Raw genomic sequence first — 71934 nt, 5'->3', positions numbered from 1 at the left:
AAAGAATGTCTATTGTTCAAACTATGATATGCACTTGGATAGGAAACCTATAAGCTCATTTATCACTGAGTATGTGTATATGTGTAGATAATTGTGTACATAATTCTTGGACAGACTGTATAAACACAAGTCAGGCCTAGAAATACACAGAAATGAAGGCTGAATTGTCCTGGGAAAATTGCAAAACTCCTTTAATGACCCCAAACTTCTCACAAAAACAAAGGTTTCATTAATACCAATATTTTTCTGGTATCGTTGTATGGCTCTGAGTCATGGAACACTCATATCTTTAAATTCTGAAGAGAAAACTTAGTTTATTCCTGTTATGTATAGTCCCTAGAACTACTAAAATCATAGTTCACAAGCCTTGAATTCCTATTAAGATTGAGCTACAAGACCAGACATTTCCTAAGACGGCAAAGTAAAAACATAACTACAAAAAACCTTTCCCATAAACCTAAGGCACAGTCTCCCATTAAATATCCACAGCATTTGTAGGAAGAATAAGAACAAAGTTAGAATTTGATATAACCCTAAATCCAATGCTAACCTGATTCTATCACATATACAGGGAACCCATGTTGCCTGGGCAACTCATGTTTAATACTGTAAGAGTTCTCTATTCAAATCCCCATGCTGCTCCCTCCCTGGTGTAGCATCTACACTGAGCAGTTTACTCAACTGGGCTCCCTGAGTGTACCCTTCTTTGAGGATTTGCTCCTGCCCTGAACCACATTTGACTCTTTTTTCTGCTATCAGAGGTACCTGTCCTTGAAATTGTTTCCAGACTCAAGTATTCTGCCTCTCTCTGTCTGCAAAAATATGTACCTCTGCTGCCTGGTGCATGTGGTATCTTCTACTAGATGGTTGGGTAGCTCTGATTAAAAAGTGACACTGCAGATAGAGGGGATAACAAAGGGAAAAAAATCTCATCTCCCTTCCAAAACCACAAAGCTTGATCCCTGCCCTGGACTGCCCCCAAAGACAGTGGGTTCAAATTTTAAGGGCTTTCAGAAGTGTGGTCAATCTTTGTCCAACCAGTGGTGTTGCATCTTCCAATTCAATCAGGGAAATACTTCATACTTTGGAATAAGTGTTAATGCATCTTTACACTTTATTAACACAATACTTCATTACCTCTTTTATCTTCCCCTTGCTTTCAGTGACTATGTCAACTGGCAGGAGAAAATTAGGTTGGTCAGAAACAAATTACTCCCCCTTTTTGAAAAATAAAGCGACCCAAAACAAAAGAATTGCTGTGGATTCTAGAGTAAATGTTTCAGAAAAACGGCAGTTAAGCATTAGAAGAAGTGACAATATGAATCACTCATGAATCAAAAACCTCCGTTACAAAATGTCTACACTCTCTTCCAAACTGTTTCAGAGAAGTTAATTAATTGATTATGCTACTTTGGAAGAAAAGTAATAGGCTGGGAATAAGGATGAGTAGGCAAACTGAGAGTACCAAAATCCCTTTACACTTAAAATCAAAGCTATATTTAAAGTCCTATTTCTACTTAAAATTCTTGAACAGTGAAATTATTTAAAGGAGTATTGTAGCTGGTGTAACTGAAGGCTGTCATCAAAGAACAGTAACAAGGAAACAAGTAGGGTTTGATTCTCCTTGGGCTACAAACAAGCCATCTAAATGAAAAGAAAACCAAGAAAATCAGAGAACATTGTTCTTTTTGTAATTAGTCTTTAAATGCAGCGTAGAGGAAATCCTTTGGATTAAGATGTCAAAATGATGACTTCCTCTGGATAGTAAATTTGTCATTTAGGATTTTATATGCACATTCATAAACAACACTGCATAAACAACATCAAACAATTTATCTTCTTGTTACAGCACACTTTTTTTTCTTAAAAATGCAGATTTACCAATAATTTTTACAGGAATATGCTAAATACAAATTAGTACCAATAAAAAAAAGAAACTGATATCTTTTCAATTGTCCTCTGCTTTGGTGCTTTCTTCTGAGTCAATAAAATTGAAACTCTCTGTTGCTTACATTCTTTATTGGTTCTTCAATAATTCACTTAATCTAGACAATTAAAAAAAGAATAATTGCTTTCTTTCTTCATTGATGCTTTGAAATAAAACTTAACTTTAACAGCAGAGATTTGATAAAATTGAATTGCAAGAGTCCTCAGAGATCATGTAGTTCAACCTTTCCCCAAAGGATATCTACAACATCCCCAACAAATGTCATTCGGCCTCCCCTTGGCTCTAGTGACAGAGAGCTTATCACCTCTCTAGACAATCCATTACACATTTGAACAGCTCTAATTGTTAATGAAACAACTCCCTTGCCTCCACACACATGTGGGTGACAATCATAGACTATTTCTTCACTAGGGATGTGGCTTCAAGTGTTATATTTATGCCAACCACTAGGGAGCATGTGGAGTTTGAGCTACACCAGCTCAGTCAAACTGAGCAACTGAGCATGAGCAAAAAGAAGTATTTGTACCCCTCCCACCCAGCCCTGCCCTAGTGTCCCAATCTAGAAGTATGAATCAGCCCTCTCCTGCCCTATCCCTGCCCCAAATCATAACACTGCCCCTATCCTCTTACTCCCCTTCTTATCATAGCTCCAGAGAACTCACTCACAAAAAGTTTAAACACATTTAGTAAAAAGGAAATTAAACTGAAGGTAAAATGTAACACTGTGGGGGGCGGAGTCAAATGGCAGAGTAGAAAGACACACATACTCTATCTCTTCCCCCACAGCCTATAAAATACCTGCAAAAAATGACTCTCAACAAATTCTAGAGCAGCAGAAGCCACAGAACCACAGAGTGAAAAAGATTTCCAGACAAAGGTAACCTGGAAGGCTGACAGGAAAAGTCTATCACATGGAACATGGAGTGGAGCCTAGCCTTGGCCATGTGGCACCAGGAGGAACAGGACCATAATAGGCCTCCAGGGCATAATCCCCAATAGCAGCAAAGGGTCTCAGATCCCTCAATCCACAAGCTCCAAAGAAAGCTCCAAAGGTCAGTGCGGGAGGGCTTTCCCAGCTGGGCAAGAGGGGAGCAGGGTCCCCACAGCACTGGCCCCAGGCAGTGGCAGCGGTAGTGGTGGTGGCAGTTATAGCATCCATTTGTGAAGCACTCTGCCTAAAGCCCCTAGAGGAATTGAGCAGCTGATCTGAACCTCAGCCTTGAGCACTGTCCTGGGGTGAGGAGGAGCACTAGGACCCTCCTCTTGACCAAGGATTCAAAAGGCAAGTAACTGGCTGGGAAAATGCCCAAAAAAGGGAAAAAAAATAAGACTATATAAGGTTACTTTCTTGGTGAACAGGTATTTCCTTCCATCCTTTCAGATTAGGAAGAACAATGCATAACATCAGAGGAAGTCAAGGCTTCTGCATCCAGTACCTCCAAAATGAATATGCAGTGGGCTCAGGCCATGGAAGAGCTTGAAAAGAGTCAACAGCTTGCTAAAGGAGACCCAAAAAAATGCTGAAGAAAATAACACCTTTAAAAATAGGCTAACTCAATTGGAAAAAGAGGTCCAAAAAGCCAATGAGGAGAAGAAGGCTTTAAAAAGCAGAATTAGCCAAATGGAAAAGGAGGTTCAAAAGCTCGCTGAACAAAATAGTTCTTTAAAAATTACATTGGAACAGATAGAAGCTACTGACTTTAATATAAACCAAGAAATTACAAAACAAAACCAAAAGACTGAAAAAATAGAAGATAATGTGAAACATCTCATTGGAAAAACAACTGACCTGGAAAATAGATCCAGGAGAGACAATTTAAAAATTATAGGACTACCTGAAAGCCATGATCAAAAAAAGACCCTAGACATTATCTTTCATGAAATTATCAAGGAAAACTGCCCTGATATTCTAAAATCAGAGGACAAAATAAATATTGAAAAAATCCACTGATCACCTCTTAAAAGAGATGTGAAAAGAGAAACTCCTAGGAATATTTTGTAGCCAAATGTCAGAGTTCTCAGGTCAAGGGGAAAATATTGCAAGCATCTAGAAAGAAACAATTCAAGTATTGTGGAAATACAATCAGGATAACACAGGATCTGACAGCTTCTACATTAAAGGATCGAAGGACTTGGAATAGGATATTCCAGAAGTCAAAGGAACTGGGATTAAAACCAAGAATCACCTCCCCAGCAAAACTGAGTATAGTACTTCAGGGGAAAAAAATGGTCATTAAATGATATAGAGGACTTTCAAGCATTCTTGATGAAAAGATCAGAACTGAATAGAAAACTTTACTTTCAATCACATGAATCAAGAGAAACATGAAAAGGTAAATAGGAAAGAGAAATCATAAAGGACTTTCTAAAATAGAACTGTTTACATTACTACATGGAAAGATAATATTTGTAACTCTTGAGACCTTTCTCAGTATTTGGGTAGGTAGAGGGATTATACACACACACACACACACACACACACACACACACACACACACACACACATATAGACAGAGGGCACAGGTTGAGTTGAATCAGAAGGGATGATATCTACAAAAAATAAAATTAAGGGATGAAAGAGGAATATATTGGGAGGGAAAAGGGAGAAATGGAATGGGGAAAATTATCACTCATAAAAGAAATAAGAAAAATCTTCTTCAATGGATGAGAAAAGGGAGGAGGTGAGAGGGGAAAAGTGAAGTTTATTGTCTTCACATATGGCTTAAGGAGGGAATAACATGCTCATTCATTTTGGTATGAAAATCTATCTTACACTACAGGAAAGTAGGGGAGAAGGGAACAAGTGGGGTGAGGAGGATGATGCAAGGGAGGGCAAATGGGAGAAGGGAGTAATTAGAAGTAAACATTTTTGGGAAGGGGCAAGATCAAATGAGAGAATAGAATAAATGGAGGGCAGGATAGGATGAAGGGAAATATAGTTAGTCATACACAACATGACTATTATGGAAGCCTTTTGCAAAATGACACATATATATAGCCTGTATTCAATTACTTGCCTTTTCAGTGGGGATGGGTGGGGAGGGAGGAAGGGACACAAGTAGGAATTCAAAGTATTAGAAACAAATGTTGAGAATTATTATTGCATATAACTGTGAAATAAGAAATACAGGTAATGGGATACAGAAATTTATCTTGCCCTACAAGAAAAGAGAGAAGATGAGGATAAGTGAAGGGTGGGGTGCAATAGAAGGGAAGGCACACTGAGGGAACGGGTAATCATAATGTGAGGTATTATGGGATGGGGGGAGGAGAGAGATAGGGAGAAAAATTGGAACTCAAAATTTTGTGGAAATGAATGTCAAAATCTATAAATAAAAAATAAACATTAAAAAATAAAATAAAATATTACACTGTTAAGAGTCAAAGTAGTTGAATGGGACCTAAGTAACCAAAACACTCCAACAATGATCCTGGAGTGGCAAGGGGTTGCAAAGGTGAAAGCTATCTGTGTTTCATATATCTAAAGCATTCCTCTGATCTCCCTGTGTGGTGATCCTGTCAAAAAAAGAATTAACTTTATCATGACCTATCCTTGAGGAAGTTATGCTTGACTCTTTCTGACCACCATTTTCTTTTCTAGATGCTCAATAACCATCTATTTGATAATACATTCTAGTATTTTGCCACAAATTGAAGTCAAGTTCACTGGACTACCATAAACAAACTATTCTTTTTTTGTGAAAAGAGTGATATTTGCCTGTTTTTATCTCCCATTCACCACAATTTTTAAAAGATCACTAAAAATGGCTCCAAAATGATAACTACTAGCTAGCTCTTTCAGTACCCTGGGATGTAATTGGAGACTGGTGAGATGAATTCACCAAGGGCAACCAAATGCTCTTTTATCTTGGATTTCAACCCCAATTGAACAATTTGGTTCTATCTTTTCTAGAACAAAGACTGCGTATTCTCTTTTGGTAGAGGACTCACCTTTTTTCCATTATCCACAATTATCAACATTCTCTTCCTTGACTCAGAAAGCCCCAGGGTAATATATCCTTAGAATGGTTGAAAGTCCCACAGGTAGGACTTAGGAAAGGATGGTGATTAGCAATGATCTATTTGGTATGCCAGCACTCAAATAGGGAGAGCCTTGGGGTTCCAAGCGCCCTGGCACTCTCTACTGAAACACCATAAGGGTCCGGGAAGATTCTGCACTCTGATCCTCAAAGATTCAGGGAAGGGCCTAATCCCATAACACAAAAGTGAGAACAAGAACCCAGGTGATCCAGGTAAAGATCAAGCAGGATCAGACACATCACCTAAAAGCACAACAGGGGATAGTCTTGCCCTGGGACAAAGCCTTAATTTAAGACAGTTAATAAACATTTCTTAAGCACCTACTACATGTCAGGCACTGTGCTAAGGATTGAGGATATAAAGAAAAGTAAAAGGTATCAAAATAGTCCATGTGATTGGAGCTGTTAGATCGTTCTAGTCCATAGTAGCTCTCCTAATGACAGTGAAGAGAAACAGCACCGAGAACATTAGGTCTAGCACAGTCACCTTGTTGTCATCATGGCTCATCAGTTATCAAAGTAAAAAAGTCCTGAGCATAGCCTTACTTTAAGGCCCTTCCCAATCCCTCCCTTGCCCCACATTTAAAGCCCCTTTTCCTCACTGCATCCTCATAGGAACAGAAGAAATAGATCCTGAACAAAGTTTACGGCGCATTATCTAGAATGGGGTTTGGCATCTTTATTTCAGTCACTAAGTGAACCAACAAGCATTTACTTAGTTTTCATTACCTGCCAGGCACTGTAACATACAGTACTAAGCACTGAAAAAGGGACAGTCCATGCTTTCAAGAAACCTAGAGTCTAATGGGGGAGACAAAGTCAAAATAACAATGTACACAGAGGATATGTGCAATATAAACAAGAGGTCTTCTTAGTTGGAAGGGGCTGGAAAAGAGATGATATCAGTCTTGAAGGAAGCCAAGGAAGATAAGGGTAAGGAAGGAGAGCACTCCATGCCTAGTTAGCTAGTGCAAATGCATGGAGGCAGGAGATAAAGGGTGTCCTATGTGAGGCAAAATAAGTCGGCCAATGTAGCTGAGTTGTAAAGTAGTAAGTACTGGGGAAACAAAGTCAAAAAACAGTCCCCGCTCTCCAGAAGCTCAAAGCCTAAAGGGGGAGAGAACATGCAAAGCCTTATGCACAAATAAGCTATATACAGGATAAATTGAAAACAATAAACAGAGAAGGTAGGATTAAGGAGGATTAAGGACGATAGAAAAAGCTTCTCAAAGAAGGTGGGTCTTTAGCTGAGACTTGGAGTAAACCAGGGAAGCCAGGAGATAGAGATAAAGAATAAAGTTCCAAGCATGGTGGACACAGCGAAAATGCTTTCAGTCAAGAGATGGAATGTGTTGGTCAAGGAACAGTAAAGAGGCCAGTGTCCTTGAATCACAGAGGATATGGAGGGAAGTAAAGTAGAAAATGAGAAGAAAAGTAGAAAGTAAAGAAAAGGGCTTTAAATGACAAACAAAAGATTTTATATTTGATCTTGGAGAGAAAAGGGAGCAACTGAGTTTACTGAATAGGGGGATAACATGGCCAGGCCTGTACTTTGGGGAAAATCACTTGGGCAGTTTAAGTAGAGGATACATTGGAGACAGGATAGGTCTTGAGGCAGGAATGCAGGTTCCCAGTACCATACTTTTCGCTCAGAGTTTCCTGTGTCTGGAATGCCGTTCCTTCCCACTCATCTTCTCCTAATGTTGAAATTCTATTTAGCTTTGACAATTCAGCTCAACGGCTATCTCCTTCATAACATCGTCCCCAATTAGAAATAATCAAACCCAAAATAGCATTAAGGTCGCACATCTTTTACCCACTTATCACACACTGAAGGTACAATGGAAAGCAGGCTATCAGAAGAATCAGAAGACCTGGGTTCAAATGTCAGCTCTGTCTCTGTGACCTTAAGAAAGTCACTCAGTCTCTCAATTCTTCATCTGTTAAATGGGAGTGGGATGAGCTACATGACCCCTGAAGTCCCTTAAGGTTCTGATCCTATTATTCTATATTACAGTTATTGATGAATAAATCATTACCCGCTTTTCCATCTTTATAAAATCTTCATGAGAATGATCTACACACATACTGACGAAATCCTTGATGAAAATATGAAAGTGAACATATAGGTTTTCAAAATTAAATGAAGCAAACATCTTTACAATCACATAATTGGCTAAATGGTGGAAGAAATATATGAAATATGTTATACTTATTGTCTATTGATTATAAAAACACATTTGACTAAATACAATAAAACAAAGCCTAAAAGACTATTCTACAAGAAAAAATCCATAGATAGATAAATAGATCTATCATACAAGATTCCTTAGCAGACGAAGCTATAAAGATGATGCTGTTTAATGCCCCCTGATTATTGTCAAGCAAGGCACAAAACTGGACAATGTGCACTCACTATCACAAAAAACAAATACTTAATTCAAGGTCCAAATGGAAGATGGATTCCTTATGGATGGTAATTCCTCCAGATCTGCCTGTTCATGCATGGTCTTTGCCGCTTATATTAAATTATATCAGAACATTATATAACATTATTCTTCAGTGAAGTATGTCATTACTCAAAAAAGATCAGGTCAACAATCTACACAGAAAAACTAAATTGATGAAAAATGCCTATTGTCTGGGCTATGACATAGTTACTGCATGTACAGACCACTAAATTAGTACTTTAATACAGATATTTGAGATAGCACAACAGATAGACAAGTTGGGTCAAGAACTGACTAGGAGGAAGAGACTAGACTGTATTACTTTAGGGAAATTGCACAGTGTTTTTAAGAATTTCAAAAGGCTCTATATTTTTAACATTGATGTTATTATTCCAATGCTGTACAGATAGCAAATATAGGAAAACCATAATCTGAAGAGTAAAGGTTGTGGTCACTCAAAAGGCAAAGGAGCAACACAAATAAGCTACAGAATAGTTCCAAAGACACACAAGAAGTGGAATAAGGGATGTCACTAAGGAAATATGAATTGGAAAAAGAGGTGTGTCAGTCCAAAGGCTGCACTGATAGCTACAAAATGTTAAAAAAAAAAAAAAAAAAAAGACCTAAAGGGAGACCTGTAGAACCTTGGCATATTCTTCCTGAAAGCTCTGTGAGGAAAAAAGAATCACACAGGATGAAAAATCTCAGATCGACTGGAATCTACCTATGGAAAAAGTAGCCCCACTGATAAGATCACAGATCCACTGAAGTTATGAAGAAGTCATATCCCCCTACTAGACTATAAACTCCATGAGGTCAGAAACCCTGTCATATCTAAACTCCATGTTCCCCTTCCATTGAGGTCAGTGCTTTACAAACATTAGCTACTTAATTTTGATTGAAATTAATTACTATATGTGTCATCCCTGGCCCCACTGCCTACACAGCACTCTGCACAATGTAACCACTTAATAAATGTTTGTTCAATTGATTTGCTTTGGGCTTAAGCTGTAGAATACTAAGTGTTTCAGAGATGACTTGTATAGCAATACCTAAGAATTGATATTTCTCATTATCAGAAGAAAGAAAGAAAAAGGAAGGAAGGAAGGAAGGAAAGAACGAACGAACAAACGAACGAACAAAGAAAGGAAGGAAGAAAAAGAAAGAAAGAAAGACAAAGAAAGAAAGAAAGGAAGAAAAAAGAAGGATTTTTGGCTTCTTGGCAAGAAAACCTTTCTCTAACAGAAGTCTGTGTTCTCTTACTCCGTCTCTTTCCTCAGCATCCCATGAGAAAGCCAGAGTTGAATAAATGTCTTAAGATACTGAAGACAAGTAAACACTGACTTTGGTAAATGAGAGAAAGATATAGTTAAATTATAATATTGAAAGTATGTCCCTAAATTCCAATGAGAAGCCCAAGTAAGGCTTTGTATGAAACAAATTCAATTTCTACAAAGAAGCTTATATTTGGGAAGATTGTACTTTCCTTTTGATAAGACCATGGAAAATATTAGTTCTGAGAGTGATAGTAAATAAGGTATAATAGAAAAACTTGGGAGTCAAGAGAGATTTGAGGTCATTTCACATCTCTAAACTTGTTTCCTTACGTGTAGAATGGAGATAATGCTTGCTGACATCAAAGTTGTGAAGAATGTAATTTGTAAACTTTAAAGTGATATATAAATGTAAGTTTTGAGTATCCTGTGTGAGGTTAAAACAATCATAGAATACAATCATAAAAAGCAGAGACTTGCAACCTCCCTAGGCTAACGAAATACCTTGGAGGAAACAAACTAAACAAACTGAATTAGAAAAAATGAATCAAAATAATATATACTTTCGGTTTTCCAGTGCTTCACTAGTCTACAGATACCACCAAATCTATATTGATTATTGCTGTTATAAACTGTTAAGGCAAACAGAAGCACCCAAGAATAGAGCAGGTGAACTTGTACTACTGTCAGCTATTGCTTTTCCTAATGCAATCTGACTGATGGGTTTGTTCAGTTTAATGATCATATCAAAACTTGCCAGGTCAAACAGCTCTGCTTGCTAGTATATGAATCTCCTGGGACAGATAAGCACCTCAGACCTTAACCAAAAACTGAGGATGGGGTCTAGAAAGAATTTTTAGGAGGAAGAGTTAGCCATTATGGTAAAATTAGACTCCTATTTTGGCATTATTTGGTAGGTGGTTATGCCAATTTTTTAGTGTTTAAACAAAAATAAACCCTCAATAAAAGCCAAGTTGTCTTTTTTTATGACCATGTAATACTTATTGTGTTACTCAATTGGCTATATGACATTCTGTAATAATTGCTTAATTTCTGGAAAAAAAAATTTCTAAATAACTACATTGCATGCCAGTGGCTTTTGTACAGGCCTCCCTTTTGGTTCCCAACTGAAGGGTAAAAAAACTGTAAAACAGTTCATACACAATGCTGAATGGTTTTTTTCCACAATTATCTTTCTTTCACAGTGATGTCTGCTTCACAGATGCTGTCTTTGATCCTCCCCATAATCCTCTGAGGTTGACAAAGCCAGTATGATTACAATGTCATTAAGACTCCAAGGTCAAACCATTTGCCCCCAGGGGCAGAGGAACTGACTCCTTCCAAATCTTCTGGCTCCAGGTCTAGGGTTCTTTCCATTGTGCTGTGCTGCCTCCCTGTGTTTATGAGAGCTGACCATTTGTACTTATGAGCTCCACCTTGAAAGTCTACACTGTCCCAAACGTGGACTACTACCTTAGGAGAGGTTTTTGGGTATCAGTTCGGTAACAAACATTTATTAAGAGCCGTAGATCCTAAGTGCCATACTCTGTCCTAGATCCTGGGGATACAAACACAAATATGAGGCCATCCCTGACCTTACCTGCTCACAGGTAGGTAAATATAGGATATATGTGAGTGTATACACAGAAATTTTTTTTTTTTTTGGTGGAGATGAAAAGAGTGTATTAACAGCAGGAGGAATAAGGAGAGATCTCTTGAAGGACTCTTTAAAGGAGCTAGGAATTCTAAGAGGCAGAAGTGAGGAAAAAAAGAATTCCAGGCCTCTGAAAAGGTCTTGAGGCAAGAAATAAAATGTTGTACACAGGGAATAGCAAGGCAAAGAGGCAAGTCTGGTTGGTGCAGAAAACATATAGTTAACCTGGACAAACAGACTGGGGCGAGACTATGCCATAGCTTTAAATGACAAATGGAGGAGTTTGTATTTTAATCTGAAGGCCACAGAGAGTCTCTGAATCTTCTTGAACAAAGGAGTGATAGAATCAGACCTGCACTTTAGGAATATTGATTTGGTAGCTGTGTAGAGGACCAAGGAACTGAGGACAACCAAATTAGAAGCTATTGCAATAGTTCAGATGAAAGAGGATAAGAACTTGCCCTGGGTAGCTATTGTTTGAGTAGAAAGAGGGAACCCAAGGAATGAAGAGACAAAATCAACAAGCTGGCAATTGACTGGATGTGGTGTGTGAGAATGGAAGAGTCAAGGGAGACTCCTAGGTTGCAAACCTGGGTGGCAGATCCTGGACAGAAATAAGGAAATTATGAGGAGGGATCAGTTTAGGACAAGGGTGGGGAACCTGTGGCCTCAAGGCCACATGTGGCCTTCTTGGTCCTTGGGTACAGCCTTTTGACTGAGTCCAAGTTTTATAGGACAAATCTTTTTATTAAGGGGATTTGTTCTGTGAAGTTTGGATTCAGTCAAAGGGCTGCACTTGAGGACCTAGAGGGCCACATGTGACCTCAAGGCTGCAGGTTCTCCACCCTTGATTTAGGAGGAAAGGTAAGTTTTGCTTTGGCCATGTTCAGTTTGAGATACCACTAGGATACAGATGTGGAGATATCAAACAGGCAGTTGGAGATGTGTGACCAGAGCAAGGAAAAAAGGTGAAAATGTAAATACAAACCTGGAAGTCATCATCAAGTGGCATAAAATACCTAAAACACTTCACAAACCTTAAAATTACATAAAAAATAGCTCTTGTTATTATCATTTGGTGGCCAACTTTCTGTTGATCGTCTAGGGTGATGCTTAAGTAATAGTGAATCCATTACCAGGACTTTGCTTAAAACATTTACAGCTAGGTAGGTACTTTACTAGAGCTTGTACTCCAATGGCATAAGGCTCAAGGAGTCAGGGTCATCACACCTTGAGGGAAAATCAGGGAATATCAGTGAAGAACTTCCATATACAAGAATCAGAACCATAGAACTTCAGGGTTGGAAAGGGATCTCAGAGACTATCCAGTGAAATCCCTACCAGAACAGGAATCCCCTCTATGGCATCTCTGACAAGTGCTTATCCAGCAGAATTTAAAGACATTCAGTGAGAGGAAACTCATTACCTTATGAGGCATTCTGTTCTACTCTCAGACAATATGAAGTATAAGACGGAAAAAAAAGTAATTGTTATCTATTGTCCTCGTATCCTGCTGAAATCTGCTCTAAGAAATTTTATTCAATCTCAGAATTGGAAGAGACTTTAAGGATCAACTACTTCAACCTATACCTTAACAAGTATCTTCTTATACACATAGGAATTACTATTAATATTTGCATACTTGTATAATGAAACAGACTTTTTACATATAAAACAGTTTATATAATAATAAATCAACAAACGTTAAGTGCTTATGATGGATGAGGCACTATGACATACAGGTCCTGTAGATACTCCAAGAGTGTGCATTCTAACAGAGAGACAATAAATAAATAAATGGATATACATATGTATATGTATAGTTACATGTGTGTACAGATGTATATGCATATACATACATAGAATAAATAGAAAGAAAAAAATACAAAGTACATGATAGTTGTAGGGAAGGAAGGATGAGGAAAGGCCTATAAAGAGGGTGATAGCTTGAGCTGCATCTTGAAAAAAGAGGGGGAATTCTATGAAGCGGAGGAAAAAAGGAAGTAAATTTCAGGTTTATGGGATTGCCTGTGAGGAATAGATAGGCAGGGGTGACTGGATCTCAGAGTTTTGAGAAGATGAGTAACATATAACTCTGGAAGGACAGTCAGTCAGTCAGACTGACTATTTTTATTTATTTATTAAGCATTTACTATGTTCTAGGAATTGTTCTAAGTGCTGGAGACAGGAGGAAAACAAAAAAGCAAAATCATGGTTCCTGCTCTCAAGGAACGAGGGTGGGACTCAAAAACAACGATGTACGTGTAAGACATAAATAGAGTGAATGAAAGGTAATTTGACAGGGAAGAAACTAGTATGAGAACTAGTAAGAAGAACCAGGAAAGGACTCCTAAAAAAAAAGATCTGAGCAAGCCTGAAGGAAAGAAGGGAAGCTAGTAGGTAGTAGTAACAGAGAAGAGAACTCCAAACATGGGGGATAGCTAGGGAAATCCATAGTCAAGACATAGAGCACTGTGTGCATGAAACAGCAGCTGTTGGATCATAAAATGTGCGTGAAGAACTAAAGTATAAGAAGGAAGACTAGAGAGATAGAAAGAGATCAGTTTGTGAAGGGCTTTAAATGCCAGACAGGGTATTTTATATTTGATCTTGGAATTAATAGGAAACCACGGAAGTTTATTGAGTAGCAAGGTGATATGATCAGATCTGCAGTTTAGGAAAATCACTTTGGCAGCTTAGTGGAAGATAGATTGAAATGGGGGAACCCTTGAAGAAAAGAGATCAACCAGAATGCTACTTCAATAGTCTAGGCATGTGATGATTAGAACCTATACCAGGGTAGTGATAATGTGAATGGAGAAAAGGATATGTGTAACAGAGATGTTGTAAAGGTAGAAATGCAGCTTGAGATTAAGTTATGAAGGGCTTTAAAAAATGAACAAAGGAACTTTTATTTTATTCTAGAGGAAACAGGGAGTCACTGGAGTTTATTGAGCAGGGCAGAAATATCATCTGACTTGCCTACAATACCCCTATACCCTTTCAGCTGAGGGCCCCACCTCTTACTTTATTGGGAAAATTGAGACCATTTAACTTCCATCCTTCTTCTACAATTTTCATCTTCAGATCATCCCTCACTTTCTACCTTTCCTCCAATTTCTGATCATGAAGTGGCCCTTCTTAACATGGTTGACTCTTGTAAATGTGCCCTTCATTCTGTCCCCTCCCTCATACTATCGGCTCTATCATCCTCACTCTCAGATCTTCAATTTCTCCGTCTACTCCGTGCTGCATTCAAACACGCCCAAATCTCTCATATCCTTAAGGAAAACAAAACAAAACAAAACCCTGTACTAGACCTCAGTATTCCCTCATGTGTGATCCTATATCTCATCTCCCTTGCTTAGCCAAACTAGAAAAAGCTGTCTGCACTTATTACTTACTTATATACATGTTGCTTATTTACTACTTCTCTCACCCAACCCTTTGCAGTTTGTCTCCTCACTTTATTACTCAACTGAAACTGCTCTTTCCGAAATTACCAACAATCACTTAGTTGCCAGATCTGGCAGCCGTCAATCCTCATCCTTCTAGACCCATCTGCTGAATTGGACACTTTTGACCATCTTCACTTCTTGGACTTTTATGATCCTATACTCTCCTGGTTCTCCTACCTATCTAACTGATTCTTCTCAGTCTCCTTTGCTGACTTCTCACTTGTAACTATGGATGTTCCCCGAAGCTCTATCCTGAGTCCTCTTCTCTTTCTATATTCTCTCTTGGTCAGCCCTCCCTCACTCAAAAACAAAGTCAAGTTGCAAGTTATGTCATTATTTCTCTGATGGCATGGTCTTCTCCGTCAACGAAGGACAAACACACATTCTCTTAGTGACCTTATTACTTCTCAAGGGCTTAATTATCTTGTCTATGCAGGTGACTCACAAATATATTTATCCATCATTAGCTTCTCCCTAGAACATTAGTCATCACTAATTCTCTCATGGCTGGATGTCCCTAAAACATCTTAAACTCAACCCATTATATTACCCACCAAACCACCCCTCTTAACAGTCTCTCATTCTTTCCAAGGCACTACCATTCTTCCAGTCTCCTAGGTTTGTAACTTTAGCATTTTCCTTGACTCCCCACAGCCTCTCACCTTACATATCTAACCACCTGCAACATCTTGTTCTTTCTGTTTCCACATCTCTTGCATCTGATCCATTCTCTACTCACACAGCTATTTACTACCTTACACTGCAGCTACTACCTTAGATTCTCATCACCTCTTATCTAGACTATACCAGCATCCTACTAATTGGTGTCTCTGCAACAAGCCCCGTCCTACTCCATTCTCTACACAAACTGATATTTCTTTTTTGAAAAAATGTAAATAGTATTTTATTTTTTCCAATTACAGGTAAAGACAATTTTCAAGACCTGTTTTTTATAAGGTTTTGAGTTTCAAATTTTTCCCCATCCTTCCCTCCTCTGTCCCCGAGACAGCAAGCAATCTGGTATAGGTTATACCTGTGCAATCATATAAAACATATTTCTACCAAATTGATATTCCTAATGGGAAACAAGGAGAGAAAAGGAAGTTTGGAATAACTTCTGTGGAGAATGAGAAAAGGAATCAGGGAGGAATAACAGAAATGGAGTTGGATAACACAAACTTATGATGATCTCACTGAACAGAGATATGCAATTTCCTCCAGCTCTATTTAGCACGAGTAGGTGGAAAAGAGACAGAAGAGGAGAGTAATCCAAGCCTGAGATCTGACAAGGAATAAGTGGTCATAGGCAAGGGACTGGGGGATTTGAGAGCAGAGGACAGTGTGGAGTTGAACTGAATAACACAGGCTTGATATTGGAAAGGGAGGAAAGTGAAGTCAGAGTAGGAAAATAGCCTGAAAAAGTACTGATGAGGAGAGGCAATGGAGCTCCCAGTGAGAAGGAAAAATCCTTGCCCCTACTGACAGGCAAGCTCAACCAGTTTATCTTCCAACCGCAAATAACAGTCTGGACAAAGGCATTCTTCATCCACTTGGTGTTTGGTATGTAACTAGTTGGGCAAAACTCAAGTGATTATGAATCTCATCTAGGAGGCTCTGGAATAGTCTGGGAACTGATATAAACAGCACAATATCATCCACAAACAAGTGTCTGGAGGACTTCCCCCTCCATAGGAAATCCTTCTTTGACTGGGACTCTCCATCGGATCTCTTACATAACAGCAGCACTAAACATCTCTGCTTTGTTGGATAGTAATGATTGGAAGGTTCTCTTTCAAAAACTCATGAATAACTTTGACAGGCATATGAGCCCAACCTTATCAGAAGAGAACTTTTACAGTTTTGCTCTGCTCAATCAAATGCTTTCCTATTGTTAATAAAACAATGAGCACAGCGGGATCTGGACATTTTCCAGTTAAATACATAATGGCAAAGATGCCAAATTAAGTCAAGTATTTAAGTGCTTACTATGTGCTAAGCCCTGGAAACACAAGCAAAGTAGAAACAGTCTCTGCCCTCAAGTTCATCATCTAAAGGGGAGAGGGGAGGTCTTCTTTAGAGTATATATATGTGTATATATGTATATGTGTGTATATATGTATATGCATGTATGTATATGTATATATGTATATATACACACATATATTTTTTTTTTTTTTTGCAAAAAGTTGCCTGATTCCTCCTAACATCTTCAACAAGGCTGTCTCCTTCATTAGACTGTAAGATCTGAGAGGTCTGGGGCTGTTTTTGCATTTCTTTGTATTCCCAGAACTGAACACAATGCCTGGCATATAATAAGCACTTAATAAGCTGCCTCTGTTGCTTTTCTATCTACTTAAATATCTATACATAAAAAAAATTAAAAAATCTATATATAACACTATGCCAACTGTATCCATTCACCTACTTGTCATCTGGCTCTAGGATTTCATCCCTGGAAGAAGACCAGTCTAGACACGCCCTTGGCCGTGGGGATCACTGAACGCTTGTAACTTACACTTAGCCTCATGATCACGTGCGCGCACGGCCACGTGCGCGCAGAGACACGTGGCGACCCTCGAGGAGGAACTCTAACTTCTCCCCTGGGCTGGGCACCAGTGTACATTGACCTACACAATACATAATGGCGATTCTGAATATCAAGAATGCATGACGTCAGTCACGCCCCTGTGTACCATCACTCTCCCTACTTGGCCAAATTAAATATAATAGAAACTGCTGCCGTTTCTGTGACCCTTGAAGGTTATAAACAGGTACGACATTTATCTACAGGTGTGAATGGAGACACAGAAATACCCGGCATCTCTCGGGATAGAAATCTGCATAGGCCCCTCCCAAATCATCTAGGCCTCCATCCTTTGAGGGAGGAGGGAACTGGAGCCTGCGCTCGCTGCAAGCCGGGACCTGGGCCAGCTGGGCGAGGAGGACGGCAGTGTGAGGGAGCCTGGGGCCTCGCGCTTTGGAAGGGCCTGGCGGAAGTGCGGGGATTTCCCGCCCAGCCTTAGCCTCGATCTCGTTCCTGCAGGGGTTGGGGCGGGGAAGGAGGGAGGAAGGAAAAGAGATGGAGTCGATCGATGTCTCTCTCCTGGATTGCTCTTGCCTGCGCCGTCGCCGCCGTCGCCCCGCCCCGCAGGCCCGCTCTGTCGTGCGCCGAGCAGCAGCCGCCGCCTCGCCTGGTCCCGCCGCTCCGCTGGAGGTCTCGGCTTCGCCAGCACCGAGAAAATGGTGCGTCCAGGGGAGCACAGAAAGGGTGCGGGTGCGGGATCCTGGGGTGACCCCGGAGGTCTGGGCCTCCAAGCGCATTCCTCCGGGGCCGGAGCGAGCCGGCAGGCACAGCAGGCCGGGCTCCTCGGCCTGGTGAGGAAGCCGTGATTCAGCACGTCGCCCCGGATGCCGGCCCATCCTCGACCTCGGCGCCCGCGGCCTGCTTCTGCTCGCCCTCCCGCCAGCGGCCCCGGGCCCTGGGCCTCCGCTCCTTCCCTGGGGGCCCCGCGGGGGCCAGCGCGGGTGGAATTTCTGGGTATCCCTTCTCCCCCCCGGGGGGGGTTCTGTTTCCCCATCCCCCCACGGGTTTCCCCGCTTTGCCACCCAGCCTTCCTGTCCATCCCGCATGGACTTCCGGGGAAACTGAGACCCAGAGTGGGGAAGGGCCTACCCCAGAGCCTTTGTAACTGTCCCCAAGGATCTCTGGCCCCTCGGGCCATCACTGACTGCCGGGCAGGGCCTTGGAGAAGAAACCTCCCTGCTCCCCCAAAGGAGAGAATCCTTGCAAAGCGCTGTGTAAACGTTGGCCACGATCGTCGGGGTCATTGTTTATAATATGGGAAACAGACCCCGGCGACCCAGCAGGGGCCTTGGTGGGAGCCCCGGGACCCCCCCTCCTTCATTTCGCTCGCTGTCCATGAACCTGCCGTCGCTGGGGTCCCCGAAAGCTTCTGACACCGCCCTGGGGCAGCTCCTCGGAGCAGGCTGCTGTTGTCCGAGGCCTCTTCCGTCAGCTTCCCAGTGAATGAATGTGTGCCTCCCGTTGCACGCCGTTGTCAGATGTGTTGTTTTGGATTCTGCCTTTCCCTGCATTCTTTCTGTGCCCGGGGTACTGTAGCTATGTGAAGTTAGGGGCCCTGGGCTCAGTTACCCAGAGGTAGACTCCTACCAAGTGTGAGACCTCCCAGGGCCTGCTTCTTCCTTTCTAAAAGACCTCCTAAGGTCCCTTCTCGCTCTGAATGCTGTGAGCCTATGAACCCTCTTCACTGAGTTAGGATATGGTAGGCGTTTGGGAAAGGGGATGTGTTTCATAGGTGTGTGAAGAGATTTTTATGACTTCATATGTACGGTTAATACATTGACTGCCTTCTGGATGGGTGGGGGAAGGAGGAAATTTGGAACTTAAAAATGAATGTTAATTTTTTAATGTAATTGGGAAATGTTTAACGAAATATATCTTGAAACTAATATTAAAAGTTAATTAGAAAAAGAAAGGCTGCCAGTTGTCAGGTCACCAGCTAGGGTTTGCAATAATGCCCTTTATATTTAATGCAGTTTTTCCTTTGCTTTCAGTTTCGAAACCAGTATGACAATGATGTCACTGTTTGGAGCCCTCAGGTAAAAAAAAATTCCCTTCCTTTTCAATTGTTGGGAATATCCTGGTAGTATTAAGAATATATTCAGAATATATCTTATGAGATCCTGTCATGGCTTAATCTTACTGAATAAATGACAGATTTCTGCAGACATTTCTGGAACTTCATCTTTGTTACTGAAATGAAAGCTAATACCAAAAAGTTAAAAGACCTGATTCAACTACAAAATAATGCATTAATCTTGTAAAGTTTTCTAGGATATCTGCTTTTTCTAAGTAACAGTTTTTTTCTCTTTTAGGGCAGAATTCATCAAATAGAATATGCAATGGAAGCTGTCAAACAAGGCTCAGCTACTGTGGGCCTGAAATCCAAAACCCATGCTGTACTGGTTGCTTTGAAAGTAAGTAAAGTAGAAAGTCAGATTTCCAACATAAATATTTTACATCCTTAAGAACCACTTTAACTTCAAATTTCACTGCAGAATAAGCCGTACCAGACTAATGTTTATTTTCTTTTTCTTTACTGCCTCTGCATTTGTAGAGGGCACAGTCAGAACTGGCAGCTCATCAGAAAAAAATTCTACATGTTGATAATCATATTGGAATCTCAATTGCTGGGCTCACTGCTGATGCTAGACTCTTGTGGTGAGTACAGAATCTTTTGGGGGCTATTTCTGTACTAGAATAATAATCTCATTTTTAAAATGATATAGGGACAAGTTTGGCCAAATGATACACAGATTAGCATTTATGTTTTTGAGAGATGACCAGAACCATCTAATGATAGTATTGAACTACTGTGGAGAAAGAGGCAGTTTGACAGAGTGCCAGGTGCAGGATGCTCTCTAAACTAAACTAACTTGGACCAGATCAGAGGTGTTTCATGCACACAGGCTACCTTAGCCTGAGCTAGATGCAGTTGTAATTGGCAAATAGAAGTGGATATGCTATGCACAGGGATCCATTTCTAATGGAGTTTGACATTACTCCTGTAGGCGATCTCTACAGTTCCTTCCAATCCCAAATCCTATGATCTTGTGGGCATTTGAAGGAGTATAATTATTCCTGATAGCTCTTTGGAAGATGTTGTGGGGGAGAGACCTGAGTTCAAATCTGGACTCAGACTTTTACAAGCTGTGGAACCCTGGGCAAGTCATTTTATCCCTGTTTGCCTCAGGTTCCTCATCTTAATGATAGCACTTGCCTCCCAGGGCTGCTGTGAGGGTCTGATGAGACAGTCATTGTAAAGCACTTAGCACAGGGCCTGGCGAAGAGTAGGTGCTACAGAAATGTGAGTTATCATCATTGTTATTACTGGCTGTGGGACTTTGGACAAGGCATGTGACTTCTCTCAGCCTCAGCTGCCTCCTCTTTAACATGGGGCTAATAGCACCTCCTCACAGGGCTCTTTACATGTGTAAAGCCCCCTCAAGCCTCAGAGTGTTGTGTCAGTGCTAGCTAATCCATGTACAGCTGTCGCACACCTGGGTGGCATCCCAGCTTTGAGCAAGAATTCCTCAAGGATTTATTAAGCACTTATTATATGTCAGTCACTGCTCTGTTCTGGGCACCTGGAATGCAGAGATAAAGATGAAACTCTCCCTGTCCTCAAAGAGTGGGGAGAATATTCTATGGGGAGAAAATAACATGCAAATAAAAAATTAAATATTTTCCACGTCATTTTTGTGAGAACGTCACGGGTCTAAAGGAATTTTGTTAACAATAGAACGAGTTCCAGAAGGTCCAATGGAAGGTTAAGATGGAGGAGGGTGGGGGCAAGGAAGGGAGGGAGCTGACCAGCACAGGTCAGCATGTGGTACCAGAGAATCGTGGGGGTTCTGAGTAGAGCCATAGGGCAGTAGGTTGTTATGCCCTTCACAGGCAGTGGTGATGCTTAGCCACTCATCAACAAGAGGTAGAGGAGAGAGGGAGGGAGGGGGGGAGAGAGAGAGAGAGAGAGAGAGAGAGAGAGTGTGTGTGTGTGTGTGTGTGTGTGTGTGTGTGTGTGTGTGTGTGTGTACACACACACACAAGCAGGGTAGATGGAGAGGTTCTCATTCTGCTGGATGGTCTAAGCACAAATTAAATGGTAAGGTAATTGATGCCAGCCTAGAGGTGCCAAAGGAGGGCAATATTAAGCCCAGAATGATGACAGCTGTATTTAGATGTTACCAGAAGAGAACTTCGCCTTCCTCCAGGTCAACCAGACACATAGTGAGGAAGTTGGGTCTGAGTTGTTTGGTTTTTTTTTTCCTTTTTGACTCTGCCTAAGAAATATCAAAATGTATTTTTAAATATAAAATATGTCCAATGTATAGTTACATTTTATTTATGGAATCAGATTCAACAAATTTTCTGTGACAGTTAAGGCTGAAACACTTATTCAAATGATTCATCTTGGTAATAGAAAGGGAAGTGAAAGCCTCATGTTTGCCTTCATCTCCTCCAGGCAACAAGAGTTTCATCTTCAACTCTTGAAACACACACACACACACACACACACACACACACACACACACACACACAGAAAGTGATGTTTAAAGAAGCATAACACTTCATTCATCTTTTTGTTTTTGTAACTAGATGAGTATATATCTTTTAGTCAGTATTTTATTTCTCTGTACCTGTAAAATTAATCCAGATTACATTTTGAGACATAGAGGACTCATTTACCAGAAATATTTTGTATGATACAGAGTATCTCTGTTCTTTTTAAAAATATCATTTTGAATCAAAAACTTCATTCGGTTTGACTTTAGCACCAAGAGAAGGGATTGTGGGAGGGTTTGGTTGCCTTCAGAAGATCAAAGATGTTTTTCAGATATTCCCAGCTTCCCTTAAATTCGTGGATTAGAGATCCATAAGAGGTTATCATATAAACTCTTCCTGGTCATGTATGTGTATCAATAAACATTTGCTGCATATCATATATATTTTTCCATAGTTTGTTTTGTCACACTCTAAAGTAGCAATTCTTAGAGTACCATGCTGTACAGTTCAGTCTTCCAGAATGCTAGCAAAACTAATGCTTTCAAGCTTCAAAGGTTGCTCCCTGTTTTTCTGGGATTTATCAGAGAAGTCTGTGTTTAGTCTTTTTGAGTTTTAGGGTACTTGGACTGTAGTTCTGGAGACTTTGTTCATATCCTTTTTGTTTTACTCACCTTTCCACACCAAAGTTTTGACTATTTTTTAAGTATGTTCTTACGCAAAATACTCTTCCTTGAACTATAGAATCTTAATCCAGTCTTCTTGGAATTTGCCCAAAGTCATATAACTCATTAGTGACAGATTCAGTATTAGAAGTCAGGGCTCCTGACTCCTGGTCCAGCATTTTTTTCCACCATATTGCTTTGTTGATCTCTTCAGTTGCTTTCCTCTGGAACTTCTTTCCATGGCATTCAGGAAGAACTAGCACCTCTGGTTTGAGGGCTACTCACATACCTGTGGTATCCACCTTTACCCAACTCTCATTTGTGGCCTCAAGGAGCAGTAGCAGGTGCAGCAGCCACACCCACTAAAACTATCTCAGCAGACAGGCTAAAGGAGGGTGAGGGTGATTGCCATACTTCAAACCCATCGGTGAGTTATGGGGATGTCTACCCTAAGCGCATGAGGACTTGCCCCTAATGAATGGGCAGATGAGAACAGTTTGTCCCATTGGCCATGAGGGCAGTTGAAGTAGGTGCTTTGGAGCACTCAGCTTGACCAGGCATTAAAGATGCCTACGTCATTCACTGCATCCCAGGCCATGGACACTTGTTCTGGCTCTTGTCCTGCCACTAGACTTTGATGATGTAGGAGGAGAGAGTGAGGCTGATGACTTTGTGCAGCCCTGCCTCACTTCAGTCCCATTCTCCCCAAACTCAAGAGATCACCCTGGATGTCAGTGGTTCTCTTCAAAAGCAAAGGACGAACAACAGCCCTTTTGTTAAGGTGCAGCAGAAAGAACTGTTCATGTAAGACAGCTGTACCATGCTTTCCTACACAGATAGGATAGTCGTGTCCTCTGTTTTCTTTTCTGGTTCCTAAGTTTTTGCTGATGCCCAACATTTTCTTGGCTAGGGACTCTGTCCTAGCTAAACTTATCAGTCCAGGAGCTAGCAGGCAGCACGCAAATGTTGGCTTTCACTTGGCTACAGCAGCACGTTGAGCTGATGCCTAAAGGGAACTCTGAGCAGCAGCTCCTCCTCCCCTTTGCTCAGCTGTAACGTTACTAGTCTCACCAGGGTGTTTTCCTTAAGCACAGTGCCTTGCCTCTGCTTGTCAGGAAGCTCTGCTTTCTTCTGTCTGTTCACACATCCTCAGCAGATCTTCCAGTTCAATAAAATTCAGCCAGTATTGATTGAGGACTCATAGCATACCAATGTGTACTCAACACTATGGCTAAGCATTTCACTCTTAGGAGAGCTCTGCGTGAGCTGCAGACTTGGAAAGTTCACCGTGTACTTTCTTCTTCTAGATTAATTATAAAAGTTACAAATAAATGCAACCCTAACACTAATCTCTGGGGTGGGTGATCCTACTTTTATCACCCTCTGGAGTAGGGAAGTATTTTTGTATCTCTGCTCATAGACTCCTGAACCACTCACTTATCCCCAACAAAGCCAGAGCACCTTAATTTTTTGTAGGCTTTGACTTGTCATCTGATGGCATAGCACTTTGTATTTCTCATATCCTCCCACTAATCTGATTGAAGTCCTTTCATACACGGAGCCATGCCTGTTTTCTGGTCCTTCTCACCTTCACAGGAAGTAGCCGAAGGCATTGTGTATCCCAGGCCCTAGATCAAGGTTGTCTCTGTACATGTACATACTTTTCGATCCCATTCCACGAACATTTACTAAGTACTCACCACTAAAAAGCACTGCCTAGGACTGAAGATGCAAAAATAAAACAGCCCCTGCACTCAAGAGGCTTCAGTAAGTAAATATAAAAGCCCCACAAAGGAATGGTGTACTTTGGGACAGAGAGAGAGCATGGTCAAAGGCCTTGTGGAAGTAATGGTTCCTCAGCTAGGCCTTGAGAAGCCCCAGGGATCTCAGAGGGCAGAGGTGAGGAGGGAAGAGAGTTCTGGGACAAGAGGCAGGAGAGGAGGAGGACTATGGTCATGAGCCAGAAGCAGGCTGGTCTGGTTGGAGTGTTTTGTGAGTGAGGGGGAGTAATATGATATTAGTGTGGATAGATAGGTTACAGTCAGATTGGAAAACCTTTAAATGCCAAACAAAGGACTTTGTATCTGGTCCTAGAGGCAGTAGGGAGCTGCTGAAGTTTCTGGAGGAGCAGGCATGATCAGTTCTGTATGTCAAGAATATTAGTTTGGCATCTTTATGGAGGGTGGAAAGGAGAGGGAATCTGCTGAAGAGGAGTCATCTAGGGCAGTTCTGCAGGAGTCCAGGAAAGATGATGAGAACCTGAACCAAGGAGGTGGCTTAGTGAGCACGAAGAAGGGGATAGTGTGTAAGTGCTGCAGAGAGAACAGAAGGCACTTTGGGGTTTAGGGAGAGCCAGTAATCAAAAGCAACTCTTAGATTTGGAGCTAAGTGATACCTTCAACAGAAATATAGAAGTTGGGAAGAAGGAGGGTTTAGGGGAAGAGGGCATGCCATTTTTTATGTAGACAGGAGATTTAGAGCTGGAAGAGACCTTAGAGATTGAGTCCTACCCTTCATTTTACAGGTGAGGGAAACTGATCCTAGAGAAGTTGTGACTTGCCTAGAGTCATACAGTTAAGTAAGTTTCTAAGGTGGGATTAGAACCCAGGTATCCCTGATTCTGGGTCCAGTGTGTTATTCCCTAACCATGCTAACATTGAGTTTGAGCCTCATTCCTTTAGGACATGTAGTAGATGCCCAGCAATCAACTGTTAATGTGGTTCTGGAGTTAAGAAGGAGAAACTAAGGTTTGATATGTAGGTTAACAAAGAGGTGATGCTTGAACCTGTGGAAGGCAGAAAGATGTCCACAGCAGCATAGAGGGAAACAGACCCAGAGAGAGACCCTTGGGTGTGGCACACAGGTGGTGATCCAGCAAAGACTTTTGAGAAGGAGAGTCACCTTGGCAGAAGAAAAACCGCAGTAGTTTTTGTCCTATTGAAAAACTTAAGCAGATCAGTCAGAAATTATTTTTCCCTTTCAAAAGTCATGTTACCTTTTCCTTAAATAAGTTGTTTATTTAGTTATTGTCAGGCATAGCAGTAGACTCTTCCATCTGTCCCCTAACACTCTTCTTTTTGCATAGGAGCAGCAGCAAGACAGAAGTCACCATACTCTGTAACACCTTCCATCCCATCATCTTACACGGTTTCCTTTTTTAGTTCTCTTGGAATTCTTGGGTGGAGACAGTCTGTCCCTGTAGCTCAAGAACAGGAGTTTTTAACCTTTTATTGGGTCGCCGACCCCTCTGTCAGTCTGATGAAACCAGTGGACTTAGAATAACAATTTAAAATCATTGATGGAAATGCTAAATGTCATTTAGCTGTCACTGAAAATAAAGATGTAATTTTTTCCCATCCAAGTTTATATCAGCACCTTGGAGGATCTATGAACTCCAGGTTAAGAATTCCTAGTCTGGAATATTCAGTTCATTTAACTTTACTTGATCTAATAATTCTGACCTGTTGGCTTCAAAAGGCACTTTGAGGAAGTGAATCTCTTTGATTCCTGTCAATGTCTGAAAAGAATCCCCCAAAGCCATGCAAGGTTAAACTAATATTTTAATGTGGAGAAACTGTATTGGAATCTAAAATTCTAGCTTTCTTGTTTGTTTTCTAGCAACTTCATGCGTCAGGAGTGTCTAGATTCCAGATTTGTGTTTGACAGACCTCTTCCAGTGTCTCGTCTAGTGTCTCTAATTGGAAGCAGTATCTTTTTGTGTTAATAATTATGGCTATGAACATGGAGGGTAATGTACAATCGATTGTGAATATGTTTTAGGACAAGGGATTTAGTTGCCTCTGTCCACATCCCTGGAAACCACTAATGTTCCCTAGAATCCCACACATACATACATATGCACACACTGTTCCTGGACCCATGTGGAAACTGGAGATTTTAAATCCCAGAAGGCCCTCCCAAATAGTGCATAATATCCATACTTCCTGAAAACACAACACTATGTAATGGCATCTTGCATGAGAAAAGAGAGTCCTTAGGGCTTGTGCCTGGGTTTGATGAAGACCCCAAAATGTTGAATTTCAGTCTAGAGAGGACTCAGACCATTGTGTTTTTATCGAACAAAAAATGAGATGATGTCAAAAATGTATACTGTATATTAGGAGAACCTTTATTGTTTTTCATAAAGATGGAATAAAATTTGAAAGCTAAAACATGACATCCCTAGAGTCAGATGTTTCCTTAGATTAAGGAAGGCATCTTGAAAAGAAACATAGTCTGCTTGTCCACATCAGGAAAGAGTCTTTAACTAGATTAAGAGACCCAGATACCAACACAGCGTTATGGCCGGAGACCGTATGGTGTGGGACTGCTCATCGCTGGTTATGATGTAAGTACAAACTCATTTCAGTTGAGTGAAATTAACTGTTTGAAGTAGCTTTGCTTTATGACTTTGTCTCATAAGTAGACAGAGAGAGAGAGAGAGAGAGAGAGAGAGATAATCAGAAGTATTGTGGTGTTATGGATAGAGTACTGAGCTTAGAGTCATCAAGATTCAGGTTTAGATCCTGCTTCTTGTACTTATTGGCTTTGGGACCATTAGACAAATCACCTTAGCCCTCTGTGCCTCAGGCAACTCTTTTGGACTTTTCTGGTAAGCCATAATGAGGCAAATGGAAGAAATTCCCATACCAGAAGGCCATATGCTGCTGACAGAAATCTTGGCTCTGTTGCACATTCACATGAATCCTAAGCAAAAAGACACATTCAAACTTTGATTAACTGAAATGTTTAGAGAATAGGGTGGTTAGTTTAATTGAATTTTTGTTAAACTTCATTTTAACCAGACAGAAATTTTTATTTGTTTGTTTCAACCACTCTTACTGAAAATCTCTGAACTGAGTCCTCTTTTCTGCTGTAGTAGGTACAGTATCCTCAAAAAAAATTGAATTCTTAATGTTGGATGCTTTGTTACAATTGACCTGTCATCCTGAACTTCATTGGTAATTATATGGTATGATAGCTTCAAAAGACACTTAATAACTATAATAATAGCTAATTTTTTTTATCATGTTTTTAGCTTTGCATAATACTTTACAGTTATTATCTCATTTGATCCTGGAAGATAGATCTGTTACTATCCCTCATTTACAGGTGGGGAAACTGAGACAGGAAATAGTTAAGTGACTTGTCTAGAATCACTCAGCTACCAAATGTCTGAGCCAAGATTTTTCCTCAGGCCTTCCTGACTTCAGGTTCAACGCTCTATCCTCTGCATCACCTAGCGGCTTGAGCTGAGTGTATACGCACCAAGAGTTAAGGCTGTGGGCCAGTGTAGCAGGACCTTTTTTTTTTAATACTGAACCTGTGGTGCTAGCATGTCTTATACACAAGCCCTGCATATTTCCTGCATAACAAAAATAGAGCTAGCTAACTCTGGTTGGGCTTTGCTGTAATTTATCTCCTTTTGAAGCATGTGTAGTCTATACATAAATTATTGTTTTCTTATTTAAATAAAAGAGTATTTTTTTCCTTCTTTTTTCCAAATTACAAAAAGTAAAATACCATGTACTTTGTATTTAAGAAATTAACAGCTTGTCAGTATCTCTTTTAATAGCACTGTGCCCAAATTTGCCATTAACATCATGGAATTTCTTTTTATGCATATCTAGCTGAAGCAGTTATTGTGTTCTCTTTCTTTTTGTAGGATATGGGTCCTCACATCTTCCAAACCTGTCCGTCTGCAAACTACTTTGACTGTCGGGCTATGTCCATTGGAGCCCGCTCTCAGTCGGCCCGTACTTACTTGGAGAGGTGTATGTCCAAGTTCAGTGACTGTAAGTCATAGACTTCTTCTTTTTCAACTCCTTAATAAGAAGGGGAAAGCTACAGTCTCCTTAATGAAGAAAATAATGAGCCTTATAAGAAGATTCCCTGTACTGAAGTGACCTGCCACAGATGTGGCCTACCTACTTTTCCCTGCCCCAGGCCTACTCAGGTCTTTATTCTCTACCCAAAGGCCCTTCCAGAACCTGAGGTTCTGCTGCCATTGCTAGCCAAGCCCACATTCTGACAGTAATCATCACCTTCCAACCCACAGCCATTGAGGGAGAAAGACAATAAAAAGGAAAGGTAAGAGATGAGATTGACCAAAAGCTATACTTCCCTTTAGAGGGAAAGGGAGTGAGAAAGGAAAGACCAGAGGCAGAGCTTATTAAATTTGCCTAAGCCTTTTATCTGATTTCTTTTTTGTCACTGAGCCCATTTTGATCTTCATGTTACATGGGCACCTTGGAGAGAAACTAGAGAAGCAAAGCCAGGAGGACTCACTTGGCAAGCTCATTTTTATGGCTCAGTTATATAATAAGACTATGTTTTTGTGGTCTTCGACTTCAGCTTAACCTAGCACAGTCAACACAAACTGAAGAAACCATCGAGTGTTCTCTCCAGAAGGCATTCCTAATCTTGATTATTAGGTGATCTTTATGATTGTTTGTGTAAAGTACTTGTGACTTGTTATTGATTCTGGTTTGCCTGGAGTGCTAAGTATTTGGGTAAAACATGGACTTAAAATGGCAGGCTTGATAAAAGAAGTTTGACTTGTAAAGCAGCATTATTTATTTTCCCCATCTAGGCAATTTGAATGAGCTGGTGAAACATGGTCTTCGAGCCTTACGGGAAACACTTCCTGCAGAACAGGACCTAACTACAAAGGTAAATCTCAGTTTTTCAGTTATGTTTCTATTAATAACAGAAATAGAGATTATATTTCTTTCAGCTTGGGAATAGGTAACCTGGCTTCTTGGCATCTCACCATGTCATTTTGCTAGTTGTACCTTCCAACCCCCTTCCTCATCCCACCCCACCCCCAGTCATACTTATCTTATTACTAGCTAGAAGACTGTAATTGAGTAAAACACTCAACCTGCCTGGGCCTCAATTTCCCAAGCACAGGCTTTCATGAGAAAGTACTGTGTGAATTTTAAGTTGTGTAATGTAATGAATGTAATGAAATGTAATGTAATGAATTATTACTATGGTCTATCTAGTGTTGTAGGGAGTCCCAGATTTTTTTTTCCGTTAATTTTGTGCGTTTCCATCCAAAATTTAGCTCATAAATCAAAAATTTTATTCCATTTGCTAGATATTAATGACTGAAAAGTTTCATGCAAAGAGTTGGTAAATTTCACACGTAGGTTATCTAATAATGGACAAAAATCAGAAAAAATATATTTAGACATAGTATATTTTTTAAAAATATAACTTCATAAATGATCAAATTTTTTAAATAGATTTTTGTTTTTTTGTAAAACCATCTCTTTCGAGTCCATCCCCTTTTTTACAATAAGACAAAGCCCATTAAATCCAATAAAGAATTCCCTTCTTTTCTTAACCATGTGTATTTTGGCATGACCCATACATTTTGTTTCCATTTCCAGATGGAGTAGTCAATTTACTACCAGTGAATGAGGGGTTTTGTAGCTAACACAGTGTCTTGATATTTTTAAAATTCTGCTTCCCAGAATGTTTCCATTGGAATTGTTGGAAAGGACTTGGAGTTCACAATCTATGATGATGATGACGTGTCTCCTTTCCTGGAAGGTCTTGAAGAAAGACCACAGAGAAAAGCACAGGTAGGTCATAGAGCTGCTTGCAAACAAGACTTTCTTTTCTCTCATTTCCTACATAAAAAAATATCTTGTAGCCCCACAGAGAAAGATTTTTTTAACTTCTTGCAGAAATATAATCAGATTAAGATAAAGATATCCAAGGAATTAAAATAGCCAAAGAAGAAACTAAGTTATCACTCTTTGCAGATTATATGATGATTTACCTAGAGAATCCCAGAGATTCAAGTAAAAAATTACTAGAATTAATAAACAACTTTGGCAAAGTTGCAGGGTACAAAATAAACCCACACAAATCTTCTGCATTCCTATATATTAGCAACAAAGTCCAGCAGCAAGAGATAGAAAGAGAAATCCCATTTAAAGTTAGGGTAGACAGTATAAAATACTTAGGAGTCTACCTGCCAAAACAAACCCAGGGATTATATGAACACAATTACAAGACACTTTTTGCACAAATAAAGTCAGATTTAAGTAAGTGGAAAAACATTAGTTGCTCATGGATAGGCCGTGCTAATATAATAAAAATGACAATTCTACCCAAATTAATATACTTATTTAGTGCCATACCAATTAAACTATCAGACAATTACTTTCTAGAGCTGGACAAAATAATATCAAAATTCATTTGGAAAAACAAAAGGTCCAGAATATCAAAGGGACTAATGAAAAGAAATGCTTGGGAAGGTGGCCTAGCGCTACCAGACCTCAAACTGTACTATAAAGCAGCAATTATCAAAACCACTTGGTATTGGCTAAGAAACAGAGAGGTAGACAAGTGGAATAGACTTGGCACTCAAGATGCAGTAGGCAAGGAATATAGCAACCTTCTGTTTGATAAACCCAAGGACCCCAGCTTCTGGGATAAGAACTCATTGTTTGACAAAAATTGCTGGGAAAACTGGATAACAGTGTGGCGGAAATTAGGCATAGACCCATACCTGACACCGTACACAAGAATAAAGTCCAAATGGGTACATGATTTAGGTATAAAGATTGATACCATGAATAAACTGGAGAAGCAAGGAATAGTGTATTTATCAGATTCATGGAGAAGGGAAGAATTCTTTACTAAAGGAGAGATAGAATGCATTATGAAATGCAAAATGGATAACTTTGATTACATTAAACTGAGAAGTTTTTGCACAACCAAACCCAATGCAACCAAAATCCGGAGGGATATAGTAAATTGGGAAAGAATTTTTACAGCTAAGCTCAGGGATAAAGGCCTCATTTCTAGAATTTATAGAGAACTGATCCAAATGTATAATCATACAAGTCATTCCCCAATTGATAAATGGTCAAAGGATATGAACAGGCAATTTTCAGAGGAAGAAATTAAAGCTATCTATAATCATATGAAAAAATGCTCTAAATCACTATTGGTTAGAGAGATGCAAATCAAAACAACTCTGAGGTACCACATCACACCTATAAGATTGGCAAACATGACAGAACAAGAAAATGATAAATGCTGGAGAGGATGTGGGAAAGTTGGAACACTAATTCATTGTTGGTGGAGCTGCGAGCACATCCAACCATTCTGGAGAGCAATTTGGAACTATGCCCAAAGGGCTACAAAAATGTGCATACCCTTCGACCCAGCAATATCGCTACTAGGACTATATCCCCAAGAGATCGTAAAAATGGGAAAGGGTCCCACATGTACAAAAATATTTATAGCAGCACTCTATGTAGTTGCCAAAAACTGGAAGTCAAGGGGATGTCCATCAATTGGGGAATGGCTGAATAAATTATGGTATATGAATGTAATGGAGTACTATTGTGCCATAAGAAATGATGAACAAGAAGACTTCAGAGAGGCCTGGAAGGACTTATATGACCTGATGCTGAGTGAAAGGAGCAGAACCAGGAGAACTTTATGCACAGCAACAACCACAGTGTGTGAGAGTTTTTTCTGGTAGACTTAGATTTTTGTAATAACACAAGAACTTCTTACCAAAAAAAAAAAAAAAATCCCAATGGAGGATCTCAAGGCAAAATGCCTGCCACACTCAGAGAGAGAAATATGGAAGTCACTCACATATTGTAGCAGATCATGTTTGTGTATGTGTATGTATTTGTGTATCATGTTCTGATTTGTTATACGATTTCTTTCATTTATCTTAGTCTGACTACATAGCATGACTATAGTGAAAATATACTCAATAGGAAAGTATATGTAGAATCTATACAGAATTGTATGCAGTCGTGGGGAGGGAGGGGGGTAGTGAGGGGTAGGTGGGGGGGATAAAATCACAATTGTATGGCAGTGATTGTTAAACATTACAAAATAAAAAAAAAAAAAAGAAATATAATCAGATTGTGATCTAAATGATTATTAAGAAATAGGTAGATGTAAATTCTGTTTTGATAGGAATGAGTTTAAAGTAGTTTCATGTAGAAATGAAAAAGTACTTCCATTAATATAAGAAGGAAAATACCAGAAGAAAAAGATAGGAAGTGAGATCAGAATGAACTAAGACTAGGTAGGAGTCAACAATGTGATGTGTTAGTGGAAGTTTGTGGTCAGGCTTCAGTTATTGTCAATATTTGATAAATGTATAATTTTATGAAACAGAAATGACCCCATATGATTCAGAATGTGGCTTTGTTTACTGCACAGAATGAACTACCTGCTGTTTGGTTGCTGTTGACTTAATGTATTCTTTGTGTTATCTCCTGTAGCCTGCTCAGCCTGCTGAGGAACCTGCAGAGAAGGCTGATGAGCCCATGGAGCACTGATCTGTCTAAGCCAGTCTATGTCTGTGTTAGCAAGTCTAAAAGGAACACTTCTGTCTAAATGGCAGTTATTATCCACGCTTTTAGCCAGATGCAGAAATACAGAATGAGATGTTCTTAGGAATCAGTCCTGGAAGGATTTTTCCAAGAAACCTAACTAAAAGATTATATATAACTGGGTGCATTTTCTTTAAAAGGGAGGATGTAATCATTTTCTAGAAAGAATGGGGTATCAGCACTATTGTTTTTATATGAAGAACATATTGTCTTTATGATTTTAAAGGCAACTGTGAAATAAAATTGTTTCAACTGATTGTAGTATTTTTTTCTTTGACAGCTTCAGCAGAAACACTTTGTCACTTGCTGCATCCATAGTTAATGTCTGTGATTTTAATTTTCTTGAAATTTGCTGAACTAAAAGGGAAAAAGAATATATCATCACCTTCATTCTCAGCCCTCAAATAAGGACGACAGGGCAGTGAAGCTGGAAATCTCTTGACCAGCTGACAGGTGTAGTTTGGAATAGAGGGTCTGGGGTGGGAGGAAACACCCCAATTATCTGGGACCCATTCCTTTAAAAATTGGCATTTTTTCTAAAGGAAATAGCCATCATTCTAGTGAACATCATGGAAAAGTAGAATATGGCACATGAGCTGTGAAGGAAATTAGGTTGTCTGAGAGGCAGAGGTAAGGTTGGGAACATTTAACAATCCTGGGGAACAGATTCTGCCATTCCTCAGTCCATGGATATTTGGGTAGTTAAGAGTTTTTCAATATTATAAATAACAGTACTACAAATTTTTTGTACTCTTGGGTCTTTTCCCTTGTCATTAACTTCCTTAGAGTATGTTCCCACCAGTGAGATCACTAGGTGAAAGGATATAATCTCTAGTTTCTGTTCTTAAACTTGTGACCCACCCCTTATCACCACTGTGCGAAGTTAAACTCATTTTAATTTAGACATAATAAAACACTAGTAAGAAAGTCAGTCTTGTAAAAAAAAAAAACCATATGGCCCAAAGACCAGTACCAAAGACGGGGATTATTTGCTAGTTTGCCTATAATAATCACTGACGTCTAAGTAGTTTTATAGTTTAAAAAGGATTTTGCTTACAACAACCTTAGGAGGTGGGCGGTACAGGTTTTGAGAGTCCTATTTTTGAAATGAAGAAACAGGTTTTAGAGAAGTGAAGTCAAGCCAGCGAGTGTCAGGTGAGTAATAGCACCACTCCCATCTCCCCTCAGACTAATGGCAAACATCCCAAGACCCTGAACTTAGGAGCCTTGGGAATAGCTAGCTATGCTTCCAGCCCAGTGCCCTCAGCTATTTTCCTGGGAAACAGCTCCTGTGGAGAACGGGTCAACCATCCCCACCTTCCGCCAGCCTAGCTGAAGCAGCAAGGGCCCTTGAGGGAGAGATAGGCAGCAAACCACCACCCTGATCACCATCTCCCCTCAGGCCTCAAGGAAACAGCCCAGAATTCTGAGACCAAGAGCCTTGGGATCAACAATTCCCTCAGCCATTGGCCCCTATGAGATGCAGCCTGGTCATTGTTCCTCCTATGGTCACAGCTCCTGCCTTACCGTGTGTTGCTAGCTAGCTGCGTGTTGCTAAGTGAATTGACCTTTCTGGATCTTAGTTTTCCTCATCTATAAAATCTATAAAATGGGGATAATAATATCACCTCCCTTACAGATTATGAAGATGAAGTGACATAAAGCACTTTGGAAACCTATGTAATCTATGCAGCACTGCGTTCATTATTATTATTATTATTTATATGTAACATATTGACTAGCATGGTGGGAAGATTTGAAACTGACATTTAAGAATTGGTTGAAAGTACTGGGCTAATTTAGCCTGAAGAAAAGATTTAATAGGATTTATCATAGCTGCTCATCAATACTGTCTGAAGTTATTTTGCCATGTGTTATAGGGAATGGATTTAGGGGTTTTTTGACCCCAGAGGGCAGAATCAAAAACAATTGTTGGAAGCTATCGAAGCAAGTATTTAAATAAATACTTCCTAACAAAGCTATGCCGAAGGGAAAGGGACTACCTTGAGACATGATCTTCCTTGAAGGTCTTCAAGCAGAGGTTGAATGACCATTTCTCAGAGATCTTAGGTCTTAGAGTTGGAAGGAACCTTGGAAATATACCTTGGAAATGACTCCAACTGCCTTGTGAAAGGAGGGCAACAAGGTGGCACAGTGGAAGGTGCACCAGGCCTCAAGTCAGAAAGACCTGAGTTCAAATCCAGCCTCAGACACTTACTGTGTGACCTTGGGCAAGTCACATAACCCTGTTTGCCTGAGATTCCTCATCTGTAAAAACAGCTGGAGAAAGAAATGACAAACCACTCTAGCATCTCTGCCAAGAAAACCCCAAATGGGGTCAGGGAGAGTGAGACATGACTGAATAACAACAATGATAGGGGAAAAAGTATGAAAACTTCCAGAATTGGAACAAATTTTGAGTGTTTTCTTTAAAATCTCAAATGAGTAGACTTGGAGGATACGATAGAATAGGTAATAAGTACCTGTTTGATAATAAGATGACTAGAAAGGGCTGATACCTTGTGGGAAACAATAAGTTTTGTTTCCACAAGCTTTGGGTGATCAGGATTGTGACCTAGCACGGTTAGGTCAGAGGTCAGAAACTTGTGCACAGGCTTGACGAGCTGTTTGTGGCAATGGACAGTGTCAAGGGACATCCAAAATTTGGAACAGTATAAGAAGTTTCCATTATTCTGAATGTATTGTAGTCTTCCTATAACCCTACATCCAGCCTCACTACTCCAGAGCTATCTGAATCCAGGAACCAGATATTCATCAAGATGACTGGAGATGACCCAGGATGAGGCAACTGGGGTTAAGTGACTTGCCCAAGGTCATACAGCTAGTGAGTGTCAAGTGTCTGAGGTGAGATTTGAACTCAGGTACTCCTGACTCCTGCTGTATCCATTGCACCACCTAGCTGCCCCTAGGAGAGAAAAGATAAAACTCTTGGGAAAGGCCTTATGTAGTAGAGTGCCAAGGAAGAAAGGGATGCTAGGCACCTTCCAAGAGACTGCCTGGGAGGGCACAAAAGCTTCTCAAATTATTCTGATAGTTTCACATCTGCCAAGGGAATAAAACCTTTGCCTGAAAGCATTAATCCAGTGTGATCAATCACTGGCAATTCTCACACAGGGTCAGCAAGTCTGATGGCAACAGAAATATACTCCATGCTGCTAATTCTGTCCTGGGGAGGACGGTGTTGGGTGCTGAGAAGCTGTAGTAATAGGAGAAGGGAGGGCAGCACGTATCAGGCCAGGTGAGCCCTCAATACCACCAGCAGTCCTGGAGAGACTCATGGAGCCATGACTAGGGAATGCTTACCAGAGATAGAGAAAAGCAAGATCTGACCAAGTGGTGAGGCTGTCTCTAGCATATACTAAGAATTTTATGAAAATTCTTTGAGTTTTCTACTAAAGCAGGAAAATTCCAGCTATCATGAACCTTCTTGCAACAGCTACTGACAGGGTACCACTGACACAGTAAGGCGCTATATAAATGTTAGTAATTACTATTATCCCTATTATTTCACTCAACCACTGTGCAGAGCCTCCAGGACAGGGACCATCTTTGCCTGTTACTGTATCCCCAGTGCTTAGCTTAATGCCTGGCACATAGTAGGTGCTTAGTAAATGTTTAGGAAGTGACTGATTGATTGCTAAGGGCAGAGGGTACAGATATGAAAAACGAAACATTCTCTGCCTTTGAAAGAGCTTACTGTTACACATCCAGTAGCAGAGAAGAATCTGACAAGATATAAACAGGAAATATAAGGCTTGTAGTTCTGTTGTGTGCCACTCTCCCTGACCCCCTTTGGAGTTTTCTTGGCAGAGACACTGGAGTGCTTTGCCATCTCCTTCTCCAACTGAAGAGGACCCTGAGGCAAGCAGGGTTACATGACTTGCCCAGGGTCACACAGCTAGCTGTACTGACTCCAGGGGCAGCGGTCTGCGCCCTGTGCCGCCCAACGACACGATACATTGTGTCAATTATATGCTGTATGTTGCATTACGTTACATTATCGTTACTCTTGCTATTCTCAGCTCCGCTCCAGGTCTCTCCGGGGCCCGGAGCAGGGCTACGCCGCCAGGATCCCAGGGACAGAGGCGCGCTGAGCCTAGGGATGCGTAGCCAGCCTCGGCACCGCGCAGCCGCCCAGCAGGGGGCGGGGATGGGGCGGGGGCCGAGGACGTAGGAGGCGGGCCTAGAATGTGGGGGCGGGGCCTAGGACGTGGGAGGCGAAGCTGAGCGGCGGGAGGAGGCGTGTCCTCTCCGGGCCGCCGTAGACACTAGGTGGCTTCGGTCTTCATCCCTTCCACGTCAGCCCGGGACTCTGAGGAGCCGGAGCCGCCGCTGCCGTTGCTGCCGCCGTCACCGCCCCGGGCCGGGTAGCGGGTAGGAGTCGAGGCTAGGCCCGAGTGGGGGCCGCGCCGCTCCGCTGGGAAGGGGCGGGAGGGCGGCCCTCGGCGGGGTCGCGTCCCTGGGCCTGCTCGGCCCTGTCCTCGGAGCCCTCCCCCCAGGCCGGGCAGGGGGCGGGAGTGGGGGAGGGGGGACGCCTGTCGGGCCTCCGACCCCCGACCCTGGGGGTGCTGACACAGCCCGGGAAGCCGGGGCTTGACCTGTAGCCCTTCCTGCCTGGGCCGGAGCCGCCCCACCCAGCCCCCCCTCCCCCGTTCCACCTTGGCTTGCCCGTTCCCCACGGCCATCTCCTGACCCCGGGCTTTTCCCCCGCCCGTCCCCGCCGCCCGGAATGCTCTCCCTTCCCTTCTGTGCCCCCGGCTCCCCTCGAGGGGAGGCTTTGCAGGGCAGCTCTTCCTGGCGCTCCCTGGCATTCCCCTGGATGGTGTTTGCAGGCAGCGTGCCCTAGACTGGCAGCTCCTGGAGGAGCTTTTATATCCCCAGCGCCCGGCATACCACAGGCGCCTAATAAATGCGCGTTGATCGACTGTCCCTGTCATCCCTATAATGATGTCCCATCATCACAAAGATATCCTTTGGCCCTTTAGCTCTTAGAAATCTCCCCAAAACCACCCTGAAGTGGGTAAAGAAAAAGGGGGGATAGGCAGAAGAAAAATTGCCCCCATTTTACCTTGGAAAGGAAATGTGAGGGACCTGGGGTCTCCCAGCTTGTAAGGAAGGAAATGCAGGTGTCTCCCAAACCCCCTCAGTGGCCTGGATCCTGATGGACTCTGCAGGATGGGGGGGCAGGGTCTGGCCTTGTCCCCAGCTGCTGGGCACCTCTCTGCAGCCTAATCTGAGGGCTGCCAGTCTCGAAGGCTAGACTGGGCGGAAACTTGTTTTGTACAAGGGATGCCTGGCGCACGTTTAGGTGACCCTGTATTCATTGCAATGAAATAACTGCCTTGGAATCTTAGACTACAATTATTTTTAAAAAATGGAGACTGCCTCCCCACCATGCCCAGGCTGGGAGGGCATTGGCTGCACACAGGCTAGTCCTGGCCTGGATCAGCCCAGAGGCTTTGATTTTGCTACTTTTCCAACTTGGGTCACTTTGTCCTCTCTTTAGGCAGCCAGGTGGCTCTTCCCCCTCCCTCCCGAAGGCTCCCATATTGGTACTGATGCCCAATTGACTTTAGTGAGCTAAACATTTCCCAACTCAAGCAGTACAGCATCTTCAGCTTCCCCAGTCATAAGATTCACAGACATGCGATGCTATGCCAGGCCAATCTTAAGATTGTTTTAAAGTTATTAAGCAGACCTGAGTGTATTTTCGTTGCCCATGTTAGAATTATGTTTGTTGACTTATCGAAACTTTTAATAAGTAATGATATCTTGTACTTATTCTAGAATTTCTGATACCTGTCATCAAAAATACTTGCACTGTGGAGTACCCATAACCAAACACCATGACTGCTGCAGAAAATGTATGCTATACGTTAATTAACGTACCAATGGATTCAGAACCACCATCAGAAATTATCTTAAAAAATGACCTTGGTAAGTGAAGGATGGGAAACCTTGACATGAACATATTTGTTTATGGAGGTAATTTATAATTAGAAACATAGATTTTTGTTTGATTTCAATACACGAGATCCATGGTTTTATCTTTGTGTGGCCCGCCATTATCAGCATAGCTCACAATCCTACTTAAGGTTTATTTCGTGTACCATCTTCATGAGTTGTGGGACAAAGTTTGTTACACTTTGGCTAATTTTCTGGGAATGTGTTTTTCTGAACCTTGCTAAGCTGGTTTTCCAGTGATAAAAAGCAGTTTTTCAGAACTTTTCTCCTTGGTAAGCCAGAGCTTGAACCTTGTTGACACAGCCTTTGTGAATCTATGGTCATCATCACAACATGAAGAGGCATAAAAGAAAGGTTAATGTAGGGGATTTTAATCCAGAGTTTTTATATGAAGAAAACCGTGTATAAATAGGTTAGTAAAAGTGCTTCTGAATATTCTGTGATTATCTGTCACTAAAAATGAAAACCTCTTGTGCTAAGACTTTGCATGTATTATTCTTTGTTTAAATTTCCAGCACCTACATGGTACATTGCATATATCAGCACTCACCAAATATTTTTTAAATTGGATTGAAATTTGAAAGTAGGACGTGGTCTGAATAATGCAAAGAGAACATAAGAGATGGGCTGTGCGATGAGACATTTGCAAGGTGCTTTGCACAGTGCCTGGCACAGAGTAGGAGCTATGTGAATGCTTGTTCCCTTTCTCCTCCCAAAAAACACAACCTTGATTTTTAAAGGGCTTCTCTTCTTATTAAGAAGTGCTGGGTAATTGATGGTGTGTGTACAAGGTTGAAACTGTCTTGGTCTCTTTGTGAGACCCCTGTAGGGTCTTCTTATATTTCTTTAGGTAAACCAAAGGAGATGGACTTCTCACCTAAGATCCAAAGATTTAGGGCTAGAAGGAAAGGTAGCAGTAACAATAATTATAACAGTAAGTGGCATTACGCAGCAATTGACAGAGAGAGAGAGAGTGTGTGTGTGTGTGTGTGTGTGTGTGTGTGTATGTGAGTGTGTGTGTGTGTGTGAGGGGGTGTCCGTGGGTGTAGGTGTGTGTGTGGGTGTGAGGGGGTATCCATGGGTGTGTGAGTGTGTATGTGTGAGAGTGTGTGAGGGGGTGTCCATGTGTGAGTGTGTGTGTGTGTGTGTGATTTGATCCCCAGTGAAACATTGTTAGATGGGCAGCTGATAGGTATTATTATCCCTTCCTATAAATAAATAAACTAAGACTTAGGTTATCTATAGTAATACAAATACTAAATGTCAAAGAAAGAATTTGAACACAAACTTTTTTAACACAAACTCCAAAGTTCTGTATTCTTTCTCCTCTCTCATTCTGCCTTAATTCTCTGCAGAAACTGCAGGAAACTGAGGCACAGAGGAGTGTTAAATGACCTATCTAAGCCATACATTTATAGTAAGTAGCAGAATGAGGATTTGGATCCAAATCCTTATGACTAGATTTTTGCAAAGATAAGCATTTATCTTATTCAAAGCAGGACAGGTAAAGAGGTGACCTTGAACCTGGCGTCACGTCCTGCCTCTGACACACGTAGCGGCTGTTGTGACCCAGGACAACATCTGTCACCTCTCAGTACCCCAAGCAGTTGTGTAAGTCACTGAGCAGTTGCTGATCTGCACTTATAGGAGCTTCCATGTGGATGACCTCATAGATCCAGTTGAGGATATCCAGTACCCAGATGAGGGAAAAATGGTCTAGTGTGTTTGGGTGAAGAACAACAGGGAAGGACTAAAATGTCATTGTCATTATGGCACGTTACAGACCGCCAAGATTAAGAAGAGAACTCGATGAGCAGTTTAGGAAGCAGATCGTGAGACTGGCACAGAGGCGTGACATGGGAGTGAGGAAGAAGGAGGGGTCACTTATCTAGATGTCTTTTAGAACTCTTGGTTCCAAAAACAGAGCAACAGTCATTTCTTAACTTGCCATTATTATAACTTCACTGTTTAAAATGTGAAGAAATTCAGCACGAGAAATTTCTGTTATGTATCTGATTCTTACCAACAGGAGTAACTTGATGCTGAGATGGACATGTTGAGAGCCTTGGGGGACTGTGACCACTCAGTCTTAGAATTCACGATAAAGGAGAATACTCTGACGTTCACCCTAGATTTTGGAGAAATAGATTTCAGAGTTAGAATCAAAGACAAATGGGATCCTACTGGGAAAATTGGATAGGAACTTGGAGGGGATGGGATCTTCTCAGAGTAAGCTTCTGAAGACTGAGAGAAATGGTTCTCATAAGGAGAAAAGAAGGAAGATATCTAAAGAGACTGGTGGGAACCTAGCCATCAAATTGAATTTTTAAAAGACGTACAAAAGATAAAAGCAAGCACATGTAATGGAGTTTCAATCAATCATCAAACATTTATGAAGTTTTACTATGTACCAAATACTGAACGAAGCACTGCAAATAAAAGGGAGCAAATAAAGCCCTGCCCACAAGGAACTTAACTTTCTAATGGGGAGAGGTAGCATATGTAGATCAGTGCACACAAGATCAGTATGTGATGGGAGATAATCTTAGAAGCAATGGCATTGGCAGTTGGGGGGAGTCAAATGAAGACAGGTGTTCTCCTAGAGTTGAAAGTTAGGAGGAAAAGCATCTGGGCATGGAAAACAGCCTATGTAGAGGCATGGAAAAGGCATATTGTATGTGAGGGACAGCAAGTGTGTCAGGGCTGGATCATAGAGTGTGTCAGAGGGTAGAATATAAAAAGACTGGAGAGGCAGTGAAGAGATTTAAATGACAAAAAAAGAACTTTATATTTGATTTTAAAAGTAATAGAGAGCCACGAGATTTGTGAAGAGAGGTGGGGGGGTGGGGGAAATTATGTATGATGTGGTTTTACCAATGCTAGGAAAATCGCTTTGTCAGCTCTGGAGGATAAATTATAGTGGGAAGAGACCCGAGACAGAGGAGACCAGTTAGAAGACTGCTTGAATAGTCTATGCCAGAAGTGATGAAGTCCTGCACAAAAGAGGTGAAGCAGTACTGTAGAGAAAGGAATGATAAGATTTGTCCACAGATGTGATATGTTAAAGACAAGAAAGAGGAGTTAAAGATGACATCAAAGTTTCAGACCTGGCTGTTTGGAAGAGTTGAAGTACCTTCAGCAATAAGAGGAAAGTTCAGAAAAGGGCTGGGTTTAGGGGAAAGATGATGAGTTCTGTTTTGGACATCTTCAATACAAAAATAAACATAAAAGTGCAGCACACTCCTATGAGATGAGCATCAAGAGCATTAACACTGAGACTGAGCTCAAGTTGTAAGGAAGATGAAGGATGGCAGAACAGGGTGATTTTTTAAAGCCATATTTGGGAAAAGTGGAGGAGCTGAGAAGATAGGACTGGGATAGAGGAAGAGTCACAGGAGAGCTGCTCAACTCTTACTTTACCTCTCTTTTCTCTGCCTAGCAAAATGTTTTTTAGTTTGGAAAAGACAGATTACAAGTGACTAATAGGGAGACTTTTCTTTCCCTCTGAAATAGAGACAGATAGGTAGAGCACTGAGCAAATTCTTAACGCTGTTCTTGGATTCAGAACTAGTTGAATGGCCTGATGTAAAGATTAGTCATTAGTGGTTTGATATCACCTTAGAAGGCATTTTCTGATACTCCAGGACACAGTGGCTCTGCTCTGTTAACCATCTTTATGGTTGACTTAGGTAAACACAGAGATGAGCTGCTTAGCAGATTTTCAGGTGACACAGGAATAGAAAGTTTACTGGATGGCAGAGTCAGGATTCAGAAATACCTTGACAAGGTAGAATGTTGCATAGAATCTATTGAAACTTAAATAGGGATAAGGTTCTGCACCAAAAAATGGTTTCCCTAGCATGAAATTCAAGGGGGTGGACGACTGGCAGGAGCCTTGGCTAGACAGAAGTTCAGAGGAAAAAGGATTGGGGGTTTTAATGAACTGCAATCTCACTTGATATGTCACCAGGATGATATGGCAGCCAATGAAATGAATTCTATCTTGGGCTTTATTGGGAACGACACAACATAAGGATAAGAAGATGACAATTCCAATATATTCTATCATGGTCAAACTGCATGTGGAATATTGTATGCAAGTCTGTAGGCATCTTTTACAAAGATAGACTGAAAAATACCTTGAATATGGCAGCAGAGGGCCTTAAGATCATGCCATAAGAAGATTGGTTCAACTGGGGAAATGACCCTGAAGTCAGAGGACCTGGGTTCAAATCCTGCTTTTGGTGTTCACTGCCTAGGGGATCTTGAGTAAATCATGTAGCTTCCCCTTTACCTCCATTTCCTGATGTGTAAAATTAAGGTGTTGAATGAGGCAGTCTCTGAGTTTCTTTCCTGCTTTGCTAAAACTCTGATCCTGTAATCCTATGTATATCCTGAAGATAAAACTTGGGGAGGGGAGGCGGGTAGTTCATGAGAGTTAGCTTCCTGTTCTGGGAGGGGGCAGAACCAGAAGCAACGCACTATACATAAAAAAGGCAAATCTAGCTTTGATCAAAGTGAGGAAATTGCCCAACTTTTTTTGTTACAAATTGAAATTTGCATCTCATAGTTTTGCTGGGTTATAAATAGTAGTAAAAATTCAAGAACAAAATAAACATAAATTATGGAAAAACCAAAATATTAGTGATGTTTTCTGGACTTGGTGTCTTCCATGGTGCCAAGCCAGTACATACAGTTCTCAGATTCAGGGTTATAGCTGAAGAAGGGGAAAAGGAGAAGGAAAGCCTTCCAAGTTCATTGAATGTTGCTACATGGAGCTCTCTACTCAGTCTCAGTTTCTGAGCCATGATTACCAGCAGTTTATTATCTTCACAGATTTCTAAAAACTAAGTGTTTGCCCACATTGAAGCAAACCTCTCTACCCAAAGTCACAGCATCTTAGGACTACAAAAGGGCCCTTAGCAGTCATCTGTACTATTCCTTCCATTTTACAGATGAGGAAGTTGAGAAAAAAAGAGGGAGGAGGACTTGCCTAAGTAAGTGGTGGAGGGAAGACTAGAATTTTCCGGCTCTCAATACAAGCGTCTTTCATTGTGTTGAGACTCTCTCACTAATTCATTTGTGTTTTCAATTTCATGTGACGCTTTCCTATTTGTTATTTATCATAGGTCTTTACAGCTTGAATTTTTCTAGAAACAGATTTTGGTCTTTGTTGGCTGAAGTTTGATGGTTTTCATTTGGTTATTTTAAAAACTTTATTCCTAAGACTATTATGCATTCTTTTTTAACTTTTGCTTTTAATTAGAAAAGGGAGATGTGAAGTCAAAGACTGAGGCTTTGAAGAAAGTAATCATTATGATCCTGAATGGTGAAAAGCTTCCTGGACTTCTGATGACCATCATTCGCTTTGTGCTGCCTCTGCAGGATCACACCATCAAAAAGTTACTCCTAGTATTTTGGGAAATTGTTCCCAAAACAACTCCCGATGGTCGACTTTTACACGAGATGATCCTTGTGTGTGATGCTTATCGAAAGGTAAATCCATTTGCTTTAGGGCTAGAATTAGGTTCCATTTTTGCTCCTTTTTCCGAATGATTTTTTTAAAAACAATGAGTTATCATTTCCTTAAAATTTCATTTTGAGCAGAAAAATATAGTGATATTCAGAACTAGGTTCCTATTTGTGAAATGAGAAAATTCATTTTATTCCAAAATGAATTCATTTCTTGTTGTCTTTGCTGGAATTTCCTATGTATACATTATGAATGAAAAATAATGTACTTAACACAGAGATTTTATAAAATTATCTTACGCTAAGGACATAGATAGCAAAAGTGTAAGTTGATTCATATGAGCAGCAGTTAAAATGAGACCAGCATGTTTCCTTTGATATGGAAGTGGTCAAACTTTTTTTCCTACACTCTTCAAAACATTCTTTGGTGGCTTTAGCATTTTAAAAAAGAGATTTTGAGAGATGAGCATTTCCTTTTAAAAAATGAGGACTCCAGAAAAAAAAGGGAGTATCTGTTATTTGAACTTGTGTTTCAGGATCTTCAGCACCCCAACGAGTTTATTCGGGGCTCTACACTTCGTTTTCTTTGCAAACTGAAAGAAGCTGAGTTATTGGAGCCTCTGATGCCAGCTATCCGAGCCTGCTTGGAACATCGGCATAGCTATGTCCGGAGGAATGCCGTCCTGGCCATCTATACCATCTACAGGTACATACATGTTCATGCTTCTCCTGCAGTGCAAGCCTGCGTAAGTGGGAAAAGGAGCTGACATTATCTTTCATTTCGTTAACTCTGGGAGCACTAGGCAGTCTTTTCTCTCCCCACACAGAGCCAATACTGGCTCCTTCTTTCTTCCTTAGGCAACTTTTAAAATAAATTTACGAACACTCAACAAGTAAAATATGGGGAAAAAATTCCAAATAAAATGTAAACTATTTGCAATTAATTTAAAATATAACTTTTTTAAAGTACATTCTTTCTATAGTAGGTATGAATTTCACTCTGCAAATGTTTGTTTCACAAGAGTATAATGCAGTTCTTATAATGTAGTTCTATCTTCCCTTCTGTCTTTTACAGAAGCCCATGGCTTCAGCCCTTCAGAGCACTTGAGGGTTCACTCAGGACTCATTGTAGATGTGTTATAGAGTTGGGTGAGGCTTGCCAGATACAGAAAACCTCTACGAGCTGGTGCCAAGTCGGTATTCTGACCATCAGTTACCACTGAGGACTGTGTTTTGTGGCACAGGGATGTTCTGGGGCCATGCGGACAGCTCTTTGTCCCTCTACTACTCCTATCCCAGTGTCTTTTCTTCTGAAATTTTCTGCCTCCTACCTTGCTGCCAGGCTCTCTCACTTCTGTTTGCTGTGAACCTGCCTCTTGAAGGGGCACTGTATATAAAATAAGAGGAAACTGGTTCAGAGTAGGACTTGGGGGCGCCCTGCCTATGGAGAGAGGGACTTTAGAACATGAATGTTTTTCTGTTCAGGGACCTTTTTTTATTTCCTTCCTGGTTCTGTGCTGCATCCCTAATAGTTGACAAATTACTGATTTGGGGATTACTGTGTAGAGTACTGGAGCATGTTGGAGAACCTTAGGATCACCATTTATCATTACATTCATAAATTGTGTGTCATGAAAGACATTTTTGTTTGATAAAATCCTGGTTAAATTGTCTTTCACTATTATAACCTGTAAAATATTTTACTAAAGTAAAGGACGGTTATTAAATAAAGACACCTTCTAGCTTAGTTCAGAGAGCATCAGACTGGAAAAGAGAAGATCTCAGTGCTTGTTCTGCCTCAGTGTGGCAGGAATGTGGCCTTGGAGAACCTCACTTTCATTACATGTAAAATTAGGGTGCTTGGAGGTCACACCATCTGCTGAGATCCTTTCCAGTTGTAAAATTTGGTGATTCCTATGCAAGATGCTAACCTATCAGGTTTTTGGTACCTGCTGCTGGCCTATTTGGGGCAGACATTTGGAGGCCTTGGAGTCTAGTGTAGTACTGAAACAGCTAATGTAGAGGGGTTTTCTTTTGGTGTCTCAGTATTGTTTTTCTACCATTTTACTTAAAGGAATTTTGAACATCTTATACCTGATGCTCCTGAACTCATCCATGACTTCCTGGTTAATGAGAAAGATGCAAGTTGTAAAAGAAATGCATTTATGATGCTCATCCATGCTGACCAGGTGAAACACTTTTTCTCTTATACTCAAAATGAAGTTTAGAACCAAAAGGTTTATTCACAATTGTTTCTATCATTAATGGTTCATACGTGAAAATAATCAAGATAATTTCATTTGCAGTACATGAGGTCTGTGTCATTTCATTGACTTTGGGCCTGAGAACCCAGTTTGAGTAAAGAGAAAATTATTTGTCTAAGAGTTTTACACCTTCTCTGATTGTTTAGGATCGAGCTTTGGATTACCTAAGTACTTGCATTGATCAAGTTCAAACGTTTGGGGACATTCTTCAGTTGGTCATTGTTGAACTGATTTATAAGGTAAGGGAGAAGATTTATATCATGTTAAAGCAGCCTGCCTGCTCTTGGAATCACATTAAGCTAACCTGACATTTTAGAAGGCAGCCATGTTGCCTCAGAGTGGGCTTGGAGTAAAACTCAAAGCATTTAACTTGACTATGGTACGACATCTTCACAGCTCTGTGCTCAGGGTCACATTTTGGTTAAAAGAATCTAATACTTGCCACAGAAATTCACTCTACTGTTTTAACTTTTTCAGTTCATTGTTATAAAAAGTAGAAATAGGTTAAGTTTGAATTTTCACATAAAATGCTCAATTAGCTTTATCTTGCTAAAGAATTCAGAGGTATCTCTGCAAGGATGGAATAAATTGTAATATATTAAATTGAAATTGCTAAACTCTTGTTTATGTGGGGGAGAGGGGGAAGATTGAATCAAATGGTACAAACAGCTGTTTTTCATTAGCATAATGGTAGTCTAGGATAGCCAGAAGATTTCTTGAGGGTAGGGTTCTTTGGAGCCTCCTCTTTGCCTAATAGAAAATAATTTCTAGACCATGATGGTCTAGTGGGGTTTTGACTGGTGTCCCTTACTTACAACCAAACAAATTCTGAAATAAATACTTAGCCTTACAAAGCAGATAAGTTACTGAGTGATTATTTGTTTTAAATAAGGTTTCATCTTTCAATAATGTTAGATTTTACAAAAATTTGTTTTTTTGCATGGCCAGTATACTCCATAAAAGTCTTTATACAAGGTAAATGTTAAAATGAAAAGTTACTAAGTATGTTATTTGCCACAGACTTCTTACTACATTGACCATTGTATTTTCTTTATATCAATCCTGTTTAAAGGTGATCTTTCATAGGATCATGTCCTATGGATAGGAACTTCCTGACTGTGTGAACAAGTATTCCTACTGTCAGTTAGAACCACGCTTGTTTTCCTCTAGGTGTGCCACGCAAACCCATCAGAAAGAGCTCGTTTCATTCGTTGCATCTACAATTTATTGCAGTCATCTAGCCCTGCAGTAAAATATGAAGCTGCGGGCACTTTAGTGACGCTCTCCAGCGCCCCAACAGCAATCAAGGTATTGCAGTCTTTTGTGTCTTTTGAGGCGATATTGGGTGAAAAATGAGGTGTCTTATGGATTTTGTGTTTATAGTCACTGGGGACAGTTCACTTTGTATTCATATGACATAAAACGAATAGGAATTACATAAAGCCATTTCCTTACGTAATATTATTTTTTCTGCTTTCTCTTTTTTATGTAACTTTTATTTTAATTTTTCTGTTGAGCATTTTTTCTCTCTTATCTCTTCCCCCCAGCTGGGGGGAGGGTTGTGGAGGGGGGAATGGGGATCCACAAACAAATCTATGTAACAAATATGCATAGTCAAAACAATTTCCCACATAGTCCAATTTCTAAGAGAGATGATATCCTCAGGGCATATCAGCATTCCTCCTTACTGGAGGTGGTTTCCAAAGCTTTCCTTGGATGGATTACAGAAAAGGTTGCATTGGTTGTCTTAAGGTCTTGGATGGTTTCTTTCTCAGCTCTGATCTTGAACAGAAATACAGTAAAAGAGCAACTCTCCAAAGGTCTTAGGGAATGAGCCATTCTGGATGTTCAGGTTCTTTGGATAGCTGAGTGTTTCTCTCTTTAAACACCAAGATCTGTTTTTTCTTTTAATCATTTTGGATGCAAATCTTTCCAGAATGAATTTTAGATTTGCTTGTTGCCTTAAACAATATACTGATGACACTTTAACTATTTCCTGATTACTCTGGGCCATGATGATAAAAAATCACTAAGTTTCCATAGCACTTGAACATTTGCAAAGTGCTCTCATCGCAACAACCTTATGAGGTACCTAGTACAAGTATTTTTGCCCCCATTTACAAAATGGTGTGGAAACAGGCAGTGGAGTGGCTTGCCCAGGGTCACCCACTAGTTTATGTGGAGGACTTCGAAGCCTGGCTTCTCCCTCCTGGACAACCTGGAGCTCCTTCTGCAGGCCTGCCTCTGCCTCTCAGCCTTGGCCACTGGAGGGACATGCTCAGACTCTGTTAAGGTTGGGAGAGCCTTTTGCCCCTGCACTGAGGGAACTAAGCTGCTTGGCTTCCGCAAGTCTTTATGTACTGACTTTTGGTGGGTTTTCCTTTTGCACCCTTGGTCCAAGACTCTTAGCTGTCACTTCTTGTTATTAGAGTAGCCCTCTCTCCCCTTCTGATTGGCTGCTATTCGTCTGTTGTCCCTTGGGAAAGCAGGTAACAACAGCAGCTAGCATGTAGATTGTGTGACACTTAGAAGTTTGCAACACACTTTATATATATGTCTTTTGATCTTCATGATAACCCTAGAAGGGATATGTTCTTATCCCCATTTTACAGATGCCTAGAGGCAGCTAGGTGACATAGTAGATGAAGCACTGGGCTGCTTTGGCTGCTCTCCTGAGTCTTGGGGGCGGGACTAGACTAGGTCCTTCTGGTGTGTGTGGTTGGGAGTCGCCACAGTAGGTTGTTAAATACGTGTGCTTTTGTTCTCCAGGCTGCTGCTCAGTGTTACATTGACTTAATTATTAAAGAGAGTGACAACAATGTCAAACTCATTGTCCTGGATCGATTGATAGAGCTCAAAGAGCATCCTGCTCATGAGCGTGTGCTACAGGTGAGTATTAATTCATTTAATACATTCTGTCTGCCAGGGACCCTGCCAAGCACTGAAGAGATACAAATACAGTGCGCTCCCAAGGAGTGTATGGTTTTTTGGGGGGGTGGGGGAGAACCATGTACATGTATAAATGTATGCAGAATAAATATAAAGAGAACAAATACAAATAAATAGAAAGTAGTTGATTACAAGAGGCAGCTCGACGACTCCGTGGAGAGATTGCTGGACTTGGATTCAGGAAGACCAGAGTTCAAATCCAATCTCAGACACTCACTAGCGGTGTGACCCTCAGCAGGTCACATAATCTCTGTTTGCCTTAATCCACTGGAGAAGAAAATGGCTAACACTCCAGTATCTTTGCTAAGAAAATTCCACAGACAGTATGGTTCGCAGGGTCATGAAGAGTTGGACACAACTGAACAGCTGAACAACAAAATTAACTCCGAGCCCATTTGGGAAGAAAGAGGTACTGACAGCTTAAGGAGATCAGGAAAGTCTTCAGGTGGTAGGAATGACTCAGTTCATCTCTGCTCATAGAATCCTTCCTCCTTCATGGTGGTACTCATTCAAACATGTCTTGGAAGAAGAGGAAGGATTCTCTGAACAGAGGTGAGCTGTCATTACTAAATCTATTGGTATCAATCCAAGACCAAGTGAACACCTCAGGGATTGGCAGTGTTGTTGTGGTCAGTGTGACTTGGTGGCTGCGAGTTGAGCATTCACTTTCTACTGAGTCTTTCCTTTCTAACCATAGACATGCTCCAGCTTCCCCATCCACAAAACCCATTTCCTTGGTTCTGCTCTCCCTTCCAGTTTTATCTTATGGCCCTCCTGACCTTCACTGTGAAACCTGTAGAAAAGACCATGTGTAGTTTCTCATCCCCCATCCCCTCTTCAACCCTCAGCTTCCAGCTTCCCCAGCACTGAAACAACTCTACAAGGTCCCCAGTGGTCCTTTCTTTCAGGCCCGTCTGAGGGTCTTCTCAGGCCTTATCCTCTTGACATTCAGCAGTTAGTGCTGCTGACCACAGTCTCCCTAACCTCCTCTCACTTGGCTTCCATGACATGACTTTCATTCAGTTTTCCTCACGCTGTGCCCAGCAGTCTGTCTCCTTTTTCATTTACTCAACATTCATTTAAGAACCTGCTGTGAGCCATCAAGGATACGAAGTAGAAAATAAAACCTTCTCTGACTTTATGGACCTCCTCATCCTAGGTCATTCTCCTTTAATTGCAGGTGTCCCTTAAGGCTTTATCCTCATCTCACTTCTCTGTTTGCATTCTCTCCTTTTGGTGATCTCATCCAGCGTTTGTGGTTTCAACCATCACTTTTGTGGAAACGTCTCCTAATCTGTGTATCCATCTCTGCTGTCTCTCTTGACCTCCAGTCCTGTATTTCCAGCTGCCCGTCAGTCACCTCTGTGTTCTAAGGACCCTTCAGATTCATTGTGTTCTTAATTGACTCTTCCCAAACCAGTTCTTCAGCTTCCTTATTTCTGTGTATCTCCCCAGTCACCCAGGCTGGAAGACTGTTTAGTGCCTTCTGTGTGTCACACACCCCAGTGGGCACTGGGGATACAAATGAAACAATCTGCACCTCCAAGATGGTTGCTCATCTCTTTGCTCTTCCCTACCCTGCGTGTCCAGTCACTTGCCAAACCCTGTCAGTTTCCTCCCCACTGTCTTTCACTTAAACCACTAGTGCCCTCAATCTGGCCTTTGTTCTCTCTTTGGGCACCATTGTCCTAGCCACCTAACTTCAGAGCTCAGTGACTGCCAATATAACCTCCCTAATGCACAATCCTAATGAGATCACTCTTCTGTTTAAAAACTATCACTGGCTCCTCAATGCCTTGAGGATGAAATACATCAACTTTTTTTATTTTCTGTTACAAATTCTCTCTTCCCTTCCCCACCCAATGAGAAGGCAAAAAAAAAAACCCCAAATCCTTTACAATATGTATAGTCATGCAAAACAGACTTCCTCATTAGCTGTGTTCTCTCTTCTGCCCCCTCCCAAAAAGCCAGAGGAAGAAAGAGAAGAAATACACCTCAGGCCATACTGAGAGTCCGTCAGCGCTGTTGTGCTTTCTCCCTCTCTCTCTGTCTCCTTGGGTTGAATACTTATCATCAGTCTCTTGGTGTCATGACTGGTCGTTGTATTGATCAGAGTTCCTAAGTCTCTTGCAGTTGATTCTCAGTTACTGTGTCTGTGGTTCTCCTGATTCTGCTCACTTTGCTGCATCATTTATGCAGATCTTCTCAGGTTTTTCTGAAACCATTTCGGTGATGGAATACAGGCTCCAGTTAGTATTTATTTTTTCCAATTACATGTACAGTCAATTTTTAACACTAATTTTTTGTAAAATTTTGAGTTAGAAATTTTTATTCCTCCTTCCTTCCCCTCCCTTTTCTCTAAGTTTGATATAGGTTATATACATGCAGTCTTACAAAACATTTCCATATTAGTCATGTAATACAAAGTGTTTAGTTACATAGGTAAGGCCTTCTGCATCCTTGGCCTTCTCCTGCTTGGACTGAGCCTCCGCAGCACTTCCTAGACATTTCCAGCTGGGTTGTCTCCACTCAGGCCATTACTTCCTCTTCTTCCCCACCTGAAAACCAAGCTTCAATAGGCCAGTTTGGTTTTATCTTGCTCAGTTCCTGACCCCCAGAGTCCTTGTGAGATGTCTCTAGCCATGCTACCATCATGTATCTCTCCCTCTTTGCTTTCCAACGTTTCCTTTATTTTGTCTTTCCCTCTTGGAATGTAAATTCTTTGAGGGTAGGCACTGTCTAGCATGTGCCTATTTGTATCCCCAGCACATGGCACCCACATGGTGGTCCCTCTGTCTTCCCAGCCTTATCCCACTGTTGTTCATCCTTTGTTCTCAAAGAGGGCCATGTCATCAGGGAGGTGATACTGTGACTTGCAAGTGAATTGGATTTAAGTGGAGCAGGGCTGTGCAAGGTCACCTCCGGAGCCACCTGGGTCTGGTGGCAGTACATAGATCAGGACGACTGGAGATGGTCCTGGATGCAGTGGGAGACCTTGGCTCTTTTTAATGAAGGTCTTTAATAGGTCTCAGTTTGACTAAGGTAATGCCCATTCAGTGATTAAAGCTAAGTAAGAAATGAGGCAGAGAATGGCCTCTTTTACGTAGTCAAAAAAAAAAAAAACAGTCTGGGAGGGGAAGACCCTCAACAGAAACCGTTGCTGTTTGCACCCACTGTGAGCTATCAAGAGCCAAACAATGACAAGTGAGGCTGCCCCACTGTACATGCCTTCACATACCCAGTATTCTAGACAAGTTGTTCCCTGATTTAGTTTTATATTCTCCTCCCTCCTTGTATTTACTGAGGCCTGTGCCTCAGGACTCTCCACATTTTTGCCTCTTGAAATCTTTTCTTCCCAGCTCAAGATGTTGCTTTCTCCATTAAACCTTTCCTCTTTCCCAGTTAAAGTGGTTTTTCAGTCCTCATTTCTTTCAGCATTTTGTCCAGCCTTATCCTTTTACAGTCTCTCCTGCATGTCTTATTCTTCCCTCTCCCACAATTGGCAGCTAGGTGGCACAGTGTATAGAGTACCGGACCTGAAGTCAGAAAATCCCATCTTCCTGAGGTCACATCTGGCCGGAGACACTTATTAGCTCTGTGACCCCGGGCAAGTCACTTTACCAGTAACTGTTTGCCTCAGTTTCTAACCCTGACCCTAAAATGAGATAAATGACAAGCTGCACTAGTACTTCTGCCATGAAAACCCCAAATGGGGTCATAAAGAGTCAGACACAACTGCAAAAGCTGAGTAACACCATGTGCCAAGCACTGTGCTAAGGATACAAGTAAGATAAAGATGGTCCCTTACAGTCTAATGATTGAAGATAAAGCTGGAAAGGGGAGGAGAGTAAGGAGAGTTCAGGTCCTTGCTGTCTGTAAAGGAAAGTTTTGGGTGGAATTTAGTGCTCGATCTTCTAGCCCTCCAATCAGGGAAGAGACTGCGGGGGTAGGGACAATGTGGAGTCTCCTGTTGTTAAATTGTACTCTGCATACTGTTATAAAGGTAATAAATATTGCAGATTTACTTTCGTATCTCGTAAGAAGGTTTCCAGGAAGCTGTTCAGCAGTTTGACAAGTTCAGTACTTAAAACTGTAAGAGTCTGTGATCTGGAAAATTCACTCTGAGAATGTGACCCATTTGGTGTTTTCTTGGCAAAGATACTGAAGTGGTTTGCCATTTCCTTCTCCTAGCAGCCCTCTGGCTCGTAGTAAGGCATAATAAATGTTTATTGAATTTGATAAACTCTTTATATTACCAATACCTGTTGCAGCCCTTTACCTGATGGACACTTAAATGTCTGTTGAATTGAATTGAGTTTATGCTAATTCCAAAATACAATACTCATGTCCTAGAAGTTTGTTTTCATCTCAGATATTACTTAGTTTGTTGACATTTGCCTTTCTCGTCAAAAATAGAATGAATGACATGCAGATTTCTAAAAGTTTCTTTTGAGGCTTTTGATTAAGTAGGTTCTAATTAATTGAGATTTTATGCTATAACATGTGTTTCACAAAGATAAACTTTCTTCATCAACAGTTATCTTCATCATACTTGCAGTTTGCTTAATATTGTTACATATAGACCTTTCGGATATGAAGGACTTAACAGATTATTAATCTTAGAGATTATTTTAGAGATTAGCCCCTTAATTTTGCTGATGAGGTTACTGAGACCCAAAGCAGCCTGGCGATTTGTCCAGCTTCACACGGACAGGGTCAAAGCTGAGTTGCTACACTCCTTACGTGGTGCCCTTTCCCTGTATGACATTGCTTCTTTACTGAAAAGGATATTCACTAAAAATCTTAGTTTCTGTATTTGATGTATGAAAATAAAAGTTTCTTTAAACAGAGTTTTTGTTCTTTCTAGGATCTGGTTATGGACATCTTGAGAGTATTGAGTACTCCAGATTTAGAAGTGCGAAAGAAAACTTTGCAGTTAGCACTAGACCTTGTGTCTTCCAGAAATGTGGAAGAGGTAAAAACAAGTTCTGATTACCATGCTCCATCCACTATAATGTGCCTTAATGTATAACTTGGGAACTTATTGTATTCGGTCTTGTAGCTAGTGATTGTCCTGAAGAAGGAAGTGATTAAAACCAATAATGTGTCGGAGCATGAAGACACTGACAAATACAGACAGCTCCTCGTCCGCACGCTGCACTCTTGCTCTGTTCGGTTTCCAGATATGGCTGCAAACGTCATTCCAGTGGTAGGTGGAACCTGACTGTCTCAGAAAGATGTTTCCATTTTTATATTTAAGTAGGCACATCGTCAGACTCCTCCTAAGGGGAGTAAGGAAAATAACCTGCCACTAACCTGTGCTTTTTCTGAATAGCACAAGTGAGGAGCTATCCTCAAGTGTCAAAGCTTTTTGACTTAGAATTATGTATACACTTCATTTTACTTATTGAGTAAGCTTGGTTTCTCAGCCTTCAGCTCTTCCTAGATTATATTGAGCAACATATGGAAGCAAAAATGAGCGAAGAGCCAAGAGGTTCTCTGAGATGCTGCTGAAAAGGGGCAGCGGTGGGAAGCCATGGTAGCATACACCTTTCCCCCTGAGAGCCTCGCATTTGGTGCTGCCCACAAAGGCCATAGAGCTTTGGGCCTGGAAGGGACAGCTTCTGTCTTTGGTAGTAATGTTTCACCACATTATCCTGAATCATCATCACATGGTTAAATTGTACTCTGCATACTGTTATAAAGGTAATAAATATTGCAGATTTACTTTCGTATCTCATAAGAAGGTTTCCAGGAAGCTGTTCAGCAGTTTGACAAGTTCAGTACTTAAAACTGTAAGAGTCTGTGATCTGGAAAATTCACTCTGAGAATCTGTGATTCTCTAAAATTGTATCTTTTATGTCTTGGGTTTTTTAGGTCCCAGTATGATTTCATTTTCATTTATGGAATTACAGAAATTCTTATTTGAGTAGTAAATTAGCCACCCTTTTACAGTAAGTTGTAAGAAAACGAGCAGTGCTTTCCCCCCCAGACCCAAGGAAAGCATTTTCCATCAGTGCGCACTTTCAGTAGTTACGTCAGACAAATCCCACTGTTTGTATCCTTATGGGACCACAGCAGTGGCTTCAGAGGAGGAAGATCCAAGGGAGGCCTACTCCAATATTGTTGTGGGACCTTTTGCCTTCTTCACCTGATAAAGCACTTCTTTGGATCCCCAAGACCTGGGTTCAAATTCTGTCCCTTCCAGACATGGGACAAAGCCTGTCATTTTTCTGGGCTGTGGTGTCTTTATGTCTATGGTACAGGGTCTGGAGCAGACAAATGATCCTCATGAGAATGCTGTGTCCATCTTGGGGGGCCACAGGGGTAGAATGTCTGTGCTCACTACTGTGGGGTGTGGTGCTGGCACACAGTAGATGCTTAGTAAATGCTTACACACTAATTCCCTTAAAGAATGGGATTCTGGCTTGGGCTTCCTTTCTTCCTGAGTTATACAGTAGCTGCTATTTTTTTTTTCTAAGCTAATGGAGTTTCTCAGTGACAACAATGAAGCAGCAGCTGCTGACGTCTTAGAGTTTGTCCGGGAAGCTATTCAGCGGTTTGACCATCTCCGATTACTGATTGTTGAGAAAATGCTTGAAGTCTTTCATGCTATTAAGTCTGTCAAGTAGGTTTAAAATCTTCTCAAATCTGTACAGTTAACGTTTTGTCTCTTTTTCTCTTTGAAGATTTTAAGAGTTGATATAGATGATAGCAAATCCAGTGGAGAAGAGTGATTTAGGGTAAACAGCCCAGAGAAGACCAGTGTCATTTTAGGGGGAAGAGTTATGAATTAAAGGGTTAGCTCTTCCTCCCCACCTGACTTCCTTAAAAATGTAATAAAAGCTCAAGTGAGGATAGTATCTTGATAAGTAGGTAGGTAGATATGGACATACATATATGTAATACTAAATGTCACTACTTTTCTGTTGTCTTTATATTAAATTTTATATGTGCTAGGGAACAGAAATTAAAGGGCAACCTACATCTAAAATTATGTGCCTTTATTAAAGTAATCTGTTTATAATAAAAAATTGTTAGATTTGAATTTTACTCTATTTAAGTACACATGACAGTGTCCCAAAATAGGATATCCACCCAGTAAAGGGCAACTGTAAAATGGCAAATTTGTATATTGTAGGTTTCTCTCTACTTCTGTATATTTTTCACAGTTTATTAAAAGCGGATACCTTGCATCCCTTTACTGTCTGCTGTCCCATTCATAAAATTAATTCTTTTTTGATAAATTCAGAAGAAAATTTTTTTTGTTTTAAAAGTACAGTAGCATAGTAACCTTTCAGAGTGATTAAATATATAGGGTGATAGAATTACATATACTTTAGTATAGTCCTTATACATTTTCGAAATAGGAAGAACTTAGAAATCTTCTAGACCAACCCCTCATTTTTCAAATGAAGGAACTGAGGCCCAGAGATTAGTGAATATGTCCAAAGCACACAAGTAATAATGGAAGGAAGCCCACTATAAAAAAGTTTTGAAATTTAATTTTTACCCCTATGTTTATCATTTGTACTGATAACATTTTAGAATGAGTTTTCAGTTCTTAATTGTGAATAAAAACATAATTTTCTTGTTAATCTTACAGTATATGGAAAGACTCCAAAGAAATGCAATATGGGGGGAGAGAGACCGTGGCATGCACAAGAGAGCGAGAGCACCCTTTTTACAGTATCATCTACAGTTCCTTAAAATCATATCATCTTGTGTTTTTGTCTTAAATTTGAAAATCTAAGTTGAGGTCTTCACTGAATTGAATAACTGGCTCAGGGTTCATAATGCACTTCTTGTTGTTGTTTTTTTCCTTCTGTTAGAATTTACCGGGGAGCTTTGTGGATCCTGGGAGAGTATTGTAGTACCAAAGAAGACATACAGAGTGTAATGACTGAAGTCCGCAGGTCTTTGGGGGAGGTATGTTTTCTCTTGGTAATTCAGTCATATATAAAACTTTACTTTTGTACATTCATCAGTGATGTGTTTTAGCTAACTAATTCAAAAGTTAGGAAAAAGTAAAATAAAAATTCAGTGAGAAACAGATGACATTTTGAAAATTGAGGCATGATGTATCTTGAAGGGATCCTTAGGCGTAGTTCAGTGGTCTCTGTTCTATTTGAGTGGGACACTTGGCCCAGAGACCTAGAGGATAAGTGACTTGCCCAGGACCACAGAGTCAGAGGCAAGACTTAGACCCAGGTTTTTCTGACTCCAGAGTTATCTTTGTAGCTATGTGTTGCCTCTCCCAGGAAGATGATATGATACTAAAAAATATTTATGGTCCATTTGAGATTAATTCTCAAAGATGGAAAGGCAAATGCTTTTAGTAAAGCCCAACATAGTTTTCAGTGGAACATTGGAATTATCCATAGCTGGGAGTTTGGGTTCTTATCTCAGCAGCTGTATGACTTTGGACAGATCCCTTAACCTTTGTAGCCTTCAGTTTCTTTGTTTTTAGCATGAGAAAATTGAACAAAAAAAGTATCTTATGATCCCTTCAAATTTTTAATTTCTTGGATTCCATAAAAATGGAAAATTGTATTTAAGAATCATTTTGTGTTAGAAAAATTACTAGATTTAGTTAAAAAAAGAAAAAGAAAAGACAAGACTTGAGCTGGAGCAAATCATATCTTACTATTTGACCTTGGCCAACTCACTAATTTCTCTGGTCTTAAACCTCCTTATCTGTAAAGTGAAGAGGGTGGGACAAGAGATATCTTCTAATTCCAGCAGTCTGCAAGCTTATGAATTCTGCCACTGCTGCTCATGAATTATGTGACATTAGAAAAATCCCTTATTCTCTCCTTATCAGCAAAATGAGAAGAATAATACTTTTACTGCCTCCCTCAAGGAGTTATTAAAATGGAGTTAGTCTGTGAAAGCATTTTATAATCATCAAGTGTTGTATAAACATAAGCTATTACCTAAAGTATATAGGAAATGTGCAGATGATGAAGGTAATATTGACACCTGGACAGACTGACATTGCTTGAGACTGGTGTTACTTATGATTAGTATTTCAAGGGAAGGAAAGAAAAAGAGGTAGAATTGTGAACTAGAGAGACAGGAATAGGTAGAGTTGGAGTATATTAGCATGAATCATAGTAATAGCAAATAACCTTTTCCTCCCATTTAAAAATATTCTTTTTCTGTAAAAATTGTATGTCCTCTCTTAGGGCAGAGCTTACAGTGTTTCCCGAAGTGATTAAATTATAAAAGCATCCAAAATGAGGAGCATGATGCCACCTTCATTATTTCTGTGGTTCAAAGTGTTGCTAGTTATGTTTCTGCTTGATTCTTAGATCCCAATTGTGGAATCAGAAATAAAGAAAGAAGCTGGTGAATTAAAACCTGAAGAGGAAATCAGTGTGGGGCCAGTTCAGAAACTGGTAACCGAGATGGGTACTTATGCTACTCAGAGTGCTCTCAGCAGTTCCAGACCAGCCAAAAAGGAGGAAGACAGGTAGCCAAGTCACCTGTCCTCTTAAGAATCTTAACTTATAGACACATTGGTTTTTTTATTATAAAGTGCTTTATAGATATTGTCTTATTTCATTTCATAAAAACCCATTGTGCAGATGGTGAAACTGAGACTCAGCTATGAAGTCCTGCAGCATTTGTCTCCCTCTCCAGTGTCTCTTGGAGATCACTGACACTGATTCATTATCAGGTTGAAGACCCTCGTTCCATGAGTCCATTGAGGGTAGTTAGATTTTGTTTAACTATCTCATAATTCTTGGGTTTTAACTCCTCATTAGCCATTTTTTTCTGTCCTTCCTAATTCAAAGATATAATACCCTTTGGAGAAGGGAACAAGCAAAGTTAGAGCTGAGTAGTTGAGCCAGTCTGCCATCCTTGGCACTGTCCCGTCCTCCCTGAGCAGCAGCCCACCCTGCTTTGATCCTCCTCTTGCTCCCAGCACAGCTTTAAAGCCGTCCTTGGCATTGTTACCAACTGCAGTCCATTCTGGGCTTTAGCAGTCCTGGTGCTTTTCTTGCAGGTCTCTGATCCTCTTTAGTATTCATTCTCAGTTAATGGCCATTACAGCCATCTTGTGTACATGTCTTTTCCAAATATGAATTGGTCTTTACTCAGCTACATCAGTTGCTTTGCATAGTTCTCTATTTTCATTCTCTTGGGAGTCATTCTATTTCACATCTTTACAGTGTCATTCTTGACAGCATCCCATCCTTCTTCAGCTTAATTCCCTTGTAAAATACTAGAACATTGAAGCCTTTCTAGTCTTTCCTTGAACCTTTGAAGATCTCTAGTGCCCTTTATGCAGCATGGATAGCAATTGGGATGTAGGGTGCCTTGGGTTTCTTCTGTGTTATTCTTCTTTGTCGTCATAATCTGAATTCTTTTATCTCCATTTCCATTTGGCTCTTGCAGGTGATGCACAGTTGTGCCATGTACCTCAGAAAAAATGTTTTATTACTTTACATTTTACTGTAAAGCTATAAGATGTTTCACATATAGTTCATAAAGTTTTTATATTTCTCCTTTAATCCTCCCATCCATTCTGAGGCAGATAGTAAAACTTATTTTGATTTTATAGATGAGAAAACTAAGGCTCAGACCATTCCCCGGTTGATAAATGGTCAAAGGATATGAATAGGCAGTCTGCCAAGGAGCAATTGACATATAAAAAAATAAATAATAGAAGAATTCAAATTAATGCAATTCTGAGATTCTAACTCATACTGGACACCTTGGCGGGTGACAGATCAGGAAGTGAAAGTTATTGGAGAGACTGTGGAACAAAAGGCATGTGAATGAAGGCACTGACACTGGGACTACAAATGGTCTAGCCTTTTTGGGAACCATTCAGAAGCTGTACCCCCAAGACACTAAATACTGCATGCCCTTTGACTCACTTGTACTATTCATACTCCTGTACCTCCAAACAGAGCAATGAAAAGAGAAAAAGACCCATATGCACAAAAAAATCTAAAGTAGTTCTTTTTGTGAAGGCCAAGAACCAGAAACTCAGGAGGTGACCATCAACCTAGGACTGCTAGTATGAGTGATGCTATTGCACTGTAAAAAATGATGAAGGGATGGCCTCAAAAAGCCCGAGAAGAGTTGTATGAACTGATACAGAGTGAAGTAAGCAGAACCAGAGAACAATAATAGTCTTAGAACGATAAGGACAGTCTTGGAAAGACTTCAGAACTCTGACCAGGGTAGTGGCCAGCCACAGTTCCATAGACCAGTGAGGAAGCTTGCTGCCTACCTCCTGATGGATGGGTAAAAGGTTCCAGATGCAGAATGGGACATAGCTCTTTTTCTGGCCAACATGAGAACTGGTTCACCTTGATATTCCCTATTTGTTCCTCACCCTCACCCTACTATTTGGGAGGGGAAAATAAATGCTCACTAATTGAAACTAAAAGTTAAAAGATGGAAGGAAACAGACTCTAAGAGGCCATGTATCAAGGACATGGTGGAGCCCAAGTGGAGACACTGATGGCTTGTGCTCTAGCTTCCTTCTCTTGCTCTCTTAAAAAGAGGAAATTCAGGAAACAAGCCTTTCTCCAAAAGGTTTACAGTGCCAACGTGTGTGTTTTTACCATCTTCAGCCTACCTTTCATTTCTTTCCCCTTAGGCCTCCTCTTCGGGCATTCCTCCTCGACGGGGACTTCTTTGTTGCAGCCTCCCTTGCCACAACTCTGACCAAGATCGCTTTACGTTATGTGGCTCTGGTTCAAGAGAAAAAAAAGCAAAATGTAAGTCCATCCCCCCAGTGGTCATTGAACAGAGGCTTGTCTAAGGCCCCAGATCCACCTTCACTCAACTCAGTTTAGAGAAGGAAACAAGTAATTATGAGAGAAAGCAGATTGTAACACCTGCCCTAAGACAGTGCAGGCACAAGTGTATGGGCATTTAGAGGAGCCATGTAGAGCTTCTGGTCCAGGGAACCAGAGAAGTCTGCTTGGGGGAAGCTGGTAGGGGTTGTACTATCAAAATTGATGAGAGTGAAATGAGATTTCACCTGAAAGTAAGAGCATGAGCAAGAGTGGGAAAGTGTGGGATCTATTTGGGAAATGGTAAGTGGTCCAGTTTAACTGGAATAGTTAGAGAGGCCTCAACATGAAGCTTGGAGTTGGATTCTGGAGAGCTTTGAGTACCAGGCTAAGCATTTGAGCGTTACCTCTAGGCAGTTGGGATACCAGTTCAAGTTTTTGGCAATTGAATATGGAAAAAAAAAGAGGCAGAGGGTAAAGAAGTTTGACTTTGTTTCCTACTATCATGTGTTTGTTAAAGATCAGAAGTTCTTTATTGGAAGTGGACAACTAAGGCATTCTTTTTTCCACTGCAGTCTTTTATTGCTGAAGCTATGCTGCTCATGGCCACCATTCTTCATCTGGGCAAATCCTCTCTTCCCAAGAAGCCCATTACAGATGATGATGTAGATCGCATCTCCCTGTGCCTCAAGGTCTTGTCCGAGTGTTCACCTTTAATGAACGATATCTTCAATAAAGAGTGCAGGCAGTCCCTTTCTCACATGCTATCTGCTAAACTGGAGGAAGAGAAGCTGTCCCAGAAGGTGAGTGCTCACCGACTGTTAGAGCTGTGTGCATAGAACCTGTAGAGGGGAAACCTGAGTATACTGAGGACAGCTCTGTGGTGCTTGTTCAATCTAGAAAGAGTCCGAAAAGAGGAATGTGACTGTCCAGCCTGATGACCCCATTTCCTTCATGCAACTCACTGCCAAAAATGAAATCAACTGTAAGGAGGACCAGTTTCAGCTGAGCCTGCTGGCAGCGATGGGGAATACACAGAGGAAGGAAGCAGCCGACCCGCTGGCATCAAAGCTTAACAAGGTTAGAGAGAATTGCAAGTTCGCGGAATCATCTTTTCTTTAGGTCTTTGACTTAGGGAATATTTTAAAAGTTTTCTTCTGTAATTACAACAAAAACATTTAGAAGTCCTTCGTTTAAGAAGAACATAAGCTAACTTTTGATCTCATTTACTTGCTGTTATACTGCCCTGCCCAAATTGGTGGGGAGATAACTTTGGTAAGTTTTTAGTGCAAAAACAAATAAACTCTGAGCTTCTGTTTGGTCGTGGTTTTCAAAGAGTTAAGTGATTCATAAATTCTCTCTTTGACCTGTTTTCTAGTTCATTTGTTTGAGATAAATACCTTACCTGTTCTAATTTTTTAGTCTTTTAACTTGGTTTTATTAGTTCTAATTGTCTCATGGAATCATTGAGTTCTTTTAGCTTCATTCTACTTTTCAGGAAGGTCAGTATACTATGTGGGGAAGCTATTTATTGTCCCTCTAGTATTTTCAAGAGCTCCAATTCCGTTTTTTATTCCTTGTTTCATTTTTTCTTGGTATAGAGTAAAATATGTTTTAAAAATCTCTTGGGAGGGTTGCCTCTGGGCTTCTCTTAACTTTTAGTACTTTTTTAATTGCTTTTGGAATTTTCTATTTACTCATATCTCTGACTTGGTTCTATGAATTGGGCCTATGTGCCAGGGCCAGACTCCACCCTTTCTTACTGTCTCATACATGGTGGACAGGCCCACTCTGGTCCTGTCCCTTCTGTAGTCTGGATGGAGTGGCTGCCTGGATTCTCTCTGTCTCCTTGTGGCACTATAGGTCTTAGCCTCAGCCCTATCACGGTCTCCTTACCAGTTGAGAGTTGGTTCCATTCCTTGCTGTGGCCCTAACAGACCACAGTCAGATGTCAGAGATTGGAGATGGTGCTAGTCTCAGGCCTTCTAAAAGGCTCCTTTGTGCATTTTCCTGGATACCAAGCTGGCCTTGTCTCCTGCTGTGGCTCTGAGTATCCCAAGGTATGCACTGTCCTGCTCTGTTTCCCTGTGTAGTGACCCACAGAGACTGGCTTTGTCCCCCATTATAGCTCTGATAGGGCAGGCCCCATTTACCAGAGCTTGCACTGTTTTTTGTATTCCCTGGCCCATTCCCTCTCCAAGGATATGCAGGCTTCTAGCATCTTCTGGTGCACCTCCGAAATGGATGGAAGAACTGACTGGTGTTCCTCTCTGGTCTCGTGGTCATTACTCTGGTAATTCATTAGCTCTTTCCTGGTGCAGTTCTGAGAGAGGTGGGTTTTCTAGGACTTTACAGGTCACCATCTTATCTGGAAGCCCCTGTACAGTGTGATATCTAACAAAAGAAGTTAACATCCTTTTGTTAACATTTAGAGCCAGAATGAGGAAGCTGCTATATCCATACTCCAGGAGTTGAGTTTGTTCATGCCCACTGTCTCAATGTGTCCAGAAAACCTGTACTGGAAAGTGCAAATACAAAATAGTAGAGCTGGACTTGGCTTCATACACCATGTAGTTCAAATTTTTAATTTTACAGACAAAGTCTGGAGCCCAGAGGGAAAGTTATTGCCCAGAGTTATACAATTATGGCAGGTTGTGTACTCAGAAGCAGATTTCCTGCTTCCCAGTTTTTCCTTCCTACTAACGTTCTTTTTTGCCCTCAGAAAGAAAGAAGTAATCGTGATGAGGAGGAAGAATATGTTAGAATTTTTTAAACTTTATTCCTCTAGTGTTGTTAGATACATGCCACATCTTTCCTCTGATAAGCTAGAAGGGGATGGAGGTCTGAAAATCCATTTTAATATTGAGACTCTAGAACATTCAAATTATGCATTAGTTTGAAATTCTGCTGTAAGTGATGAATAACAGAGTTCTCCAGATCCACTTGGAGAATGGTTTGAATTGTCTTACATTAATTTCCCACTTAGATATTCTAGAAAATTTTTATGTGGGACGTTGCACCTGTCATAGAGTAGCTTAAGAGATCCAAACAACACTGTGTCAGAGGTCTACAGGGTGTAATCATTTGGCATACAGGTACTTGCTGTAAAATTGATATCTTGGAAATCCAGGCATTCAGTATTCTCTTTATTTTTGTTTGGCAGGTTACCCAGCTAACAGGCTTCTCAGATCCTGTTTATGCAGAAGCTTATGTTCATGTCAACCAATATGACATTGTTCTGGATGTACTTGTTGTGAACCAAACCAGTGATACTTTGCAGAACTGCACATTAGAACTAGCCACACTAGGTAAGGACATATCCATGGTGTGTAGGTATGAAGCTAAAACTTAGCACTGGTTCTCCTCTACTGACAATTCTAATGAGTAGCTTTCAGGTAACTATACTTAGCAAGCCCTTAGCCTAGGACTTTTTTAAAGTATCAAATGCCATTTTCCTGGGTCTGAACTCCTTTGCAATATATTTATCAGTAGCTTACAAAGCTACAATTTCTGAATATATTCTAGTCATATTTTGTCCATTAAAGTGACATTATTCAAGTGAACAAGCAACAGTGAAGCCTTTTGGGATAATGGATTAAATGCTCCACATAGCAATCAGAGCCTTGCAGCTCAGGTTCCCTTGGGTCTCTGTTTTCACACTGGCTCTCTTCTGTTTTTGGCATTTGAAGCTAAACAGTTCATTGTACCGCATAGTTTGGGTAAGTGTAGATTTTTCTGGGTGTCAGTGAAGGGAACAGGTGAAATAGAAGACTGTTGTTGTGACTTCGCTCTTTTGAAACTGTCCATTTGCTCAGTACAGAACTGCGTACCTGGTTTGTGCCTTGGGCATCACCAAGCCGGTGCTCATCCGTGATGCTCGTCCCTTTAATGGGATTTCATTGGTTCCTCCTTTGGATTCTGTTTTTTCCTCTGCCTTATAGTGCACATGTCTGAAGTAGTTACATCCCTACTCTTTTTCACATTTTACTTTGAAAAGCAAAAATGTGGAATATTCCCAGGGATCATTTAGTACCTGGGATGACCATGTAAGTCAGAGGGAAATGGAGAGAGGGGGTCTTCAAGTACAGGAGTCCTCCCTTTTTTTGTTTTGGTGCAGCTTGGGATCTGTATGGAGACCTTTGTGGAAACAAATGTGTCCTTGCTTTAATGGTCAGGTATCTCCCTTAATTTGGAATGAATTACTAACATGAGTAAACTTCTTTGTCAGAAGTTTATGTACATACATTGAAATGACTGATCAGCATCCATTGTTCTGCATCTCTGGGTATTCAGATTAAGAATCACTATAAAATTATTCTGAGGTTCCCAAGTTTTAAAACAAATAAAAATGCACAGGCTGTATTATAAAAACGAAAGAAAGAAAATGGCATAACTCTAAATGTTTCCCCTTTTCTGTTATTATAATAAGCTAAAAACTTAAGCAATTTACATTTTGATGTCTAAGATTTTACCATATACAAACTGATTTTTTTTTTCTCCAGGGGATCTTAAACTTGTGGAAAAGCCATCTCCTTTGACTCTTGCACCTCATGATTTTGCAAATATTAAGGCCAATGTTAAAGTAGCTTCAACAGAAAATGGAATTATTTTTGGTAATATAGGTAAGATGCCAAGCATGTTGTACAATAGCATATCTGGGGCATACATCATGGAAAAGGAAATCTAAAGAAGGTCTTCCCTAATAAGTGGGTGGTGTGCGAGATCCACTATTCTGTGATGTCAGAGTGTCTTATACTGCTTTTGTGTCCCTCCCAAAAAATATCTAGCACAGTACATTAGTATTTCAAATATTTTGTTGGTATGGCACCAGCCCAGGTCATAGTCATTCCATCCTTTAACTGTATTTGTGAATTGATCACCTCCAAAAAATCAGTCCTTGGGTTCCAGCACTGGTGATAAACCTATCCGCCCTTAGCTAACCTGATGGTTAGGTGACAGATCTGCCATCTATTACTAGGCCCATATTCAACTCCTTTCCAGCTTGGGTTGGACTGACCAGCAAGTGTGCTCTCATAACAGTCTTTAAGAACCCAAGATTATGTACAATTAGGCATCAGAGGACATCAGTGAAAGGCCATTACATAGTACAAGGCGCATATTAGTTGGTTAATACTGCTTGTTGAGTTGTAAAAATGAAGTTAGTGTTCAGTGAAAGAGAAAGCCTCTTAAAAATAAGATTTCAAAGTATGTTTTGCTTTTCCAAATGTTGAAGTCATGTTTTTCATTCATATGAATTAACCTGCCAGTCTCACAGTTGTGTGGGGGTTTTGTGTGTTTTTAAATTTTTGTCTGCAGTATATGATGTATCTGGAGCAGCAAGTGACAGAAACTGTGTGGTCCTCAGTGACATTCACATTGACATCATGGACTACATCCAACCTGCTTCTTGTACTGATGCTGAGTTCCGCCAGATGTGGGCAGAATTTGAGTGGGAAAACAAAGTTAGTATGGGGGAAAGTGGTGGGCTTCTTGCTTATTATCCTCCCTACTTTGGGGTTAGTATGGTAATCGGGAGTTCCTAGTGAAACCTTTCCCCATGGCAAGTGACAGATACAGAAAGAGAACTTGCAGCTTCTTCAGTCCATTCATACTACCTAGAAATTAGCCTTGGTTAGGCTTACCAAGAAAACAGTTTTCCAAAAACAACAAACAAAAAAACACTTTCCACTCTCAGGCATGAGATCAGCACTGCATAGTTAGCCTAGGTGAGCAGAGTGTTGCAGGCTCTGTCTCAGATGGTCATGGGAGGAAAGATGACTGAATCCAGTTACCTCAAGGAATGGGATGCCACAGCGCTTCTGGAGACATGCGTTCAGTCACTCCACCTTCGGCAGCTGTTGTAGGTGTTCAGCACAAAGCATGACTGATTTGTTATTGAGGTCATTCCCTATCAAAAAGTATTCATTCTGGCATCCAGTTCGAAGAGAAATGTGAAGAATGTAGTTACTCCTCTGAAAACAAAGGGTTTTTTTTCCCCATTGATATAAAGTGAAATTAAAGTAATGCTGTCTGTAGTTTACCTTTTTAGCAGTTGGAAGTTTCTGCAACACTAAGAGAAATTATTGTGAGAATTTTTTTCTTTTTAAGATCATAGTATTTTAGACCTGAGATTTTAGAAGTTACCTAAGACCCATTTCTCTTTTCTTTTTCTCTTTTTTACAGATGATGAAACTGAGGTCCAGAGGTCATACAGCTATAGTGTAGACCTAGGAATAGAAGTTTCCCTAACTCCCAGTCTATTGTTCTCATTGATTTCTTTTTCCTCCTTGTAGGTGACAGTTAACACAAATATAATTGATTTAAATGAATATTTACATCATATACTGAAGTCAACCAATATGAAGTGCCTCACTCCAGAGAAGGTAACACCCTGTCTTAATTTGCTGTTGGACACTCTGGGGTGGCCTCCTAATGAGCATCTACTATAATAAGGCTCTACCTAAATTAACCTACTGAATGACTGATCTAGGTTTTCCCCCATTAACCATTTCTTCGCCATTTTTCTAGAGACTTTATCCAGAGGAGTTTTGTAAGAAATTATTTTTGCTTTTATGGAAAATATTAGCAGTTCCCCTAACTTCTCTCTCTTTCTCTCCCTCTTATTTTCCCCTCCCAAACATCCTACCCTTTTGCAGTAACTCTGATATGAATCAAAATATATCTGCTGGTAAAGAGTCATTTTCATTGCAATATAGATTTCATTGGTTTCTGGTTGATGTAGCACTATAGGTACCTGATTCATAGGACTCCCAGCCCTGCCAGTAAAGGCTTATATGGGATACCTGACCTTGCATGCTGAGCCCCTGGGTGAAGTGTTAAAGTCATTGTTATTCTCTTTCAGGCCCTTTCCGGATACTGTGGCTTCATGGCTGCCAATCTTTATGCCCGGTCCATATTTGGAGAAGATGCACTTGCCAATGTCAGTATTGAAAAACCAATTCATCTTGGACTGGAAGCTCCAGTTACTGGCCACATACGGATTCGTGCAAAGAGTCAGGTAATGATTGTCCTTCCTTTGAACTGTCTTTGTACCTTCCACTTCTCGGATGTAGGAAAGAAAGTTGTTTCTAAAAAACTCTATTTTCATTACTGTCTCCATAGCTGCGTAATAGCTTTGCCGGATTCCATAGATATACAGCAGGCATATTTTCTTCATAGGCAAGATATTTAACTCACTTCCATTGTGTCCCTTTGGGAATCATCATTCTGGACCTTGTGTGTAAAGCTGTTCTGCCTCTCAGTTGAAATAAATCCTGGAGTCCAAGGTTCATCACAAAAGCAGAGAATCAGGAAATTTCAGGAGGATCTTAAAAATGATCTAATCCAGCATCCCACCCACTGCAGGAATTTCCTCTGTAGCATCCAGGTCATTCAGCTTCTCTGGAGCACTCCTAATGACAGGGTACTTGCTGGTTCGCAAAGTTACATTACATTCCTGGAGAAGCTTTCATTGTTAACAAGTTTCTTCTCATATTGATCCAAAATCTTTCCCCCCCTCTTAATTTCAACTTGATGATCATAGAACTCAGAGCTCAGAACTCAAAAGTCCTGACAAATTGTCACTCCAGTTTCTACAGAAACGCCTCCAGTTATGAGAAATTCGTTATTTTCTAAGACAGTCCCTTTCACTTTTCAATATCTCTGATCATTAGAAAGTTTTCCTCTACATGTAGTTCAGATCTGCCTCTCAGCAACTACCACCCGTAATTCCCACTTCCATCCTTTGGGGACAGGCAGAATGAAACTAAAGTTTCTTTAATATTATTCTCATTTACTTACAGATGACTATTTCCCTCTTCTCCCAAACCTTCTGTTTTCCAAGCTTCATTACCCTGTTTTTTGTATAGCATGGTTTTCTATTCCATTGGGATCATGGTGGCTTCTGGATGCTCATCAGCTTGTCAGTGACCTTCTTAAAAATGTGACTAGGACACAGTACTCTAAATTTGATTTCACTGTGGTAGAATTGTTGTTGATCAGTCATGTCCTGTTCAGGTCCATGGACCATAGCATGCCAATACCGTCCATTGGTTTTTCTTGACAAAACCACTGGAGTGGTCTGCCATTTCCTTCTCCAGTGCATAATGGCAAACAGTGGGTAAGTGACTTGTCCAGAGTTGCACAACTAGTAGTGTCTGGGGCCAGATTTGAACTCAGATCTTCTTGACTCCAGACCCAGCCTTCTGTCCATTGTGCCACCTTGCTGCCTTATGGCAAAGATCAGTTGGGCTATTGTCTCCTTTTTTCTGGAGTTTATGCTGATACAACCAAAAATTAAATTAGCTCTTTTTGTCTATTTATGTCATACTTTGAACCTGCAGTTCACTAAGAGCCTCCCCTCCATGCCCCCAGTCACTTTTATATGAATTACCATCTAGCTGTATTTTTCCCAGTCTCTCTTCCCCTTTGGAGGTACACAAAATAAATGTGGTCCCCTTTTCAGAAGAGAGCCATTCACTTATTTTAAGATAGTTATATGTCCTAAGTCTTCTCTCCTCAGAACTAAAACACTTTCAGCTACTTTAATCATTCCTCATCATCTTGGTCATCCTTTTCTGGATATATTCCAGTTTGTCAGTGTCCTTCTAAAACAGGTCCAGAATTAGACCTAATACTGTAAGTACAGTCTAACAGCATAGAACCTAGCTCTCTCTTTGTACATACACTGTGCAGAACTATGCCTTCTATAAATGCAATATGAGAACTCTGAGAATTGGGATGGAGTTAGGTGGCTGCTACTTCTGAGTCTATTTTTGTGACTGTTAGAGGCACCATGCAAATGGCTGACTGCTTTTATGTGGTGTCAGAAATGCAAACATGCTCTTTCTTCTTTACAGGGAATGGCCCTTAGCCTTGGAGATAAGATCAATCTGTCTCAGAAGAAAACTAGTGTATAAAAGTCAGAAAAGGCCTTTTCAGATTTCCAGATTTAGGTATGTGTCTTGTTGGACTCCAAGCAACTTGTATTCCTTCATGCTCTGTGTAATGTAGAATCTGAATTTGTGCTGAATGCATTCCAGCAGATAATTTATAACTTTTACCCTAAATCAAGACTGAGTTAAAAATTACAATTTATTTTTCTCTTTCGGTCTTAGCCATTCTGTGTACTGTCTTTAAAGCATATAACATCTTCCACATGTACTAAGACTGTTTCACAGTACAATCTGTCTATTCTTAGGACTTTTGTCATTTTATAAATAAATGCATAATTTGATTTGCTACTTACCTGTTTGTGTATGTTTTTTTTTGACAGGGACATATGGTAGGATCTGAGTTCAGGTGCTGAAATTAGTCTTTGATTTTTCATTGCGTTAGAGAATGTTAGAACTGGGAAAAAGATTAGAGATTAGCCCCATGTGGGCTTCTGGATCCTACAGGAGTGTTTCCTGGTCCCAGAGCTGCTTCACAGCAGAGGGAAGGCCTAATATCAAGGTATGCCCACCCTTGGTTCAGCACTTTTGCTGCTGTGCTATGAATTAAAAGGACCAGGTACAGGTCAGCTCTTCAGAAGAAAATACTTAGCAACTAATCAGTGTAATAGAGTATATTTTGCTTATGAATAGACATAAGTCTTTGAAGAGAATGTGAAAAGGAGGTGCAATCAAGAAAGAGGCCTCGATTTACCCGCATGGTTATGTCCATTTAACATCTGGACACTGACATAGCTGAAACCGCTGAGCTCAATCTTCATGTGTTTTTGTAATTTGATGAAATTTAGCACCAGGGAATCCATATCAGATTAACTTGAGAGAGATTCATCTTCAGTGTGAAGAAATGTTAGGGAGTGCACACACACAGTGCTATGGTCCCCACTGATGGAGAAGATTGATAGAATCAATAAGCCATTATCTGTTTTTAAAATCATTTACATGTGGCTTTGGAGTATACTGTTGTATTTACCGTGAGTCCATAGTGGTTTAGCTTAATTAGGAAAGCCACATTATGAAAACTATGGTTGAGAGGATTTAGGAAACTCTCCACCTTGACATGTGTGCTCAGCTCCTCTGTCTCCCATATTGTGTTGGAGACAGGCACCATCAGAGTGAGTCCTGGTTTTAGAATTGCCTCCTCTTTGCTACATCTGAGGATGTATCTTAGACCTCAAGCATCTTTGCCTTCCAGCTCCTGTATTCCCACTGGATTCAGGATGATCCAAGGGCAGGCTAAGAGAACAACAGGCAGTGACTAGAGTGTATTCCGCTCGTAGGCTGGCATGAGAATGGAGGTATTTATCTGAACTACACAAAAGGAAAACCTCCTGCTGATATCTTTTGTCATGACACAAACCCATAAGAGTCACGCGAAGCCAGAACAGATTGCTTCATTATAAGTAACGAGTCTCAGGCCTTCACAATTCCCTCAGCAAATGTGTCCATTCAGTGAATAGATGACCACTTGTTAAGGATACTCTAGAAGGGATTCATCCTATCAGATATACCAAGGATAGACGCTTAGAGGTCATCCAGTCCAACTGTCTCCTCAGGAGATGAGTCCCTCCAAGAGTATCTTCAGCAAGTAATACATGT

The 71934-nt window shown here is 40.7% G+C and overlaps 2 protein-coding genes across 2 annotated transcripts; both read left to right on the top strand.

Annotated features, from left to right (window-relative positions):
* The first annotated feature begins 17678 nt into the window (after positions 1-17678).
* Positions 17679-33214, top strand: PSMA1 (proteasome 20S subunit alpha 1). Its single transcript, XM_072619544.1, has 10 exons — positions 17679-18067; positions 19400-19444; positions 19721-19822; positions 19963-20066; positions 26192-26280; positions 26851-26921; positions 28239-28368; positions 29166-29245; positions 30055-30165; positions 32848-33214. The coding sequence occupies exons 1-10, from the start codon at positions 18065-18067 to the stop codon at positions 32902-32904; spliced, it is 792 nt and encodes a 263-aa protein (XP_072475645.1). The 5' UTR covers positions 17679-18064; the 3' UTR covers positions 32905-33214.
* A 3963-nt stretch (positions 33215-37177) lies between these two features.
* COPB1 (COPI coat complex subunit beta 1) lies at positions 37178-70633 on the top strand. The gene is made up of 22 exons (XM_072619543.1): positions 37178-37353; positions 38767-38916; positions 44210-44439; positions 44952-45121; positions 46490-46604; positions 46826-46918; positions 47850-47987; positions 49449-49568; positions 54496-54603; positions 54691-54837; positions 56111-56256; positions 57461-57557; positions 58943-59103; positions 61249-61369; positions 61963-62190; positions 62288-62467; positions 64551-64695; positions 65890-66009; positions 66704-66849; positions 67681-67770; positions 68250-68405; positions 70246-70633. The coding sequence occupies exons 2-22, from the start codon at positions 38826-38828 to the stop codon at positions 70303-70305; spliced, it is 2862 nt and encodes a 953-aa protein (XP_072475644.1). The 5' UTR covers positions 37178-37353; positions 38767-38825; the 3' UTR covers positions 70306-70633.
* Positions 70634-71934: the final 1301 nt, after the last annotated feature.

This window comes from Notamacropus eugenii, chromosome 6 (assembly GCF_028372415.1).
Source record: "Notamacropus eugenii isolate mMacEug1 chromosome 6, mMacEug1.pri_v2, whole genome shotgun sequence".
In the NCBI taxonomy this organism is placed as follows: domain Eukaryota; kingdom Metazoa; phylum Chordata; class Mammalia; order Diprotodontia; family Macropodidae; genus Notamacropus; species Notamacropus eugenii.
This window is presented reverse-complemented; position numbering and strand designations above follow the sequence as displayed.

Bases quoted from the DNA above. Each gene is read 5' to 3' on its own strand.
- COPB1 (XM_072619543.1), top strand. From the start codon at position 38,826: ATGACTGCTGCAGAAAATGTATGCTATACGTTAATTAACGTACCAATG. The intron at 57,558-58,942 runs GTATGTTTTCTC...CTTGATTCTTAG, and splicing joins TCCGCAGGTCTTTGGGGGAG to ATCCCAATTGTGGAATCAGA. The intron at 62,468-64,550 runs GTTAGAGAGAAT...TTTGTTTGGCAG, and splicing joins TGGCATCAAAGCTTAACAAG to GTTACCCAGCTAACAGGCTT.
- PSMA1 (XM_072619544.1), top strand. The intron at 20,067-26,191 runs GTGAGTACAGAA...TTTGTTTTCTAG, and splicing joins GCTGATGCTAGACTCTTGTG to CAACTTCATGCGTCAGGAGT. The intron at 26,281-26,850 runs GTATCTTTTTGT...AACTAGATTAAG, and splicing joins AGTGTCTCTAATTGGAAGCA to AGACCCAGATACCAACACAG.